Raw genomic sequence first — 72,089 nt, 5'->3', positions numbered from 1 at the left:
TCCCAAGGGGGTCCCCCCTTACACATTGCTATCTCTGCTCTGTGGAAACTCTAGGTAAGGTCTGAAGGAAAGAGTTTGCCTCCCCGAGAGTGTGAAAGAACAGCACTCTGCCATCATGTTTAATCCTAAATTTGGAGGGAAACATCATTGTGTATCTAATACTCCTCTTTTGAGTCTCTTCTTCACATCGATAAAGGTTTTTCTTGATACCTGTACTGCACATCATAGGTATCTTAGAGAGCCTTTCTCCCTCGCCTTCCGCAAGGCTATATCTTTGTCTCAATAGTTCAGTAACCGGGATATCAGTGGGTGAGCGGGCGTGCCCGGTATAGGTTTCCTGCCACTCGGTATGCGATGGGCTCTCTCCACAATAAAGACCGCAGAGAATCCCTCATCGGCCAGAGCCTCCTCAGTAGGTCCTCCACCATCGACTCCATGTTATGCTTGTCTGCTGCTTCGGGTACACCAATTATCTGCAGGTTGTTCCTTCTGAACATGGACTCAATGCCATCTTGCGTATCTGTCAGTTCTTTCACTGTCCTCTTAAGCTCTGTTAGGCCCCTCGCTGCAGAGTTGGCTCCATCCTCAATCGCAGACACTCTGTCCTCAACCTCATCCAGGTGCTCACTATGTCAATCCAGACGGACCTGCATGTGATTCACCTTGCATTTTAGGGTGTCCCTTTTACCGTGCAGGGATTGAATGTTTGTTTGGACTTGACAAAGCATTTGTTTAATGTCACCCAGCACTACCCCGGGTGTGACAGTGTAGCCTGAGAGGTTACCTCCTGGAGTCCTTCCTCCACAGGCGAGGATTTAGCCAAAGATGAGGAATCAAAATGTATTTTTGATTGTTGTTTACCCTTTTTTGGTGCTTTTGACGTGGTGCCCGTTGCAGATCTCAACCTGTTCTGCTTGTTAGGATGTAGCATTGTCCACTCAGTTCCAGGTCTGGTCGTGTACTGGTCCCACTTCTCACCTCAGTCACTGTGCCAAGGACTCAGCACTCCCCAGCATCTCTCTCACCTGCCACAAGATGTACCAATCGGCCAAGCTAATTCCATGACTCCACGTGTACAGATTTCCACAGTTTTCACCAGTCAATAAGAGAGGTTGTGTCTTCCAATGCGCTTCCCCCGTAGTGCATCTGATGGGAGCTGGTCCCCCCTCCAGGTGTTAGTATGAGATTGAGACCGATTACACTTCCGGGGGTTGTTCCCTTCCCCCAGGCGGCACTCCCTTCACCACCTCCACTGCTTGCTCCGGTGGGGTCTCCACCTCCAACCCAGTGCTGCTGTGGAATGCCTCCCCAATGTGCCCCCGACCACAGCACTTAGTTTCAAAGGGGGTGACCTCTCCCCTCAATGTAAGTACCGGGTTGGGGCCCCGCCTGGAATCTGTTGTGTTCCACAGGTGTCACTGCTCTCACCCTGAATGGGGCCTTCCAGTTCTCCGTTCCCGCCTCTCCTATGCACTGTGGGTCAACAGTATACCTTCAGCAGATAGTTCTTATCCGCATTGGAGTGTGCTGGTCAAGGGCAGCCAGGCGCCACAACCTCAGCCCGACCAGCGTCTCGGGCAGCGTTCTCCTTGCCAGCCTCCATCAGAGGGTCCGAGCACAATGCTCACAGCAATCTTCGCTGAGGTGGCGGATGCCGTCCCTCGTTACTTTCCGGCACAGCAGGTTGCTGCAGTTCCCCACCATAGCTATGTTCCGAACAAGCCGCTCCTCCACACGTTTTGCTGGGGAGCCGTGAGCACCCTGACCACCACTGCGCACTCAGCCCGACCCACCAACTCTGCATTTGCTATCCAGCCCTACAGTCCTCTTCAGCGCTCCTCTTTCATGGTCTTTAAATCCGCTTCCTGGGCACCACAGGACTCCAAATTGCTTGAGATCTCACAGCACACGAGTCTCACAGCGAACGTGCAGCAGTGTGAATGAGGCAGGATATTGACCGGATTGATTAGGTCGCTCTGGAGCTCACGGGGCCTGCAGCCATTTTGACTGGGCTCTCTAGCTCCCCCGAAGCAGCAAGACTTGAAAGTGACTTGTGTGTGCAGTGGCAGCCAATGAAATTCAATGACGGCCGGGGTGATGTGGTTGTATCTGCGTAGACCCTTGATGAGGCATGTGGCTGCGTTTAGGACACTTCTCAGTAGTAATTAAGTAATGGACATTACTAGGACGGACAAGGTGGTAACGGGGTCTGTAGTTCAGTTTCTACAATGTTGATATAGACGAGGGCAGAATGGAGAGAGAAAAGTGCACCTTTTAGAAGATCCACCACAGATCCAGGTTGTCCACGTCTCCCAAATCACCCGAAAGGAGGAAACACTACAAAGTACTCACTCAGGAAAGTATATGTCTGAAAAGGAAGTGGCAAACCTGGTGCAGATGTCTGTGGCAGAAGCAATTAAACCTATGCCACGTGGCACAGTGTCTGGGATCAATAAATCTGCCAGTACACTGATCCCATTAACTGCCCCGCAACCATGTCTGAGGCATTGGATGCCATTAATAAAGATGAACCTCAGAATGCAGAAGGCGATATAGTGGTACTGGATGAAGCAAATGAGGCTTCTGGTGCTATTAGCACCATGGTTGGTGCCGGTATCGTAACGAGTCTGACAATGTTCAATGGGGAATTACCACCCCATTCCAAGGTTGGCGGGGTGGTAATTCCCCATTGAACATTGGCCCTTCCTCATTCCCATTTTTGCCCCATAGGGCTCAATGGGACTGGGGAAGGCGCTAAGTACGGTACCGCAAATTGCGGTACCGTACTTAGCACCAAGGTCCCTTTGCGGGTCCCTACTTAAATGGCTGGTCTAGACCAGCCGTTTAGGACGGGTCCCGCAAAGGGACCTCGTAGTAAGGCGCTAATGGGTTAACGGCGCCGTAGCCTTTTACAGCGCCGTTAAACCATTAGCGCCAGGGTCGTAATGAGGCCCATTATATTATACTATATATTAATGTCAGATAAACTGATTGAGAAAGTAAAGGAGTTGAATATACGAGAACAGCACATTTCAGACCATTCGATGGTACTGACTAGATTGACCTTATTTCCAGAGAGGTGAGGATCTTATAGGTGGAGGCTGAAACCGTTTGTGTGGAAAATTAGAGACACCTGTAAGGCATTAACAAATTTCATACCTGACTAGTTTACAGTGAATTATGGAACAGCAGACAGCATGATGGTGTCGGATTCCTTTAAGGCTTCTGTTAGAGGGGAACTGATGAACTGGACTGCCAGAGTGAGGAAAGTAGGAGAGACTAGATTGGAGGAACTTGAAAAAGAGCTAGGGGATCTGCAAAGAGGATATGCGTTGCCCAAAGATGAGAGTGTAAAAGTTAAGATAGTAGGTGCTAAGGACATTTTGAAGAATGAGGTGAATTCGCAAATTGAGAGGGGAATGTATTACGTGAAGCAAAAATATTGTGAAGGAGGGAACCGTGCCGTTAAACTGTTGGCGAATAGGTTGAAGAGCTATTCACAAAGATTGTATATTCATAAAGTTGTTGATGGACTTGGAAATATGGTGGTTAAAAAGGACAAAATAGGTGAATGTTTTCACTCATTCCATGCTAACTAGTACACTGAAGATCTTACTCCATGAGTAAATGAACTGGATAGCTTCATCGAGAAAATTACACTCCCACAATCTCTGAAGCAGTTTAGAAATGTCATGGAAGCACCAATCACTATTTTAGTGGTTATGTCGGTATTTGGGGGACTAAAAAAAGGAAAGGCACCGTGAATGGATGGTTTAACAGTAGAGTTTTATCAAGAGTATGATGAGGTGTTAGCACCGGTATTGTGTAGGTTGTATAATCGTATTCTGAGGGAGGGGAAGTTATGCGCTTCAATGAAGGAGGCAATCATCACAGTAATTCCGAAACCTGGAAGAGATACAACAAAGTGCTTTAACTATCGGCCTATTTCCCTGCTCAACGTGGACATAAAGATTTCTACCAAGATTCTGGGGGTAATTCATAGAATTCAGCGCACAAGTGGCACACGCGGCTGGTGCACAGTGTGCGCATGCGTAAGTGTCCGCCCCAGCCGCGTGCGCCAAAATCAATTTCTGCGCACAGCATATTCATTCATGGATTTCAACATCCACAACCAGCCGTGGCGCAGAGTAGCGCAGCGGCCTGCAGCAGCGCCAGTTACGCCCCCAACCCCTCCCCGTGTGCCATGAACAGTGCACAAATCCCGTACATGGCGCACAGGCCAGTGGACCAGCATACAGCCCCCTAACCACAAAAACATCAGTAAAACTTCCTGCTCACCCCTCCGAATACACGTACCCCGCTGTGTGGGGAAGGTTTTACACGCGATTGGGCCTGTGCGAGCAGGGTACGTGTATTTCGGGGGTGCGGGGAAAGGTTTACACGCGATTGGCCCTGTGTGAGCGGGGTACGTGTATTTCGGGGGTGCAGGGAAAGTTTCACATGCGATTGGGCCTCTGCGAGTGGGGTACGTGAATTTCGGGGGTGCAGGGAAAGTTTCACACGCGATTGGCCCTGTGCGAGCAGGGTAAATGTATTTCAGGGGGTGCGGGGAAAGTTTTACATGTGATTGGCCCTGTGCGAGTTGGGTACATGTATTTCGGGGGTGCAGTGAAAGTTTCACACGCGATTGGCCCTGTGCGAGCAGGGTACATCTATTTCAGGGGGTGCGGGGAAAGTTTTACATGTGATTGGCCCTGTGCAGGTGGGGTACATGTATTTTGGGGATGCGGGGAAAGTTTCACACGTGATTGGCCCTGTGCGAGCACGGTACGTGTATTTCAGGGGTGTGTGGAAAGTTTCACATGCGATTGGCCCTGTGCGAGCGGGGTACGAGTATTTCGTTGGTGCAGGGAATGTTTTACACGTGATTGGCCCTGTGCGAGTGGGGTACATGTATTTCGGGGGTGCGGGCAAAGTTTCCACGCGATTGGCCCTGTGCGAGCGGGGTACGTGTATTTCGGGGGTGCGGGAAAGTTTTACACGCAATTGGCCCTGTGTGAGCGAGGTACGTGTATTTTGGGAGTGCGGGGAAAGCTTTACACACGATTGGGCCTGTGCGAGCAGGGTACGTGTATTTTGGTGGTGCGGGGAAAGTTTTACACGCGATTGGGCCTGTGCGAGCGGGGTACGTATATTTCGGGGGTGTGGGGATGTTTTACACGCGATTGGTCCTGTGTGAGCGAGTACGTGTATTTCGGGGGTGCGGGGAAAGTTTCACACGCGATTGCCCTGTGCGAGCGGGGTACGTGTATTTCGGGGGTACGGGGAAAGTTTTACATGCGATTGGCCCTGTGCGAGCGGGGTACGTTTATTTCGGGGGTGCGGGGAAAGTTTCACACGCACTTGGCCCTGTGCGAGCGGGGTATGTGTATTTCGGAGGTGCGGGGAAAGTTTTACACGCGATTGGGCCTGTGCGAGCAGGGTACATGTATTTCGGGGGTGCGGGGAAAGTTTTACACGCGATTGGGCCTGTGCGAGCGGGGTATGTGTATTTCGGGGTGCAGGGAAAGTTTTACATGCGATTGGGCCTGTGCGAGCAGGGTACGTGTATTTTGGGGGTGCTGCAACGAATTGGCAGTGTGTGTCCTCCCAGGTGTGCCCTCTCACCCCTTCCCAGGGCCTGCAGGCAGACGACAACACAGGGGAACACACTTCACCCCTGGCCATGCCCCACAGGCAGCCCATCCACCCTGGCGATGCTCCCCAGCCAGCCCACATGTCACCACGCACAAGTGAGCATTGACTCACGTCCCCCAACACCCTCACCCCCCCAGCAGTGAGGGGCACCTGCCAGCCGTCCGCCACTCATGTCCCCCAGCACCCCCAACCACCCAGCAGTGTGGGGCCCCTGCCAGCAGGCCCCCACTCATGTCCCCCAGCACCCCCACCCCCCAGCAGTGAGGGGCACCTGCCAGCAGGCCCCCACTCATGTCCCCCAGCACCCCCAACTACCCAGCAGTGAGGGGCACCTGCCAGCAGGCCCCCACTCATGTCCCCCAGCACCCCCATCCCCCCAGCAGTGAGGGGCACCTGCCAGCAGGCCCCCACTCATGTCCCCCAGCACCCCCAGCCCCCCAGCAGTGAGAGGCGCCTGCCAGCAGGCCCCCACTCATGTCCCCCAGCACCCCCACTCCCCCAGCAGTGAGGGGCACCTGCCAGCAGGCCCCCACTCATGTCCCCCCCAACATGACATGAAGATGCACAATCATGGGCCTCATGTCCACCAAAATACCACAGCACGCCACCCCAGTCTTAACACCCAATCCACCCCACACTGACTTGCCCATCTCAAGACAGAAACCAAACGTCAACTATGTACATCTACACATGTCCGTCACACACACACAACGGTTACCATTGATAGTGTAAACCCACATTTTGACATGCATGAACCCAATGAGCAAATCACACTCATGGAAGTAAAATATAAAAATGTATTATGACCAAAATCAATGTAATGAAATGAAAGCATAAAAAAATGTCAAACATGAAATGAAAAGCATGTCCAAAAGAGAAGAAAATGAAAAGTATAACCAATCCAAAGAAATCCAAATGATCAATTGTCCAAACTCTCCGTCCACAAAAGCAAATCCAAAGCAAACGTAAAAAGTAAAATCCATTGCTCCATGGTGAAATCCAAATAAAAAGTCCACATAAATCCAATGTCCAACTATGTACAAGCAATGTTCAAGGGTCCATGAGCCCAACGAAAGAAATGAAACCTACCTAAGAAACTACCTAAGAAAAAACTATATACAAATGTATGGGGCATAGTCCAATCACCTCAAATCAAAGGAAACGAAAATGAAACCTAACACTAAAAACTATTTACAATGGCGGCGGGCTAGTCCGACGGCTCACTTTGCGATGTCCCGGGCCAGGGCATCAACGAACTCCTGCTCAATGTCTTGGAGGCGGTCCTCTTCCATGGCCCCGAGGGTTTGCAGGGACGATGCCATGTTGGACTCCAACTCCCTGCGAATAGCCTCGAAGCACTCGGCCCGCCTCAGTGCCCTCCGCATGGAGTTCTCCACCCTGACCATTGTGAGCCGTGCCTCTTCTGCCCGCCGCCGCTCTGCACCTATGGCCTGGCCCAACCGCTGCCACATGGAAGACACTTCCAATCCTGGGTCCTCCTGCCCTCTGGCCGATGCCTGCCCCTCCGACGTTGATGGCCCCGAGGAATCATCGCTCCCACCTTGTTGTTGCTGCTCCTGTGCCCTGGCTCTTGCTGCCTGGACGTCCTCCTCCGGCTGGGGTGCAGTTGTCATGGTGGCCACCCCTGCTGGACGTCCGACTCCCGACTGTGGCAGGCATGTCTCGTCCACCAGCCTGGCCGCTGGGTCAGAGGCAGCTCCACAGGGTACCCAGGTGACACATGGGTGGGAAGATGGCATGGAGGACGACTGGTGCATAGGGGGTTCAGGTAAGGAGGGGGTCGGAAAAAGGTCCAGCATATTGAGGAATCCAGTCCTGGTGACCCGTCCCAGTAGGTCAACGCGATCAACGAGGCATCCGAGATGACATGCAGTGTCTTCACGAAAACACTGCAGGTCAACTCGCATGCCCCGTTGATGCAACACCATCCCACCCAGGACAGGCTCAACCCAGTCCCAGATAGCCATGTCTGCAGGGAGAGGAAGGCCAGTTGTTGTGAGCTCATCCTCTCCCTGAAAACGGGTCTGGACGTAGGCATCCCTGCTGGTGCAGGATGATGCAGTCACAGGATCGGGGACAGGATTACACACAGGCACCTCTGCGGCGGCCTGTGCTGTCTCCTGCCCCTGCCCCTGCACTGCACCACTAGCACCAGTGGAATCCCCACCTCCAGACACCGTGTGTGTCCCTTCCACGGCCTCCTCCTCCACCAAACCCCCCATTAACCTGGATGACTCCATGCCAACTTCCTCTGTCGGACCCTGTGGGGTCTCAGCTGCCCCTTCTGCTGCCGAGGAGTCCACCTCTGAACTCTGCCTCTTGGACCTACCCTCGGCAGCTGCGGCCTGGGATGCGGCACCAGACTCCTCACTCCCCGACGAGATGGCAACCTGGAAGGGGAGCCGGGCCTTGTGTCTCCGGCTGGTGGTGCAATCCCTGCCACTTTGCTCCACAGCACCCTCTCTGCCCTCTTCATCAGTTGACGCTGCAGACAGGGAGAGATAGAACACAGGCATCAGGGCACTGTACAATGGACTGATACACACCTGACAGTTGTACATGAGTGGCAGTGTCAAACTTCAGACATGGCATCACACTCCCCAACACACATGTCATTTCAACTCACACACATGAGCAATTCAACAGCAATATTGCACCAGGCAGCACCATCCATACACAAACAACAGCACGAGCAGCCAAAGGTGAGCCTGACATCACATGAAACACGGGGAGTGCACAACACATGCACACACGCCACCAGACTTACATGCATGTCTACATCTCCACCAACAGTCGCAGTGATGAGATCGCCATCCATGTCACATCTGGCATTCAGCCTTCTACATGTCAGTGTCACATGCATCCATATTGCATCACAGTTGCAAACTTGTCAAATACACACACATGCACATGTACACAGTGCAGATACATGCAGCAGGAACCTCGATCCGTGTGTGACACCACAACCATGCCAACGTACATACACAGAAATTCAAACATGTGTGCTCCCACACCTGCATTTGGCCAGCATGCTCACCAACACATACACCATCGATGTGTCTCACACATGAGAGGTCTCACATGTGGCAGCCTCATGCCCCTGTACATACACATCCATACATGGCCCTACAAAAACACATGTGCAATCTGCACACTACTGACACACCACAACACGCACAGCGTCCAATCAGTATGCATGTACACTTACCGCTCGACTCCAGACGAGTCTGCCTCTCAAAGACCTGGACATGGAGCGCCGGGCGTATATGTTCCAGGACCCTCATTTGGTGGTCGGACAGGTGGCCCCGGCACCCCTTGGCATCTGCTGCCTTCAAGAGGCGCCGGGCCTTGTCGAGGGTCCTGGACCTAAAGTCCTCCCAGCGCTTCTGGACCTGTTTGATGTCGCGGACTGCCACCCCCTCCTCGTTGATGGCAGTCACGATGTCCATCCAGATCCTCGTCCGTCCTGCTCCACCAGGAAACCAACTTCCCTCGCACTGAAGCTGGTGGCCCTCTGCCTGGGGGTTGCCAGTGGCACCAGATGGTGTTGTGCCCAACATGGCAACCCCAGAGGCAGGTGTGGGTGGGGAACTGGGTCCAGGGGCTGGGCTGTGGAGTGATGGTATCCCAGGCGGGAGTCCTCTGTTCCAGCAGGGGTGGTCACAGCAACTGCACCCCTGGCTGATGTGCAGGCATCAAATAGCAGGGCACATGGGCAGCAGGCAGGCAGGCAGCAGCAGATGGCAGGCGGGAGTGTGCTCGGGGCTCTGGGGGGCAGTAATTCGGCCTTCTGTGCTGGAGCGTGGTCTTCCGTGTGTTGTTGCGTGGCCTGCTTGATACGGAGTGATTTGGCACGTGAAAAAATTGCATGTCAGCGTGAAATCCGAGGAAAGGCCCTTAGCGCGTAAGTGCGTCTGTGACGTTACGCGGGCAGGTGTTCCCTACAACACGGGTGCATAGTGAATCAGCACATGAGGAAACTGCATGTCACCGTGCTATAGGAGGAAAGGGCCTTAGCGTGTAAGCGCGTAAGTGACGTTGCACGTGTGGGCTGGCTTAAAAGGTACGAGTATGACGCTATTTACTTGTACGTGCTTTTCGTGGAGAGCGAGCGGGTGATTCTTGTACTTCTTGTCGGTTCACACGCGATTACTTCACAATGTTTCTAGTTCGTACTCCCTGTTTCCTCAGACTGCGTTCTTTTCTTCTTTTGGCGGGGGTGTTGCCAAGGCGCACACGCGCATATTTTTCACATTCTTTTTCAAGCAGACGGTGAGTCACGCACGTATTTTCCAACTGTGTTTGCCCCTGCAGCCAATGCCCGCACCAAGACCTTTGGTCATTGTGCCTTTACAGGCTTCAAGTACCCAGTCCACCTGCGCTTCTGCCCCTACTGGCCAGAGCGCGTAAGCCACTCAGGACCCGCACCACCTTCGAAGAAGAAGAAGGGTGCTCTTGCACTACAGACTGAGATCCCAGACACGGCTACACACTCTGGCACATCAAGGAATCCTAGCTTCAATGACGCCGAACTTGATGCACTTGTGGCCTATGTGTTTGCAGATAGCCGCGAAATGGTGGTGACTGCAGGCTGTAAGACTACGCCTGCTCAACATAGAGCCCACTGGCAGACCATCGCGGACCACATTAGTGCCCTTGGATTTGTGAGGCGCACAGCTGATGATTGCTACAAGCGGTGGAATGGACCTTAAACGCAGAGCAAAGAACAAGCTGGCTTCCAATCATGCTTCTACTCTGGTGACTGGCGGTGGGTGTCCACCAGAGGACGACCAACTCACTGACCATGAGTCTGTTGTTGGAACCTTCATCACAGAGCAACAGATCCAAGGCGTGGGAGACCTATCAGATTATGAAGCATCATCCGGTGAGTGCCCATGCAAGTGTGTGTAATCCATGTGTATGTTTCTTGGGTGATGTGTAATGATTGAGTGCCAGGTGAGTATGTGTACTCCTGAGCGGTATTGGTCACCCATGTGCTTCCTCCAAACCATTAACCGGCCTTGGATGTGGGTATGACAGTATCCCTTCGGACCACAGTGGCCAATTAGCGCCACATTACTGCAGTTGCCCTTGAACTGTCATCTTGCAACAACATTGTTCTGAAATTTCAGTGTTCATTCAGCCTGATTGTTTCAATCCTCCCATTTTTCCAACACATTTTTCATCCATAAGGCCACATATGTGACATGCTTCTTTCATAGATTACACCCCACATTGTCCCACATTTATAACCTTGTTATGGGAATGATTTGACCATTCAGGCTGATTGAGTAAGGGCCTGCTCACATTAATTTTTGGGGCCTGTTTGAATGTGGAACATGATAGTTGTTTCCTGTCATGTTGAAGTGACCAACCATTGATGTATCCATATGCCTGCCATCACTGTATGTTACGCTCACCTGTTTCCCACAGGGGCGTCGATCGGACCCAGACAGCTGATGTCTCCACCAACGTGATGCGTAGTGAAGAGATGACAGTCTGGACTGGCCCACCTAATCTTCTCTGCTGGACTCGTAGAAGTATTCTCCTGCATTTGGAGAAAGGTATTTAGCCACCCGTGGACTTTAGTGATGGCCCCCCCAACTGTTCTCGTTCTCCCCACTAATCACCTCCGATATCCGCTCTTGGTAACCTCACCTTATGTTTTTAAATGATGAGCTCTCCATCCTGCGTGGCATGCAGGGGTGCGTAGATACCAGTTTCTTCACTGGTTTGAAGGTACTGGAGGAGTTCTGGAGGAATATTGACTCTGTGTCTATAAAGTTCAAAGAGTTCAATATGTCCGATGTTCACTCTTGTTCCATTCCCTCCTTAGGTTGCAGCTGGGTCCAAAAGAATATTGCCTGGAGGCAGCTGATGGCGTTTAGGTAAGAGTCTGTATTACCAAACACTGTCCGGTAAAAGTTGCATGAGTTTAACTTGCTGTTTTCTCTCCCTTTATAGGTGCGGCATAGAAAGATGCGGCGAATTAAAGGATAATACCTCTGGTGGTAAAGCAGGTAAGCCTATGGTGGAAAAGAGATTGTCTTTGTCGGTTTTCTCGGCTCACCTTGTTATTCCTTTTGTTTTCCCCCCAGGTGCTGGGTTTCGACGAAGAAAATGATGGAGGCAGCGCCGAGTTGAAAGATGCGGTGGACTGGTGAGTATAACGCGGCGCTGCTGCTGGCGAAGCGACGCGTGCTGAAATAATGTCCTTTGCAGGCTCGGAGATGTGCTGGGTCCGGAATCAGGTAAGGAATCAAATAATGTCCGTGATCTAACCTCTTCTCCTTTCTTTTCCTTTTGTCTAGGAGCTCCGGATTCGAGGCGGGCGTGGCAGAAGACTGGATGCTGACTTGCAGACACGGTGAGCGTTACTCGGCTGGATGCAGAATAACACGAAGCATGAGCTGCTGTTAGGGCGTGGTTTAAATAGCCTGCAAAGTAGTCCCAGGTAAGAAGTTCCCCAGAACCACAACCGAGTAAAAAATAGTCCCTGTAATAAAATAGTCCCATCCAGGCCTCACGTTGGCTTGGACTCATTTTCAGCATGGTCTGCATAAGGTAAGTAAGGTCTATGAGCCTGGCGCCTATGGCGCCAGGACTGATTTCTATGATGAGCCTGGCGCCTAAGGCGCCAGGACTGAATCCAAACAGCCCCCAGCCGGGGCTGTTGGGGTTTTAATGAGTATCTGGATGCCTGCTCCTGGGGCTGATGGACTTGATCCGGATGCCCGGGGGTAGGCATCATGACAGCACTCCCCACGAAGGCCCCTCCTAAAGTTGTTCTTCCCCTTGGCCCTGGCTTGTCTGGGAAGTCCCGATGGAATTTTTTCACCAATCGAGGAGCATGAACGTGGTCACTAGGTTTTCATGACCTTTCTTCTGTTCCGTAACCCTTCCAGTCGATTAAATAAAAAAGTCTTGATTTAACCATTTTAGAGTCCAGGATGTTTTTTACCTCGAATTCAGGTTCTCCATCTATTAGGATGGGGTCAAGTGGTTTGGTTAATCTTGTCCCGGGTTGAACTGATTTTAGAAGTGAAACATGAAAGACAGGATGAATCCGTATATTAGAGGGTAATTCTAATTTACGGCCACCGGGTTGATAATGGCCTTAATGGTGTAAGGTCCCAAATATCTAGGATTAAAAGTCTGAGTTCCTTTCAGAGGTATATGTCTTGTAGCCAGCCAAACTTGGTCTCCGATTCGATATGGTGGGGTCTCACTTCTATGTTGATCAGCATTTTTCTTGTATTTCTCTTTTGCTTGTTTCAAATGTTTTGTTGCCTCTTTAAAAGCTTGTGTAATAGTAGAATGCAGATGAGTTACTGCCGGCATTTCTAACTGCTGGGGCGAATCGAGTTCTGAGGTTCGAGGATGATGTCCATATATGGTATAAAAGGGGCTTTGTCCGGTTCCTGAATGTACAGAGTTATTGTATGCGTATTCAGAAATCCATAAAATGTTCTTCCAATTACTTCCGGTTTGGTGGAGCATACAACGTAGGTATTGTTCAAGAGTCTGGTTGGTTCTCTCCGTCTGACCATCGGTTTGGGGATGGTGACTGGTTGATAACCTTACGTCGATTTGTGCCAATTGACAACACTTCTGCCAAAATTGTGAAATGAACTGACTACCTCGGTCAGAGATCAATACGGAAGGAAATCCATGTATTCAAACAATATTTTCAAGAAATTCCTTGGCCAAGATTGAAGCAGAAGGTAATCCTTTTAAAGGAATAAAGTGGGCCATCTTGGAAAAAAAGATCCACAATAACTAGAATGGTGTTGAATCCATTACATGGCGTTAGATCTGTAATAAAGTCTAAAGACAAACTGTGCCATGGTGTGGGTGGAATATCTAAAGGTTGTAAAAGACCAGCTGGTTTCTTCTTTTGACTTTTGTTCTGGGCGCAGATGACACAAGAAAGTACAAATGACTTTACATCTTTTCGCCAGGTGGGCCACCAGAATTGTCTTTTAATTTTAGCTTCAGTTTTTGCAATACCTGGGTGCCCTTCCATCAGAGCTTCAAGGTAATTGGAGATGACTTGTTCTTGTAGTTCCTTGTGTGGTAGAAATAGACGCCCTTGATAGTAAGGTAGGTCATTGACAACTGAATAATCTGGGCCCTTTTTAACCCAGTCCTGCAGGGCTGCTGAATCGAAAAGTTGTTGGATCTTTAAATGAATATCTTCTAAGGTCTGTAGAGTAGTTATCCCAAGAATCCTTTTTTAGGAATTATAGGCACCAGTTCCGGGTTCGAATATGGATCTCCCATCCCAATTCGGGAAAAAGTGTCTGCCTTACCGTTCTTACAACCTGGTCGATAAGTGATCACGAAATCGAATTCGGCAAGGAATAAGGCCCATCGAAGTTGACGCGATGATTGGGCCTTGGCTGTTTTTAAATACTGCAAGTTCCTTTGATCGGTGATTACAGTAATTGTATGCCTGGCACGGAGAAGATAATGCCGCCAAGCTTTGAAGGCGGATTTGATGGCTACCAACTCTTTATCGGTAACTGCATAGTTTAATTCGGGGGCCGAGAATTTTCTGGACCAAAATGCTACTGGATGAAGTTGACCGGTTTCCGGATCCTTCTGGGACAGGACAGCCCCCATGGCTAAACTGGATGCATCGGTTTCCACTATGTATGGGAGCTCGGGCGTGGATGCTTTAAGACAGGTGACAACGTGAATTTCAATTTCAGTTCTTGGAAGGCTTTTTCAGCCTCTTCGGTCCACAAGAAGCGTTTGTTTTTTCGCAAAAGTGCTGTGATGGGGTGTACAACATATGAGAAGTCAGGAATAAATCTGCGGTAGGAATTAGCAAATCCAAGCATGCTTTGCACCCCTTTAACTGAACTGGGTGATGGCCACTTGAGAATTGCGTCCACCTTTCGAGAGTCCATTCAGACTCATTTTGGAGTCAGGATAAATCCAAGGAATTCAACTTCTGTAGAATGAAAAACACATTTTTCCAATTTTGCATATAACTTGTGCTGGCGTAGTTTCTCAAGGACTGCACGAACGTGCTTAACATGGTCTGATTCTGAGGAGGAGTATACTAGAATATCGTCTATGTATACGGCAACACAGACGTCAATGAGTTCACGAAGGACATTGTTCATAAAATACTGGAAGGCTCCTGGTGCATTGCACAACCCGAAGGGCATCACCTGATATTCGAATAATCCGTAAATTGGTGCGAAAAGCGGTTTTCCATTTGTTGCCCTTCTTTACACGTACCAGATGAGATGCCCCTCGGAGATCTAATTTAGTGTAGATGCAAGCATCCTTTACTTGGTCTAGTAGTTGGGGATCAGAGGCAATGGATATCGGTTCTTCACCGTGATCTGGTTTAATGCGCGGTAGTCTATGCACGTTCTGAGGTCACCTTCCTTTTTGGGCACGAAGAATAAAGCTGAAGATGCGATGGACGAATGAAGCCATTAGCAAGGTATTGGTCCAAGTATTGTCGTAGGTGACGGTTTTCGGGTTCCGTAAGGGCGTAGATCCTACTGCATGGAGGTTGTGCACCGGGTATGAGGTCGATTTGACAATCGTATGATCTATGAGGTGGTAAGGTGTTTGCCTGTTCTTTTTGGAAAACATCCTGGGATTCTTGATATTCCTGAGGTAACTGCATGACTGGATTAGCGACTGTGGCCAGGCTTTTGTTCAAGGTTTTTTCCGGGTAACAGGTGTGTGCACACGCTGGGAAGGTTACTCTCTTCTCTCGCCAATCAATACAAGGATTATGTGTTTCCAACCAAGGTATCCCCAGTATTATTTGGAACTGCGGGGCTTTGATTAAGTCAAACACAATAGTCTCTCGATGCCCATCTTGACCCAACAGTGTCATCTCTGTGGTGGAATGAGTTACAGGCCCAGAGGCAATTTCAGTTCCATCGACTGTGGTGATAACATCCAAAGTGGTCTTTTTGCAGATAGGTAGATTCATCCTAGAAGCCAATTCGTGGTCCACATAGTTTCCTATATCAATGTATGCCCTAACTGCGTGCATACGTGATGGCTGCCTTGGATCAATAAGGACCATTGGTATGATTAAGTGCAAGGTCTGAGTGTCCTTCTTTAAGCTCGGCAAGCGGACCTCTACGCTTGTCGGGCGTGGTCGTTTCCCGAATCAGGCTCTGTTTGATTTCTATCAGCAACTCCGACTACTTTCTTGGATGGTTTTATAGGGCAATCCCGTAGAAAATGTCCTGAGGCCCCACAGTACAGACACAACTGCATCTGTCGTCTCCTTTCTCTTTCTTTTTGAGTTAAGGGTCCCTTAACCCCCCAGATCTGCATTGGTTCTGATGCATCTGTTCCTTTGGGAGTAACATTGGGTTTAACCAATACCTGATTCTCGAACTTAGCTCGATCAGCTTTTCTATTCTGAAGTCGGTGGCCTAGCTGGACCACTAAGTCTATATATTCTGCGCAATCCTGAGGTGGGTTCACAACTTGGGCCAAAACATCTTTGAGTTCACCCCAAAGTCCACGATGAAATAATGTAATTCGCTTTACCTCTGGCTATCTGGTTTCCACCACCAACCTATTGAAGGTTGCGATATAAGTTAGCAGGTCCTGGTTTCCTTGTCGTAGGGATAGAAGTTCGTTATCCAGGGCCTGTCCCTGTGAATGTCTGGCGAATAGTCTTTCCATGCTCAATTGAAAACCCTGAAAATCCCGAAGAAGAGGGTCATCCTGGTTGACTAATGGAATTGACCAATCCGCTGCGCTGCCACTAAGGTATGACAGTACAAAGGCTACTTTGGCTTGGTCATTTAGAAAAGCTCCTGGTCTGCATAAAAAGTGCAAGCGGCATTGGTTCTTGAACACGGCAAACCTTTTCGGGTCCCCAGCACAGCATTCGTGTGGAGCTAAAGGAATGCTCCCTGGTAGAACCACTTGCACAGGGCTGCTCGATGAAACGGGGTTTGAATTCCCCCCCAAGTCCAGGTAGTGGTGTTTGCCCGGCTTGGTTTTGCAGCAGTTGTCTGGCAAGATCATCAGTGCGCTCCTTTGACACAATCAGTTCTCTCCTGAAGGCATTAGTTTATTGGCGCACGGAGTGCACTTCTGCCCTAAGTTCTCCTAACAATTGGGCTAGTTGGTCGGTTTCTGTAGTCTCCATTACGCCCGGGTGGGGATTTGTAGATAGGCTTCGTGTTCTGTTACGCTCACCTGGCTCCCACAGGGGCATCGGTCGGACCCGGACAGCTGTGGTCTCCACCAACGTGATGCGTAGTGAAGAGATGACAGTCTGGACTGGCCCGCCTAATCTTGTCTGCTGGACTCATAGAAGTATTCTCCTGCAAGTGGAGAAAGGGATTTAGCTACTCGTGGACTTTAGTGATGGCCTGCCAACTGTTCTCGTTCTCCCCACTAATCACCTCCGATATCCCCTCTTGGTAACCTCACCTTATGTTTTTAAATGATGAGCTCTCCATCCTGCATGGCATGCAGGGGCGCGTAGATACCAGTTACTTCACTGGTTTGAAGGTACTGGAGGATTTCCGGAGGAATATTGACTCCAGTGTCTATAAAGTTCAAAGAGTTCAATATGTCCGATGTTCACTCTTGTTCCATTCCCTCGTTAGTTTGCAGCTGGGTCCAAAAGAATATTTCCTGGAGGCAGCTAATGGCGTTCAGGTAAGAGTCTGTATTACCAAACACTGTCCGGTAAAAGTTGCATGAGTTTAACTTGCTGTTTACTCTCCCTTTATAGGTGCGGCATAGAAAGATGCAGCGAATTAAAGGATAATACCTCCAGTGGTAAAGCAGGTAAGCCTATGGTGGCAAAGAGATTCTCTTTGGCGGTTTTATTGGCTCACCTTGTGATTCCTTTTGTTTTCCACCCAGGTGCTGGGTTTCGACGAAGAAAATGATGGAGGCAGCGCCAAGTTGAAAGATGCGGTGGACTGGTGAGTATAACGCGGCGCAGCTGCTGGTGAAGCGACGCGTGCTGAAATGATGTCCTTTCCAGGCTCGGAGATGTGCTGAGTCCGGAATCAGGTAAGGAATCAAATAATGTCCGTGATCTAACCTCTTCTCCTTTCTTTTCCTTTTGTCTAGGAGCTCCGGATTCGAGGCGGGCGTGGCAGAAGACTGGGTGCTGACTTGCAGGCACGGTGAGCGTTACACTGTTGGATGCAGAATAACACGAAGCATGAGCTGCTGTTCGGGCGTGGTTTAAATAGCCTGCAAAGTAGTCCCAGGTAAGAAGTTCCCCAGAACCACACCCGAGTAAAAAATAGTCCCTGTAATAAAATAGTCCCATCCAGGCCTCACGTTGGCTTGGACTCATTTTCAGCATGGTCTGCATATGGTAAGTAAAGTCTATGAGCCTGGCGCCTATGGCGCCAGGACTGATTTCTATGATGAGCCTGGCGCCTAAGGCGCCAGGACTAAATCCAAACAGCCCCCAGCCGGGCTCTTGGGGTTTTAATGAGTATCTGGATGCCTGCTGCCGGGGCTGATGGACTCGATCCGGATGCCCGGGGGTAGGCATCATGACACTGTATAATTGTACACTGGATGTGTTTCAGTGTGGGGCACATGCATATTTTGTCACACTATTTAGCTTTTTTCATCTCATCATGTCCATCTCACATGGATGAGTGACAGTACTCATTCACTGACATATGACTGTACTTGTCAAATGTACCATGGCTATGCTACGTGCCATCTGTGTGCTGGCATGTGTCATGTATGTGTATTGGACATGCCACTCACAGGCTAATCTGTGATGCCAGTGCTATCCAGCATGCAGCACATGTGTTGCTTTTCCATCTTGTTGTCCTCAGTGTCTGCTTTTTGCCTCCCCTTCCAACTCATTGACAGTGCATGCATGCCAGGGTTATAGTCATGTGGGACATGTGTAATTCATGTGCTGGATCTCTGGCTTGTCAGGCCTATGTGTGTGCTATGGTGCTCAGGCCTGTTTCCATTTGTTGTATTTCATGTTTTTGCAGGTGATGACGCACTTGATGCTGTTGAGGTGGAGGAGATGGTGCAGACCCAGGAGGAAACTCAGCCACCACCGGGCACCAGTGGAGGACGTGGTGTGGTGGTGGGTGAAAACCCTATCCTCCTGCAGGCCATACTGTCCATGGGTGTCTCTGGGTGCACCTCCCCAGACCTCTATGATTCAGGTGCTAAATCAGACAGTGGGACTTATGTGCCGTCGCAGGTGAGTGTTTCTGACAGGGATGCTGTTCTGTCCAACCCACCTGCAACTGGGGTAGACCCCTCTATGGGGTTGTCAGTGTTGGTATCTCCGCCTTTGGCGGTTACGGATGCAGGGTCACACTCCACAACATCTGATGCTGTTCCTGGGCCAGCAGATCAGAGGGGGCATGCGGTCCTGCACCCTCAGGCATTGCCAGCACAGCAAGGTGCAGATCGCCTTGCCCCAAACAGGTGTGGTGCCCGCCGACACGGTGGTCGTACGCCACCAGGCAATACTGTATGGGAAAACTCCATGTACAGCATAGCAGCACAACAGGGAGCATCGGTTGAAATGATGGCTCAGGCAATGGAGAGGGTGGCCACTTCCATTCTCCCCCCTGAAAGGCAGATGGAGCAACAACAGCAGGCAACAGACTCTATTTGCCAAACACACAGGGAAGACATGTTGGCGTCCAACAGGGACCGACGGGTGGCACTGGAGACTCTGCGCGAAGCCATATCTGTAGAGTCACAGGGCCACAGGGAAGCCCTGAGGTTAGAACTCTATTTCGTCAGGGAGACTCTGGGTGAACTTGAGGCTTCCCAAAATTTTAGGTCAGAACAGCAGCTGGAGCTGCTCATATGTTTGCTCTCAGCTGAGCTCCAGGCAACTCGTGAGGAGATCCGGGCGTCACGCGAGGCCATGCATGCAGAAATGCAGGCAACCCGTGAGGTGCTGCATGGGGATCTCCGTACTATCATCCTCCAGAACCAGACCTTCCAAACCTGCATGAGAGCGACAGCAGTTCTCCCATGTTAGCGTAGCCGTGCAGGCCATGAGCCCATGGAGGTATTTTTTTTTGTTGCAACATCCACGCAGGTGGGTGTTGGGGTGCACCCTGTCCTCGAACCTCCTGGGTGCCCCCTCCCCCTCCGGTCCACACATGGCCATTTTTGATTTTTGTATTTTTTTTTTGTACAGTGTGTTCTCTTGTGTGGCTCCCGTGAGTATCCACTGTGTATTCCAGCTGGGCACATCCAGGCTTGTTCTGTCTTTGGGTTAGATGCTTGGGTTCCTGACACACACACCCCTCATACTTCCCCTTTCCATGGGCTTGCAAAGGGTGTGACCTAGTGACAGTGACTTACACAGTGACATTGGGCTCCCATGAACTGTGTGGGCAGTCTGTAGTGAAAACTGTGTGGACATCCCTAGTGGGGATTGTTGTTGGATTGAACACTGCATGGTGTATTGATATGTGCTTGTGCATCGATGTCTTACTCCTTATTCACATGTACCTTCTTCATGTCTTCACAAGGGCGTCTCCTTTGCAGATGCAGTTCATGTTGTATGCAGTACACTGACACATTTGCCTGACAGCAACACTCTGCAGTTAGAAGGGGTCGATGTGCTGGTTTATTCAGGTTGTAAGACTTGCACTACTTTGATTTTGTACTGTCATATTTTGCCACTGTTTCATCCTGTGTTGCTGTATTGTGTTGCTGGTAAGTATTTGTTCATGTGTGCTGTTTCTTATTGATTACTGGGAGCATATTGTCTATGGCCTGTTTACATTTGGGACAGTGCACTTTGTGACACTTGTGTCATGTGTTGTGCATTCATTTGGTTGCTTTCACATTGCATGACATGCCATGGTGTGTTGGGTAGCTGAGATGGGGAGGGGTTGGGTGACATGGCACTATTTTCATGTTGTATTTTGCAAGGGGGTAGTCATTCATGCAGCATAAATGTGTGTCTTTTTGTCACACAGCATTGGTTGTCTTTAAGTAGGTAGGGATGCACACAATGTAACACTTCCTGGTGACCAAACTCAGGCTGGTATGGTTGTGACAGTTGACTGTCCATTATGTCATCATCATTGATTGTCAGCTGGTATGTGCCAGGGCTGTGTGCACTCCACAGGGGTGTGATTTTAGGTGAAGTAATTAGCCACCAGCTGGGTACGGGCTGCCTCACCACGTGCCCTTCCCCTCCCATGCGCAGTGGCCGTGCATGTGGTTGGGGGTGTGGGGGCACCACCATGTCCACCGGCAGGCCCCGGCGGGTTGCAACGTTGTGCAGGACACATGCTGCCACTATGATCCTGCACACTACTGGGGGCGCGTATAGCAGCTGCCCACCAGAGCGGTCAAGGGAGCGAAACCGTGACTTGAGCACACCTAAATGTGCGCTTCACTATGCCCCGGGTCGCAATATGGGCTGTGTTGTATCTTACCTCGGGTGGTGTGGTGGGGTTCCGAATTGGCGTCATCATGTGGGTGCTCAAAGGGCAGGGACTGTCCCCTGGGGAGGTGATGATGGGTACCATTAGTGGGGTTGTGACATTACTCAGTATCTGACATGCATGCATGTGCAGAGGCATTTATACTCTCCATGCAGCCATGTATCGCCATGCCGCCCAGCTTCTAGGTCCTGGTTTAGGGGTGACATTCTGAAAATGAAACTGTCATGGGTGAACCCCTGATAGTTGGCATATACTGAGGTGATGATTCCCTTGGCATCACATACTACCTGCACGTTGATGTAATGCTAGTGCTTGTGGTTTCTGTAGATGTGCTCAGTTGCCCAGGGAGGACGTAGAGCCACATGGGTGCAATCAATGGCACCTAGCACTTTGGGGAAGTGTGCCACCCCGTAAAAGTCCTGTACGGCAGCCTGCCTTTCTGCAGGTGTTCTGGGCATGTATATATGCCTGCGGACTGAAGAGTGTGCAGTCATGATGGCCAACACCTGGTGTAGGCAGCGTGACTGCGTGGCCTGTGACACCCCCCCACTATGGCACTTGTCCGCTGAAATGAACCAGTGGCCAAGAAGTGCAGTACATTGAGCACCTTTTCCAAGGGGCTCAGTGCTTGGGAGCACAGGGTGGGTGATGTGAGGTGATCCTCCCACTCACTCACCAGGTCGAGTATTATGTGTGGTGGGAACCTGTACCTCCCATACACCTGTTCATTAGGCATCCCAAAAAGGCTGGTCCTGGGTGTAGAAATTCTGGGCCTGGCTATGCTCCTGCGGTGTCCCACGACCACTGCTGCGAGGAATGGTATATTCATCGTAGCGTCTGAGCTTGTTTGTTGTTTGCGCGCACTTTTATGCTGCGCGGGGCTGCGTACGCCTGCTTCCTGCTGGCGTACATGTTTCCGGATTAGCGCGTCTTTTTTGGCGCATGCATTTCCCCTGGTCTATTCCATGAATACGTGTTGTAAGTGCGCGTGTGGGTGTTCCGCGCATTTACCTCCTGTACTTCTCCCGTAACGCCCACATTTTCACGCGTTGTTCCGCATTCCGCGTGTTCCGCCGCATGTTCCGCCCACTTTTGTTGTGTGAGCCGCGCTATGTGCGCTTTCGCTGTGCCCGTAGCGCATGCCATTTGATGACGTGTGCGCCCGCGTGCGCCACGCACGATTTTAGCGCACATCCCAGGATTTACACACACACAGACTTCCATGAATCGATGTGTGTGGCTTTTGCACGCTTGGGCTGCAATTTTCGCGCTTACGCTGCGATTCGCACGCTTGCGCAGCGATTTTCGGCACACATTAATTCCATGAATCGGCCTGTCTGACTATAAGATTGGAAAAATATATGGGAGGGTTAGTAGAGCGATCTCAGACAGGATTTATGGAACGGCGATATGGATATCACAATATTAGAATGCTATTAGATATAATGAGTTTACCTGATTCGGAGATCAAGGATATTTTGTTGATTTTTTTAGACGCTGAGAAGGTCTTTGATAGGGTCAACTGGAGATTCTTGAACTACACATTGGCAAAATCGGGATTTGGTCCTTTATTCATTAAAGCTATTCAAGCACTACATATGGACATGACAGCTAAGGTGTGGGTTAAAGAGGGGTTTCCAACATCAATATCATTAAATAGGGGCACACGGCAAGGCTTTCCTTTGTCACCCTTGTTGTTTAATTTGGTATTGGAACTGTTGGTAGCATAAATACGACAACATGGGAGTGTTCGAGTCCTAGGTGTGGGGGATGGAGAAGTTAAGGTATTGGCATATAAGGACGATGTGGTGGTTATTTTGAATCATCCTGACGAGGGGGGACATATTTTGAAATGTATTTTTGAAGAGGTAGGAAGATTATTGGGTTACCAGATCAATTGGGAAAAGACTGTAGTATTCCTGGTGAGGAACTCACCGGGACGTAAGCAATTGTTAGGATGGAACTGTAAATGGGAGAATGAGTGCGTTAAGTACTTGGGTATTTACATTGTCCGGGGTGTTAAAAAGATAGTGAATTGTAATATGGATAAGATCATCAAGGTCCTCTAAAGGGATAATGTGAAATGGGGACGTGTTACTTTAACCATTTGGGGTACAATCAATGCAATAAAAATGCTTCTGCTGCCAAAGGTTTTATATATTATTCAATCGTTGCCCCTACACTTTCCAAAGAGAGCTCTTGGACGTATAGATAGACTGTTTCAAGACTTTCTATGGGAATTGGGAAGAGGGCCATAATTCCTCGACACATTATGGTCCGGAGTGTTAAAGATGGAGGTTTTGGGTACCCGATACTACAGAATTATAGTAACAGGTTTTTGCAGCAATTTTCACCATTTGACATTAAATGCCTGTTTTCTTTTGGGAAATTAACTGGGAAGGTGCAGGGTTTTAAAAATGTCTTGGCAACAAAAAATGCATTGACCTCGGTAATAGTGGGAAACGGGCAAGGATTATTCATTTACAAAGAGGCCTCTCTTTGGCACACTCCCGGTCTACAGATTAGTAATAAAGTACTCAATTAGAGGAGTTGGATAAATAGAGGCATTTTGACAATTGGTGATGTCTGGAGTGATGAGGGGGTGATACCCTTTGAGAGTCTAGTGGAAAGATTTAGGTTGGAACACAGAGAGTTAAGAAGATACAGTGAATTGGTTGATTTAATTTCTGTAAGGAGGCAGATGATAGATGCACCACTTTTGCAGAAACCAGATGTTTTTCAGGTACTGACCAGTGGGTCTCAGAAAGTGTCAAATATTTCAAAGGTTATGCAATGTGATGCAAAATGGTTGGATTCATGGGAGAAGTTACGGCTGTCATGGTCGGTAGAATTAGGTAGCGATCTTACACTAGAAGAGTGGGAAATGGTTCTGAAAGTTCCAATAAATGCTAAGGCAGGCTATATTCATCAGAGAATATTGGGTAAGATCTATTGGACCCCTGTGCGTATGTGTGCTTTGGGGATGATCGATAATGACTGGCGCTGGGGTTGTGGGAAGGAGAGGGGTAGTCTATTACATTCGTTGCCGAGTTGTGAAAGGATGCTAAGTTTTTGGAGAGATGTCATTGACAGGATCAACCACATCTGGAACATTACTTATCCATGTAACCCCTTCGCAATCATCCTACAGCTATCAAGAAGTGGTAATAATATTAGTTCAGTAACATCCTGTTGGATTAGCAAAACTTTGTTGGTGGCCACTAAGCATATATTAAAGGTTTGCAAGACAAGTAAGAAACCCACAGTGGAGGAGTGGATTTTAGATGTGCAAGTTTTATCAAGGTATGAGAAGACTATATATATTATAAGGAACACAAGGAAGCATTTTATGATGAACTGTGGGGAAGTTTCACTGAACTTTATGGATGACTAAGGATCGAATTGTGTAGTGGAGTTGTTTTGTTCTCAAAAATAATGAAAGTTTGGGGAGGGTGGGTGGGTGGTGGTGTCTGTTGTTTTTTTGTTTTGTCACGTTCTAATTGTTTGTTGATGTCAGATAAGTGCGCAGATTTATGTTTTGGGGTAGGTCTAGGTCATTTTGTAGATTATAGAGCTACAATTTGCTGTTTACTTTGAATTCTGTTTCAACTATGGTGTTGTATATAGTCCAATGACCTAAGTTGTAAGTATTGGTGTTTTTGTTCATCTCTGTTGAAAATCATAAATAAAGAGTTAAAAAAAAGAAGCAAAGGGACACTGACAAACTGTCCTCCCCCTGGTACCTCTAAAAGTGTACCCACCAGAGGGCTTTGACCATAAATATCTCATCAGGGTGAAGGTGGATGCACAGCTGGGTTGTCTCATTGGCCAGGCCAATTATTCCCTGAAAGCACAGATTCCAGCACATGCTGTCAATTAGAAAAATGAACTGCATTAAAAGGCCTTCATCTTACCATCATCTTCATCATCGGATAAAGCTAATATTTAGCATATGCATCCCAGTCACTGATTGTAGATTCTCAAAATCCCTACGCAGATAAACAGGAGGGTGAAGATATTCTGGATATGATGGAAAACCAAACTCAGTATTTATCAGATATTCACTGTGAGATCTCGAGTGGAGATGCAGCAGGCGGTAGTTCCATCCCAGCACCCAGGAAACAGCTATGGCTGTGAACATGAAAATAAGAGGACTTGCGGAACACATCTCTGACCAAGCTGTCATTTGTGGGACCATTCCTCTTTGGCTCCCAGTTGTACACATTTCTCGAGAAGTCATTTGATGATGGAAGGCATACCATCTTGCGAAGGGAGATTCCAAGGTCAACGGTGGCTAAATGAGTGGTGCGTAGCTGTCCAGTTCCTACCCCTTCCAGCCAGCAATCTTAATTCCGAGTTAGCACATGGTGCTTTTCAGAAACAGACAGATGTCAGCACACCTGAGGGGAAACCAGACCCAGAAACCACCCACATCCTAAGGATTGTCGGTGGAAGGAAGGATCAGCAAATTCAGGTCTAAATGGGAGGAATGTTCAAAATATGTGTTTTTTGGCCATAACTTCCTCGTGCTATTTCATCGAATTCTGTCAGCAGCCACCAGAAAATAGACCCATTATTGCTCACCGTTCAAATCAATCAGTGAAGAGGAATATATTACTGGAAAGAACCCAAGAATTGATTGTAAAGAAGGCTATATCCGTGGTCCCTTGGAAAGAAGAGAACAGGGGTTTCTATAGTTTGTTTCCCGTGAGAAAATCTACAGGAGATTTCACAGAAGTGATATATTTGAGGAGCCTGAACAAATAAGTCTGTTACAGGCCGCTCGAGATGGAGAACCCTCACCACCTAGATGCCCTTATTTTGGATCTGGATAATCTCAATAGACCTGGAAGATGAGTATCTTTAAGAAGCAGCAACCCTTTCTGCATTTCAGGTTGGAGGAGAAGACATGTCAATTCTCCCATTCAGCACCAATGGTGCTTACAAAGACACTAGCAACAGCAATGGGCATCATGCTCAGGGAAGGTACCAGAGTACATGCTTATCAGGGTGACCTACTAACTTAGGCATCATCTCAGCAGGAGTCTGTGGTGCAAACAGAGCAGGAGTGTGACACCCTGCAGAACCATGGTTTTCCAATAAACTTCAGGAACTTTCCCCTCAAGCCAATACGAGGTCTGGTGCTCATAGTCATTCACTTCCTGACAGCAATGAACAGAGCTCACCTCTCTGCCCCCAGGGCAATAATACGGCTAGCTCAGTTAAGGGAGTTATTATCCAGGAATCAATCACTGGCCCGGCTCTGGCTGCATTTCCAGAGAGATATGAAAGCCTCTACCGGCATGATGCCTTGGGTCAAATGGTCACATATGCCCTTCATTGCAGCACATTAGCACCCACTAGTTTCTGGCACTGGGGCGATAGGAGCATCTGATTCCATGGTCAGGGAACCTCACCCACCATCTACAGTGGTGTTTTATTGAATGCAATGTCCTAAGGGTCGTGGAATTGGAGTTGCATCCTTCAATTGCTCTTAGAACCAATGCCAACCTCTTGGGTTAGGGTGAGACCCTGGAAAACAGGATAGCACAGGAAATGAAAGGCCTGGCCACAAACAACTGTCTTCCAAATGGAGAGGACTACAGGCTGTCAAACAAGCCCTGTTGGCATGTGAACATTAGGTCCTGCACAAACGGGTGTTGCTTCGGTCCTGCAACCAGGTAACAAATGCATAACTGAATAAGTAGGGGACCATAAGATCTCATCTTCTCGAGAACATTGCAGCAGAAGTGGGGGAAATGTGCAGAGAAACACCTACAATCCTGCTGGCAGTGGACTTCGTAAGCAAGGACAACATTGTGGCAGGCCACCTAAGTTGCAGGTTTTCATCTTGAGTTGATTACTGCCTCCACCTGCAGGCCCCCATGATGTTTTCACTAAAGTGGAATATTATGTTTATGACTAAAGATACCTCTCTGTTAGCATGGTGCTGTGTCCTCAGACCAGGACCTACTGTTTGGATCCAGGCTGCATTGTGAACACTCTGCCAGGCGGACCATTACATGCCTTTCTGTAGTTTCTCCTTCTAGCCTGGAACCTTCAGAAGATTTAGCAGGGGGGAACTGCAGTCCTCATGTTTGGCCCTTACTGAACATGGATACCATTGTTACGCCTGCTTCAAAATCTGGCATTGCAATCCCCACTTTTGTTCTCTCTGGACACTCCCCCTGATTGTATCTCCAATTCCTCCACTAGACACCCTTAAGAGGCTTGGTTAGCAGAATGGAAATTGAGCAGCAGGGGCTAAGGAACCTGGGTGTCTTCATCCTCAACAGAAGCAGTCCTGATGTCTCGCCAGCCTGCAACTATGGGTTTCCTTTCACACCCTAATGGCTTCATTGAATGCATGGTGCACTGCAAAGACCTACAGATGCCAGCAGGAATTCTGGACATCCTTGATGAAGACTTCAAGTTGTACTAGCACTGGCCATCCTACATTCTCAGTGGGCAGCCATACAAGCATTCCAAGAGACATCAGCATCCATGTTGCTCGTATTACCATATGCCAATAATCCTCTCAAGGCGTTTAAGCTGCAACCCCTCTACATATCCTTCAGTTTCATCGAGGTATTTGCCATAGATGCTTCAACCTTTTCAGAAGGCTTTGTTTTTAGCCGCCAATACATGAGGTGGATTTGAAATCTCTGACCTGAAAGGTGTCATTTCTAATTGCAATTATGCCAGCCAAGCATGTGGGATAGTTGTGAGCTCTTTTCATTTCTAAACCACATCTGAAGTTTTTCTTGGACGTATGGTTCAGAACCTTGTGCCCAAAGAACACTCTGGTGGAGTCCTTTTGTAAAAACGTCATGAAGAAGAACAACACACCAAACACAGTTCAGGGAAGGAATCTTAAAAGAATTACACCTACCATCTTGACACAGTGTACAAACATCATCATGAACACTACAACAAATGATGGCTCCTGTGATAACATTGTGTCCACTTATAATAGTACATTCCTTAAACTATTGGATCAACATGTGTAAAGACTGGAGGGGGGTCTGTACTCCTGCTCTCTATATGGTAGAGGAGAGGCACAGAAGACCCCAGCCAAGATTCTCTATTGTTGGTAGCAATGGACGAGCAATCAAGGCCTAGCTTCTCAGGAGGTGATGCAGGCGGGTTCTTAAGTGCAGTGTAGTCCCCAAAATCCCACAAAGGACTGTCTACACACTGTATTAGTTAAAACACAGTCTTTATATAATTCAGTTCAAGGTTATGTACACAAGCACAATAACTCACTTTGTGCTCAGCAGATCTACAATGGCAAATATATACAGTTCTAAGTGGTACCACAATTATTATCAGATCTCATTAAAGTGCATCAACTGTACTTTGGTCAAATGTCACACAAATCACTTAATAAAGGTAACCAACAACAGACATAGTAGGAAAGCAGTTGGTTAGAACAATTGGCAGAATACTGATCCCGTTACCTATACACAGTTCTGTGTGGAGATCCCCCCCCCCACCTTGGCAACCTGTAAAGTAAAGGTATATCACAAGCCCAGTCCATATATTGTTCTATAAGTCTTATTTCCTTTTATAGTGTTTCTAACACCCTAATGTACCTTGAATAGCAGAGTTCTATGTCGGGTCGTCGACAGATCCTTCTTGATCGGCTCCCTTTAAAGCAGGAGCCTTGGATCATCGAGATCCCACGAAGAACGTGAACTTGGCATCGAGGCGGCAGCATCGGTCCCAGCGGTGCTAGTCGACGACGGAGTGAAGACGTCCTGCAAGGAAGAGGCATGCGGGGCACCTCGATGTCGATTGTTCAGGACTGCAAAGAGTTTGTGAATAACTGTGGCCCAGCAAGGCTGTGTAGTCGTGTGGCTTCTCTGTCTCGGAAAGTCAACTCACCTAAGCAATAAAAACATTTTTTAAAAAGCTTGGTCCGAACATGGGAACATTCTTAAATTGCACTTTTCTCTCCTCTATTAGTTCCCTTGACTCCTGATCCCCCTGTCCTCCCCAGTCTTTCACCCATGATAATATTTCATGATACTCCCCTCACCTATGTTTCCTCTCTCCATTTAATTCTGTACTCCTTCACAATAGCTCAAACCCCTGTATACTTTCAAATACTTTTACCTCATTTGCCTACCCCGGCGCCTTACCTGTGTTCCTTTTCCCTGCTTCCTCCATAAAGTCTTCACCCATTTACTACTTCAAACTAAGAGAGGTTTTTCACTAGTTCGAGGGAAAAACAAAAATGATTTTGTTGTTTTTAGTTTAAATTGCTCACATGCTTTTTACTTAATTTCTGTTACCACCCTATCAGAGATCAGTGTCTCATTTCTATCTTTAAGAATATTATACATGCAGCTGTTCTGACTCGTAGTTAATCGGTAATAGCACTTTTAGATGCGTTAAAGAGCACTAGGATGATGACTGCTCACTATTGCATCCACTGCCCGCCCATTTCCTGAAAGTGGACCTTGTTTCTGTAGTTTTGCCCTACATTTCTTAATCTCCAATTATCTCTACCACCCTCCCTTTTTATGTCCTCGTCTCTGATTCCTTCACTCCCCCACTTCCCTACATTCTCTTTCACGTTTCTGTCATGCTGCTCTTTCTCCACGCTCCTTTCTTTACTGCAATCCCTTCACCCCCTCTTCAGTTACTCCACACATCTCCTGTCATCCTCCTTTGTACTAGCCGGTCTGTCCGATCCCTTGTCTACCTCCCCTTTCTCCTCACCTGTCTCTTCCGAGGTATGTATACAAGGATCAGTCTCTACCTTGCTTGGCTTCTCCTTAGTCCTTGGAACCTTGCTTTTCTGGGTCCTGGTCTTCTTTTCGTGAAGATAAGGTCTGGCCCCTCCGGAGTCCACCTTGACAGAAGGTTGGACCTATCACCGGGGAACCCCAGGGGGCCAGCCTCAGTTCTAGGGAAAAAGCCCGAAGGCAGAAAAAACCCTAGTCCATAGATGGGTTCGGAAGGTAGGACTTAGATGGTGTCAATCGATAAATGGCAACTCCAAGATGTCAGAGTAGATGATGTTGTTGATGAATTGAGAATCCAAAAGACAAGAATATATATTATACGGAGGAATAGGGTAGAGGACCCTGAAAATAGGGTAGGGAAAGGATGGTATAGATAAGAAAAGGGGTGCTGTAGGGAAAGTAATGGAGAAGGACTACTATACCCAACAACAGTGAGAAGGCAATTGAGCTGGCAATAGAACTGCCTAAGTAGTCTAGAGTAGCTCTAACCCCCCACGGCGAAACGGAAACGGAACCAAACGCCAGCAGGTCTTACGCCGTAGGGAGAGAAAAGAAGGTAGAGAAGTAGGCTAACGATACGCTGAGGCTTCTAGCTCAGCGCTTTCGTGAGAGAGGAATAATGAAACAACTGTCCGAAGGGCTGAAGGGACAGCCGATAGTAAGGTAAGTAGGAAGCTCCTGTTCCCGGACGCGGAACACAGTGTGCGAGCACCCTCGCGGCCGGAGAACCAGGTTGAAAAGAAATGTACAAGTTTTAAGCAAGAAAGAAATAAAGAAGCGGAAAGGTACCGCAGCAGATATTACAGCGGAACTCGTGTGCGCAGAGCAGAACTGTAGCGAACACGGAATAGTAGAAATGAATGACAACAAGGAAACAAAGGAAGGAACAAGGGGAAAAGAGAACTATAAGGTAAACACAGGATGGCAATAATCCACAGACGGAGCGTTGAGAGAGAGTGAAACAACAGATACAACGCGCCGAAAAGTGGGCGGAGCCAGATTATATAAGCTCCAGCGTCCTGTCAGGCGCCATGTTAGGTGAGGACTAGACCGGTCATCGTCGGAATCGCCATCGATACCAATGTTTCCAATCTTGGTTCCTGACAGTATACCCCTCTCCTCTCGGTGAACCTCCCGGCTTGCCCGGGTGAAAGCGATGAAATTTTCTCAAGAGCCTAGGAGCATGAATATGGCTTACTGGTTCCCAAGACCTCTCTTCCACTGGATAGCGTTTCCAGTGAACCAGGTATTGGAGTCGACCTAGGTGGTATCTGGAGTCCACTAGGTACGCTACTTCATATTCTTCTGGAATGGAACGTACCTGGGCTCGACTCTTATTGATGGGTCTGAGGAACGGGTCTACCTTGTACTCTTTGAGCAAAGAGACATGAAACACCGGGTGAACCCTTTTGAGATAGTCAGGAAGTTTGAGTCGAAAAGCAACCGGGTTGACCTGTTGGAGAATGGGAAACGGTCCAAGATAACGGGGAGAGAATTTTCCAGCATGAACCCATCGAGGAAGAAAAGTAGTGGATAACCAGACTAGTTGTCCTGGTTTCCATGAAGGGTTGGAAGCTCTGCTCCTATCTGCCCATCTCTTCTGTGATTGTTGACTGAGTTGGTGTGCCTTCTTGGCGAGATCATGAATCTCCTGAAGATCCTGTAAGACGCTCTCCAGAGTTGGAATCTTAGTGGCTAGGGAGCCAAACCCTGGCAGATGTTTGGGATGAAATCCATACGTACACAAAAAAGGGCTCATTTGGATAGTGGTATGCAGGGTATTATTATAGGCGAACTCTGCTTGAGAAAGGAAATGATACCATCTCTCCTGTTGGTTGCTGCAGAAACACCTTAGATACTGTTCCAGGGTTGCATTTAACCTTTCGGTTTGTCCGTTACTCTGGGGGTGGTATCCCGAAGAAAGGGCTCTGTGGATACCCAAGACCTGACAAAGCGAAGCCCAGAATTTGGACGTAAACTGAGGTCCTCGGTCAGATACAATGGTCTGTGGTAAGCCGTGTAGACGGACTATGTCTCTGAGGAAGATAATAGCTGTCTCTGAAGCAGAAGGGATTTGTTTGAAGGCTGAAAAATGGGCCAGTTTGCTAAATGAATCTATTGTGACCATAATCACCGTCATACCCTCAGAAGGGGGGAGATCGACGATGAAATCTGTAGAGATATGTTCCCATGGACGTGATGGTAAGGTATGTTGTTGTAAGAGTCCGAGTGGTTTACCGGTACGAGTTTTGTTAGAGGCACAGATTGAGCATGAGGTAACATACTGATATACATCAGTCTTTAATCCTGGCCACCAAAATCCTCTTTGTAAGAGTTCATAGGTCTTTCTGATGCCTGGGTGACCCGACAAGGGGTTATCATGACACCACGAAAGGACGAGCTTCTGGAGATTCTTGTTGGGAATGAACAGAGCGTGACCATGATAGTACAGTCCGTCCTTGCCTGGGATGACTGTGGCGGGTAGTCTTGCACCGGACTGATAATGAGGTATCAGATCTTGAAAAAATGAGACCGTGGAAGCCAAGACCTTGAGATTAGGGAAAAGGTGATCATGTTCATTGTAGGACCCTGAACTGTCTCCGATACTTCTTGATAAGGCATCTGCCTTCTTGTTTTCTGTGCCCGGGATATAGGTTATTAGGAAATCGAACTGTAGGAAGAAATATGCCCATCGGGCATGTCGGGCATTGGTGCACTCCATTTGTTGTAGAACTCGGAGATTGCGGTGGTCAGTTCTAATCACGAAAGGATGGGCAGCGCCTTGTAATAGATGTCGCCATTCTTGACAGGCTAGCTTGATGGCTAGAAGTTCTCTCTCCAAGACAGAGTAGTTCCGTTCACTACTGGTAAGGGTCTTCGAGAAATATGCCACCGGATGTTCATGGTCATCGGCTGTCTTCTGTAATAAGATGGCACCTACCGCTCCTATCGAGGCATCCGTCTCTAGGATATATGGTATGGTCTGATCAGGCTGTATCAAAATGGGAGCGGAAGAAAAACATTCCTTAAGAGTCTGAATTGCTCTCCTTTGTTCATCTCTCAAGGCAAACTTGACTCCTTTTTTGAGCAGAGATGTGAGAGGAAGCACTAGGTTGGAGAAGGTTGGTATAAATCTTCTATAAAAGTTGGCCAACCCTAGGAAACTTTGTAGTCCCTTGATAGTGCTGGGTTCTCTCCACTCCATGATAGCCTTAACCTTGGCTGGGTCCATCTCTATACCTTCCCCTGACAAAACGAATCCCAGGTAGGATACGGAAGTGGTCTCGAACTTGCATTTTTCCGGTTTCACCAAAAGTTGGTGTTCAAGAAGACGTTGGAGTACCCTTCTCACCTGTGACCTGTGTTCGTTTAGTGATCGAGAGAACACTAGGATATCGTCCAGATACACCACCACCGAGACAAACAACATATCTGCAAACACCTTATCCATATACCTCTGAAAGACAGCGGGGGCGTTGACCAGGCCGAATGGCATCACCCGGTATTCGAATAATCCGAAAGGAGTGCGAAACGCGGTCTTCCACTCGTCGCCTTTTCTTATTCTTAGGAGATGGTAGGCGCCTCGTAGATCCAGTTTGGTAAAATATACAGCTCCTTGCACCGCCTCCAAGATGTCTCGGATTAATGGCATAGGATATCGGTCTCTGATTGTCACCTTGTTGAGCCCTCTATAGTCAATACATGGACGTAGTTCGGAACTGTCTTTCTTTGGTATAAAGAATAAGGAGGCTCCACAGGCAGATTTCGACTCTTGAATAAGCCCATTTTGGAGATTAGAGTCCAAATATTCTCGTAGGACCTTCCTTTCTGGGAGTGACAGAGGGTACATTCGCCCGAAAGGAATCACGGCATCCGGTACTAGATGTATGCCGCAATCTTCTGGTCTGTGAGGGGGAAGATCACGAGGTTGGATGTCTATGAATACCTCAGAGAATTCGTGGTATTGAGGCGGAACTGAGGCTATGATGGTGGAGCTTGGGGTAGGAAGTGGTTCTGCTTCAGGATGGGTGGAGGAATCCATGTAACCCATACAAGTTGACTTACAAAAGAGTGAGTTGAAGCTCACTCTATTAGCCTTCCAGTCAATGTGGGGATTGTGTTTCCTTAGCCATGGAATACCGATGACCAGAGGGAAATGGGCAGCTCTGATCTGATCAAAGATCAGGTATTCCGAGTGATGACTCATCTCCATTCTTAGTGGTATTGTTTCTGTGGTAATGGGACCGGATGATAGTGGTCGACCGTCTACACCCTCTACCGGAATGGGAGTTATCTTAGGTTTGGTAGCTATGTGATGTTCTATAGCCCAGTTAGCATCCATGAAGTTACCTGCAGCTCCACAGTCCAACATAGCAAGTACTTCAATGGAACTCGAAGGAGACAACCATAACTTAACTTGGAACACCATCAGGTTATTTTCCTCAGAATTGTTCATGGCTCCTGAGTGGTTGCAAGGGTACTTGGCACTTCCCCCGAGACTTCCCTTGCTGTAGATCGGGGGTTGAAGTTTTCCTTCTTTCGGGGTGGCACTTCTGGACAATTTCTCAATAAGTGTTTGGCGGAACCACAATACATACACAATCCGGTGTCTCTTCTTCGTTTACGCTCTCCCGGTGTAAGAGGTCCCCGTGTAGTTCCAACTTGCATGGGTTCTTCCGAAGGGGCGTTGGTCCGGGTTGCTGGAGAAGGGTTCGGTAGACTGGGAGAATGAGGATTGTTCCTGTATCGTCTTCTTTCTTGCCTTCTTTCCGTTAATCGGAATTCAATCTGTAATGCTAGGGTCATCAATTCTTGACAAGATACTGGCCGGGCTACGCGAGCTAACTCATCCTTGAGCTCGTCGTGGAGCCCTCTCCGAAATATAGTTTGTTGGGCTGAATCTGGCCAGTCAGCCTTCGCTGCTAGTCTCTGAAAGCGGGCGATATACGTCTGGACATCTGTGTTCCCTTGTTCAACATCTAGAATAGCTTCTAGGGAGGAATATAGTACCTCTGGTCTGTCAAAACGTTCCTTGAATCCTTCTATAAAACGATCATAATCAATCAAAGAGGGATCGTTTCTGGCAACAAGAGGGGTGGCCCAAGCCAGGGCATTTCCTGTGAGATTGGCGATGATGAAACCAACCCTAGATCTTGCCGATTCATAGGCATGGGTACGGAAGGCAAAATACACACCACAGGCATCAAGGAATTCTTTCATTCCTCCCGGGTAACCATTGTACTTGCCAAAGGAAAGGGGCATCGCAGGTAGATCTCCACGGTCATCTCTATGCAGGACTACCTGCTGTCGGAGTAATATGTTCTCTGTCCTCAAGGCTTGGACTTCAACCGTGAGATTTTGCATTGCGGCTACCAGTTCTTGGTATTGTTCCAAGGAAGCCATGTTAGGATTTAGGCGTTGTATTCTGTCCGATCCCTTGTCTACCTCCCCTTTCTCCTCACCTGTCTCTTCCGAGGTATGTATACAAGGATCAGTCTCTACCTTGCTTGGCTTCTCCTTAGTCCTTGGAACCTTGCTTTTCTGGGTCCTGGTCTTCTTTTCGTGAAGATAAGGTCTGGCCCCTCCGGAGTCCACCTTGACAGAAGGTTGGACCTATCACCGGGGAACCCCAGGGGGCCAGCCTCAGTTCTAGGGAAAAAGCCCGAAGGCGGAAAAAACCCTAGTCCATAGATGGGTTCGGAAGGTAGGACTTAGATGGTGTCAATCGATAAATGGCAACTCCAAGATGTCAGAGTAGATGATGTTGTTGATGAATTGAGAATCCAAAAGACAAGAATATATATTATACGGAGGAATAGGGTAGAGGACCCTGAAAATAGGGTAGGGAAAGGATGGTATAGATAAGAAAAGGGGTGCTGTAGGGAAAGTAATGGAGAAGGACTACTATACCCAACAACAGTGAGAAGGCAATTGAGCTGGCAATAGAACTGCCTAAGTAGTCTAGAGTAGCTCTAACCCCCCACGGCGAAACGGAAACGGAACCAAACGCCAGCAGGTCTTACGCCGTAGGGAGAGAAAAGAAGGTAGAGAAGTAGGCTAACGATACGCTGAGGCTTCTAGCTCAGCGCTTTCGTGAGAGAGGAATAATGAAACAACAGTCCGAAGGGCTGAAGGGACAGCCGATAGTAAGGTAAGTAGGAAGCTCCTGTTCCCGGACGCGGAACACAGTGTGCGAGCACCCTCGCGGCCGGAGAACCAGGTTGAAAAGAAATGTACAAGTTTTAAGCAAGAAAGAAATAAAGAAGCGGAAAGGTACCGCAGCAGATATTACAGCGGAACTCGTGTGCGCAGAGCAGAACTGTAGCGAACACGGAATAGTAGAAATGAATGACAACAAGGAAACAAAGGCAGGAACAAGGGGAAAAGAGAACTATAAGGTAAACACAGGATGGCAATAATCCACAGACGGAGCGTTGAGAGAGAGTGAAACAACAGATACAACGCGCCGAAAAGTGGGCGGAGCCAGATTATATAAGCTCCAGCGTCCTGTCAGGCGCCATGTTAGGTGAGGACTAGACCGGTCATCGTCGGAATCGCCATCGATACCAATGTTTCCAATCTTGGTTCCTGACACGGTCCCCTTTTCTTAAACATTCTTTGCCTTTTGTTCCCTTTTGCACCTGTGACTCTTCCACATATTGTACAAGTTTTATCTCTACATTAGTTTCACATCCTCCCCCTGGTAGTCTGTTACTCTATTTTCAATCAAATAAAACTTGTTTTCCTCTTCTTTCACAATCGGTTTCCGCCCAAGTGTGTCTGATAATTCATGTATTCCCTCTCCTTATGTCCTCGATTTTTTATGTTTCCAATTTTATTCATTCTGCATAATGCCCAGATCCTTGTTCCCAGGATCAGCATAACTAATGTGACCATCCCTCCTTCTCTTATGGCCTCTTGTCCAGTCCTGGCTCACTTAATGCTCCACCTCTGGACAAGCCCAAAACAGCTTTTCTGTGTAGTCCCACAGACCCTAGGATAGTACATCCTTTTCGGCCTTCCTTGTCACAGTCTTTAATTATGTTAGGTGGTGCTTTCCTTGGAACAGGCTTCTGCTACTTCCCTTTCCATAGAGTAACATGCTGAATCCTAAGGGAGACAAACTACTAGTCTCTTTTCTATTTTCATGTCTGTTACCTAGCTCGACCTCTCAAGGAGGGCTGTAACACAGCCCCATAAACCTCTACCAATACCTGTTTTGTGTCTTTTGCTGCTGGCAGGTTTCTCCCACCATATCCAGATTTGCAGCTTAATAAATGTCTATTTCTCCTATTTTGCATCTTGTATGTGATTGTAATTCAGTAACATCTGCTATGAGGTAGTGGATAATGCAAATATCCTTACCTAATATATGTATTTCAGTTGTTAGAAATACATATATTCGGTAAGGATATTTGCATTATCAGTTTTGAGTTCCTCCCAATTATCAAGCACTACTTGACAGGCTCGTGTTGTTACTCTACACCCGTTTCATGTGTGGAAGCAATGCTATGCAAACTCGTATCTCCCTGGGTTTAGGCACTGCAACACACGCATATCTGCCTCACCTTTCTTGAGAGCCCTGATAGACTTGTTTGCCACCTTCCCTGTTACGGTTGCAAGGTTTAAGCAGTTGCTACACCTTGGTGCTTCATGCCTTTCCTAGAGGCCTGTTTCTAAAATGTCACAGAGGGAACGACTGCAGTTATGTATAAAGGTTTGCCTGATTTTGAAATGGCGCATTCCTCAGAGACTTCAGATTTTTTGGCAAGCTCCTTTATTGCTGTCAGTATGGCACACTTTGAATTTCTGGTGGTGACAGCATGGGGAGAGCATTCAACTATAGGTCAGAAAAATTCAACACTTGGAGGATTTTGAGTCTAAGGTGGCTGTTCCTAATCAGTCGGATATATTCTTTTAATATGGTGAATTAGTTGATTCCTTGTTTATAGTCCTAGGAAGTTGTCAAGGGGTTAACCCCTCTCCTGGGAGCTGGTGGCCTATCTTCTAGGAGCACAAATATTTCTTTTAGAAATGCTTAGATTTAAGAACTAGTCCCTTCCATTCATTAGACAACACCAAAGCATATCTGTCATCACGCTCTCACCTTTATGCACAAATAAAAAAAGAACATTTAAAACAGCCGGTTTTTAGTGTATTACAGTGTAGAACTAAATCATGCAGTGTTTCTACCGAATCAGTCCTATACAGTCTGCATGTACACTCTGGGGTGTTTAATCTTTGTCTTGGTCCCAAGATCTCCAAAATATGTAGAGTGGTAAGCCTAAATCTTAGGAAACAAGACCTTGCAGTAAAGGATGCACATTTTAAGATGTACGCAATATGTGAACTTAGCATTGGTAAGCAATTAACATATTCCTTGTATAGGTTTAATTTATGAATATGTTCCCTGTTATGTATAATATCTAGGGACTTTAGTTTCTTTTTAATGGCTCTCGTACCTCACAAAGGATCCAGGTTCAGGGAAATATCTATTTCCTCCTGGATTTCCTCACAGCTTTCTACGTATTGCAGCCTTGATCTCTAGATGAGATCACCTCGTTCCAGGCCGCAAATATGTTTTCTCCATCAGTCTGGGTTAACTTTAAGTAAAGATATATGTTATTCCATCAAATGGACATTTTAGAGAAAGCAGCTCCAGCTCTAACCTCCAAGTATTTCCAATCCGTACATTATGCTTTGGATGACTTTAGTCTTGCAGAATACTATTAGAGTAGGAGCAAATGTGACCATGATAAGTTTCATCTGCGCCAAAAAGACATCCGTTTTGGATTAAATTCTCTCTTTTACGAGGGCTAACATTATTATTGATCTTTATCAATCCGAGATAGGGGATAGAGTCCACTCTCTATAACCTACTACCGTTCAAGGCCCACTTAACTTCTTATTGTAAAATTAACGATTTTTGTTTTCTCCAAATTAATTTCAAGGTTATTGATCTTTGTATACTCTCCAAAATAGTTACGGCTACACTGAAGTTCTATAGGAGTTGCGTCTAATAGGACTATTCCATCTGCATAGGCTAGCCAGCCCACTCTTAATTGGCCAATTTTAAGAAGAAAGAGGTTGGGCTTTTTTAGTACTTCTTGGATGTCAGAAATATGTAGGTTAAAAAGACAGGGCTCAAGAAGCATCCCTGTCTTAGGCCAGTGTTTACCGGTACCCTTTTGGAGAGAGACCCTTCTGAATTGAGCCGTAATGGTAGACTGTTTTGTGATTGGAATATCAGTAACATATTCAATAAGGCTGGAGGAATCTTCCAGAATTCCAGCTTCACCCACAGTCTTTGCCAGTCGACCCTGTGTAATGATGTCGACCCTGTGTAATGATGCTGACATGTGGAGGCTAGCAGTGAATACACATGTTCCTTTTGGCTTGATCACTCTTTGTTGGCATAAAGCATATATCAAACAATTTATTACTGTCCGTGTTTTTCCTGAAACCAGTCTGGAAAATACTAAGCCTTCTGATCTGTTCTGCCCATTGGCTAAATCCTTATGGACAAAAGGTGCCAGAACGTTACTTGATGTGTCTATGAGGGAAATGAATCTATCATTCAGTGATAAGTCCCTACATCCCTTCTTATATATTGAGACAATGATCTCATTTCGTCATGATAATTTATAGGAACTTGGAGTTTCACCGTAAATTACCCTGGGCAATTCAGATGTGGGCCCCTTGCTGACTGTGCTTAGAGAGGCATAGATTCACCTCACTGATGAGGCCGACTAGGCCAAAACACGTGTCTGGGGTTGCTGTTGGCACTCTTGTTCAGAGGAGAACTGCCTAGCATTTGTGGGATGTTTTTACCCATGCATCCAAGCCCTACCATAAAACTGTGCATTACTGGCATTGAAAACATTATGATGGCCAGAACTCCCCAGAGAGTGCACAGGGAAAACAGGAAGAATAGGCTGCCACCCATTTTTGCCTATGTTGTGAGCACAGGAGGGCACTGCCTAAAACCACCATTGGGCTACACACACAGTAGCCTGAAACCATTTGGAATGGCAATGCTGATTGCCAAAAGCAACCCAGAACTGTGGGGAATTCATTTTCTTAATGTCAAAAATGTATGCAATACTGGTGCCCACCACTATCAGAAAGCCGGCGTTTTAAAACCACCAGACTTTTGTGTAAAACTGAACAAATGAACCCAAACCAGGCCAAGGAAAGACTTGCTAAGAGGTGGATACAATGTAAAACTATATTCTGAAATGACTTGAAGGAAGTAATTATTTAATGTATATATATAAAATAGCTGGGGATGTCAGCAGCTTAAGTGAATTTGGGTTTAAAGCCACTAAAATAGAAATGTTTAGAATAAATGAGTGACCTACTTGTGAGTGTCACATAGGTTGCAACTGTTAAATGTCATAGTTTTGAACTTAGAATCAGTGTTCTAGCTGCATGTGTAAAAGTGCGTCAGTGTGATTTGAATGTAGAAAACTGGGAACTAAAGTGACATTTAGCTGAATTCTGCCTGACAACTACCCCCGACAGGAGAAACCTGCTCAGCCACTCTTCCCAGGCCTAGCTGCATCCTGCTGCCCCTGCCAAAAGAAGATGACACCTTTCTGATTGGATTAGGGGAGGAGCACCTGGGGACTGCAGGAAGTTGAACAAAGCCCGGTCCTGGACTCAGGCAAATGTTATATTGGGGGGGTCGTAAAATGGCTTCCTCTTGGGAGAAACTGGGAGGGGCAGTGCCTGTGAGAGCCAGCTGAGCTTGGGGTAAGTGGATAAACCAGAAATTCCACCATGTGCTTTGGAAAACCACACCCCTTTGGGTCCAGAGCATGATTTTAAAAAGATGGATAATTCACAGTGCGGACTTGTCAAAATTATATAAATAACATTATCATTTTTGTGATTTTTCTGTGCACATTTTAAGAGGTGTTAGGACCCTGTGGGATGTTCTTGGGGATAGTAGCGGAAAAAAGGTTGTTACTCCAAATGTATGCATGTTAAAAATCTGACACTTTATCATCTGAAACCCATATCCCTGGTGCACATTTGTGTAAAATCTGGAAAGGTTTAGAGGTCGTTATCTGGATGAAAAGGGGAGAATTCTGTCATAAGTGGACACAACATCGTACAAAGACAGGGATCGGATGGTTTGGTGCTACAGAAAATATGTTAACTGGACCTATAATATTAGAAAAATGGTACATAGATAAATATGTATTTAGGTCAGAAATAGATTTGTGTGCAATTTGACAAGGGGAGGTTCCTCTGCCCATACAACCTACAGCATCACTCTGACGCTCCATTTCTTTCCCCCAATCAAGGGAGAGAGGAAAGCTTGGCCAATGATAAGTGAGAGGGGCAGGCTTAGCTAGGCCCAGGCACACACCCATTTTCAAAACACATAAAAGGAATATTGAAACCCAGTTAGAGACATTCACTTTCCACTTTCTTGCGGGACGCTTTGCCAGGAGACTTCAGACTTCACATCCAGAGATCCAGACTTCAAATCCATCAATCTCCAGAGACCAGAAATTAACTCCAGAATTTGTAGCAGAGAGGCCTGAATCCACAAGCTGAATCCTCTTCAGCAGGCCTCAAAACCAACCAAACTATTCAACAGCCGGGCGAGCTGTTTGAATTCTTTGCCAAGAACTTTTGCAAGAACCTGTAGCAGTATCCAGAAAGCAGTGCTGTATCCGGAACCAGAGAGAACCAGAGACCAGATAGCTGTGAAGAACGGCTAGCAGAAGTCCAGCCAATCCTGACCCGATCGGTGACGAAGTCGCATTCCTGTCCAAAATCTAGTGTGAGTACCCAGCTAGCATTGTGCCAAAACCAACCTCTTAGTTTAAAATAATCTAATCCAAACTATTTTAGCCTATTAGAACTGCCTCCTAGAATCATGTCATTCTGTCATCTTTAAAACTGAAAACTGTCATCTGTCATTCTGAGCTTTAAAATTTCAAATTCGAAAAACTACCTTTACTAAATCGGCCGTATCTCCGGAACCATTTGTGCTAGGAGCGAGCTTTAACTGTTATCTTAAAGCTAAGATTCTAAGCTTTCCGACTACTCCTTATAATGCCTCCGTAATTACGCTCGACACACGGGACTAAATTTGCCGCAATTTGACATTTTGCTGAATTTCAGCCATGTGTAAAAACATTTGTCCTTGCTTTCCTTGCTGAAATTCGTGTGCAACCTGACAATCATTCATAGAGCATTGCTAAAGTGATCCTGAACTAACACCAAGTAGCTGTCACTCACTCACCCTGAACCTCTAGAGGGAATTAAAATCATTTTAGGATATTTTTCACTTAATTGCAACCACTTCAAAGTATCTTGCCTGTGTTTAAAACTCCTACCTGTTTTCCTCTAAGCTTGCTAGGGGGGAATTGAATTATATTTTATTGCATTCCTGAGAACTGTGTGCTTTCCTCCCATCTCTTTACCTTGCATAGGGGGGGGGGTGAATTGTCAAAGAAAAGTGATTACATTGTCTTTTGTTGAAGTCATATCAAGTTTATTTTCTGTACTGCAATTTCATTCATCATTGCATTGTCCTTGAAGCCATAAAAGCATTCTCAGCTACTTTATCCTCTCTATATCACTTCTAAGCCATCAAAAAGAGTGTACCACACTAACATTATCCATTGTTGATCACTATCATCTTCACATGTGTGCTATCAAACATTAATTTATTATAAAAGTGTGATATATATATATATATATATATATATATATATTGTTTAATTTTCAAATAAACCTTTTAATTTGCAAAACAAACCTACTTCTTGGGTCAGGGGGATTCTAAGAGAGGGGTGTTATATAAGGGTTGTCATCCAGAGTAAACGAACTGGACATAAAAATATATCAATAAGGGTTTCCCTCAGCATCCCAGACTAGGCATTGACTTAGCTGTAGTGTTGAATTGAATCCGCTTACAAAGTCCAGTGCTGGACTGCCTAAGTGGGTGAGACAGGGCTAATATGCAAATGGGTATTTCTCCTCTGTGAAAAGTACAGTGAGCTAAAACGTGGTTGTAGAGTGTCCCGAATGGGTACCGTCCCATCGAACAGGTTATTAGGCCATGTTCGTTCTCGGTAGAGGGACTCCCAGACCCTTTTTTTAATCTATTAAGGAACTTTTTGACATGGACAGGGGATATCTGTCCTCCCCCAGTGTAGCTAATTGGTGGAAATTTCATTGGACCATCCATGACCTTCTCTGAATTAGTCTGGTCTCCATCCACTAGTTTGTTGTGTAACAGTTGTTTCTTTGGTGCAAAGAAGTTCGTCATTTTCCCCTGAGGATCTTCAAGGTTTTTTTGTGAGTCTCGCTCATTTGCTGGGGGAGACTCAATGTTCTGTGGTGCTCCTTCTTTCCAACGTAAGTTGTATTGTTTCTTTGCTCCTTTCATTTTGCCAATGAGTGGTATGATACTGCCCCAAGTTAGTAAAGGGTATGTGAACGGTCTTCAGCTTATGAGTGGGGTTTTCCCAAGAAGATTGTTTAGGTGTGAATCATGTAGGAATTATGAACCACAACCAGCCAGATGACCGAAAGCAAGCCTTATAACAAGCGGTAACAAAATAGCCCTTATCCAGAGCCAGCTGCAGTCCAAGTCCTCATCCACCAGCCGAACTGTACTGTCCAGTACTCCATTGACACTCCAGAGCTTTTAACACAGTAGTACTCTTAAGATTTATTTCCAATTTGCCTTTGGAGTCACTTTGGCAGCAGTCCACTCAACAACACACACAAGCACCAGACAGAAGCTTGGCTAGTTCCACTGCCAGGCTGTACTCTTCCCCACTTTTAATACTTCAATATTTTGATGTACACCACTACACCAGATTGTGTATCAAAAAAAGAAGAAGAAAAATGGAAGCGCTGTGGTATCAGGTATAGTGCAAGGCACTCATGTACCAGGGTATTAAATTGTTATGACACAGAATGAGCGAGTTTGCAAGTAAGAAAAAGATATCCAACACCAAGAAGAAAAAGACGAAGGGCTAAGTAGAGGCTAAGTCATGTGACACAGGGGGACAGCTGCAAAAACGTTCCACCCATCTGTGGCCAACGCTTCATGTCACACACCAAGTACCACCATCTACCACCACCTTAATTCGCCTCGCCAACTGCACTGGCTCACTATGCCTGTGGATGTCGAGCGGGTGGTGTTGGTGGATGTGGCGTCTCAAGGACCATAGTGCCAACAGAGTCCTGGAGGAAACCAGAGCTCACCAAGGCCTGGGCCAAAGGCCAAAGGTCAAGACCATCTTTTATGCAGCCTGCTGGTCGTCCTCAGGCGTTCCTCAAGGAGACTCCTCTTTTGCTTCTTCGCTCTGTTCTGCCACTGTTCTGCCCCCCTCCCGTTCTCTAATAACTGCGGGACTAGAGGAAAGGACCTGACCTGTGCGTGTCCTCTCGTTCACTGTTGAACGTCAAGCCGCACTGCTTTGCCTTGTACCAGCTGCTTCCGACCACTTGAATCAATGCATAACAATTCAAGTGTAAATGGTACAGTGCCCTCTAAAGTCAAGTCAAGGAGAGAGAATTACTCACTTTTCCGTAACAGGCTATGTAAAAACCACAAACATACCAAAATGTGCCCCTGTAAACTGAGAAAGCTCTTGCGGCAGTCATCTATCTCCACACCCACACAGAGCTAGAGAGCTTGCACATTTTTTTTTATTGCTGACCAACTCAGAAGTCGCTCGGGAGAAGTGATTTGCTGCAAAGAGCCTATCAAGCAGAGCAAAGGATTGTGGTTGAACACCAATAAAGGACAGTCCTGGAACTGTAAACATGGTTGCACAATTACAAAGAAGTACAAAAATGTGTAATGGAACTCAGTTCCCATTGGTTTACACTCAGACATCTGCTGCTGGCGGATCAATATAACCTTTCACTGCTCAGAGGACAATAAAACAACACGCATGCTGGGTAATGCAAATTACTTTCCAATGTTAGTACAGTATGTAGATAATACGTGGAATAAGAAAGGCCGCGGGGTTGTGTGCTACGTCATTACATACTGCGGTGCATAGTAAACGTCTATTTTCATTTCTCTCTTTGGCTTGCCTGTAAACCCCTTCCCCCAAACACCCGACGTCTGGGGCTACACAATACAGCCTTTCACAAGGGAGCCGCACACACCCCTGCATGCATGACAATGCCTCCTGGTTTCCAATCTCCTGACACTCGCGCAGAGCATAATATCAGACTTCCTCACGCTTAACTGCAGCAAAAGGAGGCAATTTGTTAGAATATCAAAGCCCCCCGAGCCAGCAACACAAGCCTCCTTCAACTGAGTGTTCGGCACGAGCAGGCCCTTGCGCGCACAATGCAGCCACTCTCCTGCTTGCGGCAGCGGGCTGCGGACTAGGGTTGGCGCAGCTGTTTCCCGCCCAACCCAAAAATCGGCTTTCTTTCCCCAGAGAGCGGCTGCGGCGTCGCAGCAGCTTCCATTTGATAGAGTTTCAATGCTTTCGCTTTATGCCACAGGGCTCTCTGAACAGAAATCTGGAATGACTGAGTATGTCTTTTGATTTGTTTCTGTAGCAGGAGAAACCCTAAAAAAAAGGCCATCCTTCTGCTACAACCGTGTCTGTTCGCGCGCTCTGCTATTCCTTCGGTTACACGTCATTTGCACCCAACTAATGTAGTTTCTTCCAACTAAAATTGAAGTAAAATTGAAATATTCGGATGTATACCGCAGGGTAACGTTTTCACTGCGATATGCGTATCTTTTAAAATATTGCGTACTCCTTAAATACAATGGTCATGAAAATAATTCCGATATTATCTTGCAAGGTTTTATAAGTTTCATGAATCTACCATTTTATAAACATGGAGGCATTCAGTTTAGCTTGCTTCTTCACTCCTCATTAAAATACTACCTCGAATTGAACTAGCCAGCATGAGAAGCCCGGTCCACGGGCTCCGCACCTCTGAGAACAGTAAAAATAATGTCTGCTAGTCATATTCTGGATCCATTTTTCCTGAAACCATATATTTCCACCTGTTATCGTCTTGAGTACCTTGATAAAGTACAGAAAGCCTTGATAAAGTACCGAAGGCTCAAAACACTTGTCGGCTGAATTACTTTCCAAATACACCTTGCATTTGGTGAAGCAATCTCTCATTAATGCGTACTTAACAGTCGGTCTGTTTACGAGTGAGACTCTCCTCATGTGGTTTTAATAATCTTTTGCTAATGTCAAGTTATTAGCCTTAGTGTGTATTTTGGAGGGACTGGGTGTATTTTGGGTGCTTCAGAGAGTGCAGGCCGATGCGTTTACTTTCCATCTCCACCCCTACTCACCTCTGGTCAGTGGTCGAAGTGTACGAAAAGAAGTAGTGGAACCATGTTCTGTGCTGGTCTGCCCCAGCTCTCTACAAACCCCATCGCTGCACCCTCCCTCACATTCAATACAAACCCCCCAAAACACACCCGCTATTTAAGGGAATGTTCTGCGCAGTGCACTGAAGTGCAAGCTTCAACTTCTTACTACACTTTTATTTTAAAACAAAACCATTCTTGACGGTTTCTTTTTAAAATAAAAATATAGGAACAGTGAAAATTAAAAATAAAAAGTATTGGAGCACCGCTCCCGACCGCTTCGGCCCACTTCGACCTCTGCCTGTGGTATGTTATTTTGTTGGGAATTATGCCACTATGCCGTGGTCCACTGCCATGGTCTCCAGACGCTGTGACAGATCTGAAAAGTGTGTTGGGGGGTGAAGGGGTGACAGCTCGTACAAAGGGGGAAATTCGAGATAGCATTGCTGTTATGTTAACGAGTGCAGACCAGAACTATCCTGAGGTCTGTTCTGTGTCACATCGAGAGAGTTAAGAGGCATTTGTGTCTGAACTGGAGCACTGTGTGTGTGCCCGTGGTGCGAGGATGCCTTGGCCTGAGGTTTGGTATGTACGTTGGTTGTTGGTTGATGTGTAGTGATGTTTGTTTTCTGTTGGGAGGGGTCTTCAAACAGGGTCAGACTGGGCCATACAATTGTCTCGGGCACTAATGAAAAAGTGACCCACAGGTGCAAATGGCAATTCATTCCTTTTGCAACAGACTATTTGAATAGAACCCAAGGGGGAGTTTTTTGATAAAATGTGATGCAAATTGTGCCTTTTGAAGAATATTTATTCAGCAACACTGGTCAAAACGACTAGCCGCATAGTAAAGTGACTCGTCAAACTGGCCCATATTGGCCAAAAAAGTGGCCCACTTTGACCCAAAAAACTGCCCCACACCAGCATTTTGCGTTTTGGTTTGGCCATGAACCTATTGCCCTATAGGCCAGTCCGAGACTGTCTTCAATTGCCACATGTGAATGGCTTATCTGGAATGCCTATTGTGTGTCGGAATGTAGATTTGGAGCGTGTTAGCGCAGGGCTTAGTCAAGAACCTTGATGAGTGGGGAAACCTAAAACTACATATAGCAGATCATAAAATGGCATAGAAAGACATGCAATAAGTCATGAAAGTCATCACAAAGAATTACAAGTCATAGAAACACACAGAATAGTCCTTACAATCTAGTGTCTATCCCATGCTCCTACCATTAGCCTCTTGCAGACAGGTCCTGTTTCATTTTGTCTCATTGATTGCCACTGTCAGATTGATTATATCTCGCTTTCTCCTTTCCCCCTCTCTCTCTCTCCTTTCCCCCTCTCTCTCTCTCTTTCACTCTTTTGCTCAGGTTCAAATCGATACATGTTACCTTATGTTCCACAGTGTCAGGCAATTGGCAGATGTGGAGGGGACAGTCTGGAGACTCCACCCATTGCCATGAACTGGGTGTTAAGAACCTTTGGTGTATAGGAAAAGCTGCTTGAGATATGAAGACACCAGGCACCGCTTTCATATTCGTTAGATGTAGGTTGGCAGGCTGTGCACTGTCTCACACTTTCTCTAACCTTCCCAGGTGCTGCGCTCAGTGGCTGGCTGAAGCCCTTGCTTATCATGACAAAGCCTGTTGGAGCATTGGATAATGTTGGTCAGGCATTCGTCAGGCAATTGGGGCAGAGGCCAGAATCCATGGTTGCTTCTCCCAGAATTCTACCCTAGTTCTCCCACAAGCGCCATAATAATAATCTCATACAAAACAAATAGCCATGTGCTTCTTGCCACTACCTGCACCCCTTACCTGGATTTGCTGCCGCTCCATAAGTTCCATTTCAGAATGCTTCTGAAAGTTTGCCGGTGGTTCTACATGGTGAAATGAGGTACACAATCGATAAAAGGAAGAGTCTGGATTCCTCAAAGTGCCCCATGAAGTTAAATGTGACGCCTACAACGATTTTCTCTACAAAAGGGGGATTAGAGGGGAGGGACCTGACTTTTTTGGAGCAAGATGGGTTGTACTGATTTGCATTGTAATATTTACACTTCTGAAGAAGTTGGTATGATTTCTGGTATGAGTGTCAAATTATGAGCTGAATACGTTTGAATCTAGTTCAAAAAGCTACGCAAGGGCCTATGTTTTATCCATGATACCTTTTGGTTTCCTGGTCAATTTCTGTCCCCCATCGGTTCCACCTTGCACTTAACTATTGCTGGCCCATCTCGTCTACACATTTCATGGCTTATCTTGACAGACTGGCTCGACGTGTCCTCCAGATTTACCCTCGGGGCTTCAATACCTTTGTGAGTAGATGCTTTGCTTTCTAGTGACACATATGACATCTCGTCTCCATCTTTGCCCAGGTCACTTGAGTACCATTTCTCCCCTTTGTCTATGTATGTTCTTCCTTCTTGTGACCTGCGGGCCCTTCAAGCTCTACCACCGTTTCTTTATTGTTAACAATATCTACTGATGTGTATCTAACTGCTTAAGTGCACTTAACTGCTCAATTGATCACATTTTTCTTTTTTCTAAGCTTTCAATTCCTTGCTGGATCAATTGTAAATGCAGTCAATATATGAATTCCTACTATTAATGAATGGCCTTGTACTGAAATTCAATGGCCTGTAGAATAACATCAGACCTCTCAACCATTTCAGTCACCAGAGTAGGTAAAATACGATGTTTTTCTGGGTTTGAGAGAGACCATTGAAGTCCAAGGAACATGGCCTGTAGCTCAGTGGACTAATGCATCCCCTACAGGGATCTTTGTTTGGCTTCATGGTCACTGGTTCCAATCCAGCGAGGTCCACTCAGACCTTCATACTTCTAAGGTCTATGGTTGATACAATGAGTACCACTAAATTGGGTAACAACAACTGTTATCTGTCTATAGTGTTAAGGTACCCCTGTGAGCATGGCTGTGTGCTCTACATATACACCTGTTATGCTATTTTTATTACTATCATTATAGACATGATAAAAACAAATACATTCATTTGAAACATTCCAAGTTAAAGATTGCTATTATCATATATCCTTGTGAGCGGAGGATAGCACAGGGGCCACATACTGGTCTTGGAAGAAATACCACACAGAGCAGCAGTTTTTTTAATCCCAGGTCTGTGCGTAGAAACCTAACTCAGGTATTGCATTGTAGTGTATTGTTTATTTATATAACGCCTATACACAGGCAAGTGTTTCAAAGCACTCAAGGAGGGTGGGAACACAGAAAAAAACAACAGTCGCCCAGAGCCCTTGAAACTCTGAGATGATAATAGTCTGTCTGCACAGGCAGAGGAAGTGCATAAAATACATTTAACAGCGTGGGATATAGCAAATAGGCCTGACGGCGATTCTACAATTTTTGACAGTACAATTGGGGTGAAGACAGGGCAGAAACGAACAAGATGATCTTCAGGCGTGGTGCATACGGATCGAGAAGTGCACAGAGGGTCACAAGGAGGGGAGGGTCAGGTGCACATGGTCGGTTGAGACTGGGCAAGTGCAGTGCATATTAAGCACGTTATTATAAAAATGATTAAATAAATAAAACAAGGATAATATTTGACACTAAAATCACAAGGATCAATGAAACCTGCTTCTCATACATGCTTCCTTACCAGTGGTTTTCTGTTTTTAGGAAGCTAGATTGATTCACAAATTTGCTCAAACAGTGCTAATGGAAATGATCAATTTCATTAAATAACTAATCAAATCTTTCAGGGGTTTGATATGCAAAGGCTACAGGTTCTCAATGCACGTGGAATTCTTTCCCTACCATCTCCGACATCATTAGTCACCATTCAATTAAAATGGAATTTGATTGAAATGAAACAACATTAATTCTAATTTCTAATCAGAAAAAGGATAATATCGTTTTGGGAGTCATAAATAAGGGAAAGACTTTTCAATATTCAAAAGAAAGTAATTTTGAGGTGAAGTATTTGATCCCACAATTTTCTTGTCTTTTATATTCATTCATTTTGAGGGAGTAACTGAACTAGAAAGAAGTAATCTCCCCTCAAAGATAAGTATAAGGTGAACACTGAACATCAGGTCGAGAGAAAAAGGCTATCCAAGATTAACAAAGGTCAGTATAATACCGTGCATCGCCTATGAATCATAACAACATCAATAGGGAAATGCATGTATACTTACAGAATCTTCTTTATTATGACAATAGGAGCGTGTGTCAAGGAAAACTAAGACAAATATATATGAGAATAGCATTGGAATGTGAATAGGTATGACATTTTCATACTCTATTAGGGATGATTTGCGATTGTATACTATATCACAGTAGGAATGGACAAGACTAGATAGATCATAGAAAGATTTATTTTCCAAATTAATATTTTTAAGGAAAAACTACACTTTGGGGCACAGCACACATTATTGACAGTTGGTGACAATAAAAAAGTGTGTTTAGAATGAAATAGACAGTTTAGTAATGAAACAACATAGCATTTAGCATTTAGTAATGCGAGACAGTGCGACCAAGAAAACAGGTTGCTAGAAACACCATCATGTTTTTAATGTAACTATTGATATGTTTTTCTTTTTTCTATTTTTCGTTTATTTATCCTGTTCTTTCATATTCCTTTTAGAAGTTACTTTGTTTCCCTGTACCACACCCCCATTCTTTTAACAGTCCTCTCAGCCACTCAAAATAAAATTGGCTATCTGGTTGACTCACCAGACGCTGAAAGATTATCAATGCCCATGTTATTCATGAATGTTGTTGAACTTTCCAAGTAAATAATAAAATGTTTCTAGTGGTTGAATGTTACACAGGTGGTATGAATAAAGATAGGATATATTCTGTATACAGATGCAACTGTAATTGTTCACTTTACCTTCACACTCTATTTTATTCAAAACGGTTGCTAGGTTTCATTGGTTAACTATAAACCTCTCTATATATTTCACATATGAAAAACACAGCTTCCAAATATATGTACCCAAGAGTAGTCATGCTCTTATTCACCTGCAGCATAACTTCATTGTTTCCCCAACCCACCCCCTGGCCAACCTCCCTAGATCTCCCACCCATAGCATCGAGCTCAGTAAAGAACCTGGGATGCACCTTGAATTCGGATCTAACACACTCTCACCACATCAATGCCATATCCAGATCATGCAGTGTGTATCCCTGCATCCTCAGGCAAATCCTCCCTTATCTCTCCTACCCCCACAGAGTTTCAGCAATCCTGGCTATCATTCTCTTCTGCTTCGACTTTGCCAATTCCCATGCATCTGCCTATCAGCTCTGAAAACTCCAACCAATCCAAAATTCTGCACCTTGGTTCCTGATTTCTCTTTCACCCAGAGAACACATCACTGGGGCCCTCAGGGTGCTCCACTAGCTTCCTGTCAGCAGACAGGAGACTTTCATGGCCATGTGCATTCCACACCATGCCCTTCACAAGACAGGCCCTGAATTCCTGCAACACAAACTTACACACTACCAACCGATCAGAAACCTTAGATCTGGCTCTGTGTTCCTCCTTCTGATCCCTCCTTTCAATTCGAACAGAGTTGGAGGATCCTTGTTCTCTGTCCAAGCTCCCACCCTCTGGAACTCCCTTCCACTCAGCCGAGAAGAGGATCACTTCTCCTTCAGTAATGCCCTCAAAACCCAGATCTTCCCTCCAGCAACCTGACAAATCTTCCCGACATGATGCTTACTTTCAAGAGACCAAGATCATTAATCTACTTTCGCCTGCCCAGGATATCTTCAAATGTAAGTATAATATTGGAGCAGACCAGACAAACCGATTCCACGTGCACCTCTAAGCAAAATGCCAATTGATGTCTAATGTACAAGATACGTAGTCATGCACCACTTTGGTGGAAACTAGCCGCAGGCACGGTCGCCCACCTGCACACATTCACATCCATACACCAGACTAAAATACTATGCACAACCTCTCTGCCATCAGATTACAGCTAAGTCCTTCGGTCTAGCTGGACACATAACGAGTCTCTTGCACTCGCACACTGTACTGACCAACTCTCAGCACCCATCCACATGCCTGAGCATCAGGGGTAGCTTACTGGTGCTCCACCATCCCACACATTTCTCTTTTCGGCCAAATGCACACACACATTATAACTCTTCTGACAATTTTCCCATACCTTGGATTTCAGTCCTCTGAGGGCATTCGCCCCACAAGCGCATTGAGGTCACATACTAATGGGATAAAGGTGCTTTATAAATGACAAAAACTACTACTACTATTACAACTTGAATATTGATGCTTAGCATCTGGGGCCACTGCATTAACTTCAATTATATACACAGTTTTTCAGAGACATTATTCAAACAGTATTTAAAGGGGGAATACTGTCCGGATCAAGGGTTAAGGTACTCAGAACAAGTTCAGTTAGAGGTTAACTTTGGATCTGTAGGGTAGGTAGGAACAGACATCTATCGCTGGTCCTTCCCGCAGAGTGGGAAAGAAAGCTACTGGGCCCTCAGCAATTCAGAGGCCCTTTCTTTCGCCACTGGCCTTTACACCATGTAGTTGGCAAGGTGCAGTGAAGCGCAGCAGTGGCGTCTTTCTTTTTCCCAACTGTTGGAGGGCTCTGGTTCACAGATCATGCAGCAGTAGCAGTAGTGTTGCTGTTCTTCTCCCTCACTCCTTTTTCGGTTTTAGGCTTTGGTGCTGGAGCAGCTCCATCAGCGTGCTGTGAAGTTTTTGCTGAGAAAATATTGCGGCACGCCAATGCAGAATGCAGCAATTGCAAGAAGGGAACTAAAATATGGATCTAGACTATAAATCATTACGCATATAAGTGAAAATTGTCTTTGACTTTTGAACGCTTTAGTACATTTCAATGGAGGATGGATACCTCTATTCTACAAGATGAGGTTATTTTGGAGAAAATTAGAATGGAAGCTGAATACTTTGTGCGAGAGAATTGTTCTGATGAACTTAGTAAGAGTGTCACTTGGGAGGCATTCAAATACAGGATGAGGGGTATTACCTTGGGCTTATCTTGTGATAGGAGGAAGAAATTGGCGAAAGTGCGGCTGGAGACTGAAACCCGTATTGCTGAGATGATGAATGGTTTGGTACGTGATCTAGATGATGCTGATAAGAGAAGGGAATTGAAGAAACTGAAACAAGACTTGAATGACATTTTGGGTGCCATAGCTGAAAAGGATTTATATAGGATAAAATGTGCCTATTTTGAGAAAGGGGAGAAGTGTGACAGATGGCTCGCCTACAGACTACGGCAACAGGCTTCGGAGGGGGCCATTGCTTCTATTAAGAGTGTGGATGGGGTGGTCACTTTTGATCCGCGTGAAATTAATGATATTTTCAAGGATTTTTACACAAACTTATATGTGAATGAGGCTGGTATTACTGGTCATGATGACTGCTTCTTTGATAATTTGAATGTTCCAAAAATTTCTGATGAGGAGATGGCTGGTCTGAGCCGGCCAGTGACTATGGATGAGATTAAGGCTGCTATTTCATGTCTGAATTCTGGGAAAACGCTGGGACCTGATGGCTTACCGGCTGAGTTTTATAAGATTCTTCCGGAAGCAGCGCTGGGGCTTTTGAGGGATATGTATATCGAGTCAAAGGAGGTGGGATTGCTTCCAGAATCAACCAATCATGCTACCATCTCTGTATTTCTGAAAAAAGGGAAAGATAGTCTCTTAACTTCCAGTTATCGGCCGATAGGTTTAATAAATACAGATAACAAGATCCTGGCTAAAATACTTGCTTTGCGCATTGAGGTTGGGATTCAAGGACTTATTTACGTGGATCAGTCTGGTTTTGTCAAACATCGTAGAATTTCTGACAATATTCGGAATCTTTTGCTGACCATCGCACAGGCCCAGAATTTGGATGAGGATGTGGCTGTGCTTTCTCTCGACGCTGAAAAGGCGTTTGATCATATTAATTGGCAATATATGTTTACAGTGCTGAGGGCAATGAATTTGGGTAATGAATACATTTCTTGGTTTTCCCTTTTGTATGCGTGTCCCACGGCTAATGTTAAAACGTATGGCTTGTTGTCTGGAACTTTCAGTCTTTGGAGGGGCACCAGACAAGGATGTCCGCGTTCACCTTTACTATTTGTGCTGGCCATTGAACCATTCGCTATTGCTTTACGGGGTGATTTATACTTGAAATGTGTGTCCTTCCATGGGGTTGAGCAGAAAGTATGGTTTTATGCAGATGACCTTTTATTAGTTTTATGGGATCTGGAGGTTTCTTTGCCTTCTTTGATGAATGTTCTGGATCGTTTCCATGTAGTGGCTGGTTACAAAATAAATTGGTTAAAGTCTGAGGTTTTACCAATCATGGGAAATTGTACTAAATCCTTGGTGACTGGTCATGGATTTCAATGGTGTTCACGCAAAATGAAATACTTGGGGATTTGGTTGACTCCAGTTGTGAGTGATATGGTGGAGGTGAACTTGGAGAGGCCTGCGGGGAGCTGAAATCAGCTACGCAGAGATGGTTGGTCTTGCGTTTATCATTGTGGAGCAAGGTGAATGCCTTGAAGATGGTTGCAGCCCCGAAAATCAACTATATCTTGAGTATGCTCCCTTTGATGATTGTTGCATATTACTGGAAATTAATTGATGCGACCCTACAATCCTTCCTTTGGGACGGGAAACCTCCTGTACTAAAATTGTGGAAAATGCAGTTACCTGTTCAGATATGGGGGCTTGGGATCCCCAATTTTAAGGCGTATCATCTAGCCTTCTCTTGCCAGTTTTTGCTTCCTTTTCTGGATGATTCTCCGAGTGCTTGGACAGAAGGGGAGGCGGGCTCATTGGGCCCACTTGCCCCGCGAGCTGTGCTTTTGACAGTCAGCAAGCGTGGTAGGAGATTTCCTTGGATGGAATTTCTCAGGGAGGTGTGGAAAGGCTTTCATGACATATGTTGCTCAATTGCTTTGAAATTGCCTTCGGCCTCGATTTGGCTTAATAAAGCAATCACAGAAGGTGGCAACCTTTGTTTTGGCCGGATTGGTTTGTTGGTGGAGTACCTTGGATTAGTGATGTCTACAGGGATGGGGAGTGGGTTGATTTTGAAGTGCTATGTGCGAATTTCACTATTGAAAATCTTTCAGTTGCAGATTACAGGAGATTAAAGAGGTGAATTGGCGAAGTTTTGGGAACGAGTCTGTGAACTTGGATTTCTTCCCGGTGGCCTGTCAGTCAATTGCGAGCAAAGCGTATCGCTGTATTGTTGCTAGGTACAAATGTAATGTTGGTCTTTTGGATGAATGGAGTAGAAGGCTGGGTTGTGAGATTACTGCGGATTTGTGGCTTGAGATGTGTGCCAATGTGAGACTTTGCTCGATTAGTTTGGGTGAACCCTCTAGGCAAATTAAGATTCTCAACCGGGTTTATTGGTGTCCAGAGAGACTCAAGAGCAGAGGCATGACAGATTCTGATGTGTGTTGGTGTTGTGATGTGGAGGTTGGCACTCTTGAACATTTACTTTGGGATTGTGCCCGGGTCAGAGGTTTTTGGCAGGATGTTTGTACTATGTGTCTACGGGTCCTGAATTGCAATATTGACTTGGATTTTAGGACAATGGTTTTGGTCTTACTTAAGGATCTATCCATGTCTGAGAAGAAGTTTTTGTTTAGGGATGCGTCAATTGCCAAGAAAATTATCTTGCGTGGATGGAAATCCCGGACCCGTCAATCTCAGATGATTGGGTTGATGAGATGGTTTCTTTGGCGGCTGTTGAAAAACTGATTTACAGGCGACAGGGGAAGTTGCGCTTACATGCTAAGGTCTGGGAGGTTTTTTTGAGTTTATACTAGGGGTTTTCTTTTTTTTTCTTTTTTTTTTTAGTTTACGTCACCTTTAAATGCAATGTTGGTTGCTTGTTCTATGTAAACTAACTTCTGTGTTTTTGTATAGTAAAATGTAAATAAAGAATAACAAAAAAAATATAAGTGAAAATTCATCAACCATGGAGTACGTATTTTTATAATAGCCAGAACCACGATAAAACAAGCATTTAAACAATAACCAGACATTTTTGGACCCTGTAACAGATGAGACTTATGAATGCTTGGAAAGTCTTTCTACTCGGTATCTATGAGCACCGAGATCAAATGGGTCTTTAACAAAATTAGTACTTGAACCTTGGAAAAGACTGAACAGGTTGAAACATGTGTTGGCCAAGTTCTAGCAGTTTGGTAAAGAAATACATTCTCTAGACTGATACATTTGTGCAGTAACGGTTTCATTGACATGGAACAGAACAATTATGCTATGAGGAACTTGCGCATGCAATCAGAAGCATTTATCAAGAAAATTGCTAAGTCTAATTGTGACATTGGGCATGGTCATATTGCTTGTGATAATGCATCAGTTCCTTAAGCAATATTACCCGAGCGGGGAGCGGGCATTACGGGCTAGGTAATGCCCTGGGCCAGTTAGAACCTGGCCCTAGTGATGTCCTCCCTGCAAGGGTAACATTGCCATTAGTAACAAGGTATCTGATACAAAGAATGTAATGTAATGTACCACTTATCAATGATCAATTTTGTGTAACCTCTGTACTACTATGTAAGTTAAGCTCCTAGATGCCTATGGATTAGGTGTGTGTCATGACTCGCCGACCGTGGAAACTATGGGGAAGGTGAAAATGGAGAAAGGACTAATTCTCCGTTTGTAACGCTTTGCGCGTTCTAGTCTTCAAAACGTTCCAGTCTTCCAGACTTAAAACTCCAGAAGTAGCTAACTTGCATGCGTTGCAACTTCCAGTGATTCGGGAAGTGTTTTCTCCAATGCTCCGGTTCGTTCCTCTCCTTTCTGCTCTCAGGTGGACATTCCCTCTTTGCTCCTCTCCGCTTTTGCCACTCCCCGCCTCCTGTTTTTCCTTGTCCACTTACCTTTATCCCTCGCTAGCGCGGCTTCTACTGCTTGCGCTCCCCTTCTGCCTCGCTCCTCCACTGCTCCGTCCTCAGAGTTCCTCTGTCTTTGGCTGCTACTCCGTACGGATCTGGTGATCCAGCTTTGGATCCATTTCTTTGGATACTCCTGATTTCCTCGCTGCTGGTGATCCAGTTCTTGATATTCCTGCATCTCCATCACACCGCAGTGCATGCTGGTCATCGTAGTCCACACTCGGATCATTACTTCAAACAACCTGCCAGGGTTTTTCGGCAAGGCTTTTCCCTTGTTTGGGGTGGGCTCCCTGGGGTCCCCACTGCCAGGCAAATAGCCTTACTGGCAAAGTGGCCTCCGGTGGAGCTCACCCTCAGCTCACCAAACAAAAAGGAAAGAAACACAAGAAGAAACCCAGTGACTCCTGGAGACACAGAAGAAAGGATTTTTTTACAGACGATTCTTCGGACTTCCTTACAGATTCAGGTGAGGAGGGGGTTGGTGGACTAGAACCTATTGTACAAGCAAAATCTGAGAGATTGCAACGCCAAAAGGAAATGGCCACCTTGGAACAATACCAAGAAATGGTAAACACCATCCAGGCTTTAACAGCTGAGGTTCAGTCACTAAGAGCAGACAATACTGCATTGAGACAACAGGTTCAACAAGTTGGACAACAGGCTCCGCAACGGGATGATAACAGAGGTGAACTGCCACCCATCTCACTGTCATGTGGAAAATATGATGGCAATCCAAGAAAATGAAAGAATTCCTTGATGCCTGTACAGTCCATTTCACCTTTCACCCTAAGACTTATGAATTGGACTGAACTAAAGTGGGATTCCTGGTCTCCAATTTAATAGGAAATGCACTTGCATGGGCCACCCCTCTGGTGACGGCTTCTGATCCAGTCCTTATCAATTATGTTACTTTTGTTCAGAGATTTCGGGAAAGATTCGAAAGACCTGAAGTTTTGTATTCCACCTATGAAAATCTATTAGACATCAAACAAGGTTCTTCAGATATCCAGACCTACGTCACCGGATTCCAAAGAATAGCCGCAGAAGCAGGATGGCCAGAGTCAGCACAGCAAGCAATCTTCCGAAGAGGGCTCCATGAAGATTTCAAGGATGAGCTAGCGAGAGTATCCAGGCCTACTTCCTTCCAAGAGTTTGTATCCTTGGTTCTACAAATAGAGTTCCGCATGGCTGAACCGAAGGCAGAAAAGAAGAGGCCACGCACGTTTGTTCCGATACCCAACCCCTCCTCAGTACCTGAAAGGGAACAGGTGCAAGAACCAATGCAAATTGGATCAGCAAGAGGTCCCTTCTCAATCAGCGAATGCAAGAGAAGAAAGGGTCTTGGCTTTGTATGTATTGTGGTTTGAACGTCCATCTACTACGTGACTGTCCTGAAGTCCCTCGCAGAACACAGGGAAACGGAAGACCCCAACCTTAAACAGGGTAAGGGAAGGGATGAACATTGTGAAACCCTGTCGCCTAGCACAGCCTTCGGTCATAGACCACTGTAGTTTGATGGTGATCAAGATCCGGATAGAATGGAACCACTGAGACTCTGTTGAGTGCCTTGCCATGCTGGATTGTGGAGCAGCTGGCAACTTTGTGGACGACAAGTGGGCCAGTGAACAACATATACCCACGTGTCCCAAGATACGATCTATACCAGTGGAAGGGGTAGACGGAACCCCGCTAACCTCAGGTCCCATTAGCCATGAAACACAGGATGTAAGGATCAGGATTGCCAACCATCAGGAATATCTTACCTTTGATCTCATCAGGGCGGCACATTTTCCTGTAATACTAGGAATACCCTGGTTGAGAAAACACAATCCCAGCATTGATTGGAGCCAGAATACCGTAGAATTCAGATCTCAGTTTTGTAACCAACATTGCTTGGGCCCAGCGACTTCATCAGTGGTGCAGGCAACACTGCACCCTTCACCTAGTATCAACATGGTGCCTGTTCACTATCAGGAGTTCATGGATGTATTCACAGACACTCAACCTCGCAACCTGCCATCCCATCACAAAGAAGACTGTAGGATAGAACTGATTCCTGGTGCAGTTATCCCATTTGGAAGAATGTTTCCGCTGTCCCTACCAGAAAAAGAGGCATTAAGAGAATATCTCGCCATCAATCTGGAAAACGGTCTCATTAGAGAATCCTCTTCGTCAGCAGGGGCTCCCCTCTTTTTCATCTCTAAAAAAGGAACCACTGAATTACGGCCCTGTACAGATTACAGGGGTCTAAAGAGTCAAACAGTAAGGGACATATATCCAATGCCTTTGATAAAGGACATCACTGAAGCAGTCCAGTGGGCCTGTGTTTTCACTAAACTAGATCTGAGAGGGGCCTATCATCTCCTCAGAATCCGCGCAAAGGAGATGAGTGTAAAATGGCGTTTCGCAACCCCCTGGGACATTATGAATACAGGGTGATGCCCTTTGGATTAGTTAATGCACCTGCACAGTTTCAACGCTTTATGGACAAGGTATTTGCGGATATGCTCTTTTCCTCAATAGTTGTTTATCTGGACGACATGCTCGTATATTCAAACACTCTAGCCGAACACTGCACCGCATTCAGGTCACAGAAGTTTTACATCGACTGAGAAGAAATAGTTTGCTAGCCAAACCTGAAAAATGCATCTTTGAAGCATCTTCGGTACCATACCTAGGGTTTATACTATCTGCCGATAAGATACAGATGGATCCAACCAAGACGGATGAGATCACCAAATGGCCTGTTCCTTCCACCATCAAGGATATACATAGGTTTTTAGGACTTTCGAATTTCTATAGGAAATTCATCCCAAACTTCTCCAATATGGTCCTACCCATCACCAACCTACTGAGAAAAGGAGTACAGTTTATTTGGGATTCCAGCACTGACCAAGCCTTCCAACAATTGAAGAGGTCTTTTTTGACAGCACCGGTTCTTAGACAACCAGACCAATCACAGCCGTTCATAGTGGAAACTGATGCCTCCTATGGAGCCATTGGGGCGGCACTATTACAGAAAAAGGAAGACGTCTTGGAACATCCGATAGTCTACTACTCTTGAACATTGAGTCCGAGCGAGTGGAATTATGCTGTATTAGAAAAGGAACTTTTGGCAATCCGACAAGCCTGTGAGGAATGGAGGCATCTTCTCCAAGGATCTGTCGTTTCTTTCCTAGTCCGCACAGATCATCAAAATCTTAAGGTGTTACAGGAGATGGAATGTCACAACTCAAGACATGCCCGGTGGGCTTATTTCTTCTCAAAATATGACTTTATGATCACATACTTGCCTGGTAAGGACAACACTTTGGCCGGTGCCCTTTCCCGAAGCTCGGCTGAAGAGCCAGGAGGATACCAAGGACACAAACTCTTGTTGGCAGGGAAAAGATTCATCAACACTATCAATACATTTCTCCAACAGGTAAAGACCGTACAGCAAAGAAACAAAGATCCAAGAACCGACTTGAACAAGAAGGGGGGGTCTTCTCTTCAAAAATGACACATTGTTCATACCTACTCAACCTTTACAAATACAGGTTATGTCCTGGTGCCACGATATCCCTTCAGCCGGACACAAGGGCCAGAGAGCCACGGTTGACTTGACATCTCGTCGATTCTGGCGGCCTTCTTTAGTCAAGGATGTGAAGGAATATGTGGCTACTTGCCCTGTGTGTGCTCAGAATAAATACTCCTACCACAAACCTTTAGGTCTTTTACAACAGGAGACCCTTCCGGATGGTCCGTGGCAACACATATCCACTGATTTTATCGTGGACTTGCCGGCTTCTTGTGAACATACCGCTATAATGGTCACAGTTGACTCTTTCAGCAAAAGGGCTCATTTTTCTCCCCCAAAAGGACTCCCAACGGCCAGTGCTACAGCAGAAGTCTTCCTGAGAGACGTGGTTAGGCTTCATGAACTCCCAAACAACATAGTCTCAGACAGAGGCACACAATTTACATCCACGTTCTGGACTGCTCTGTGTAAGACGCTAGGAATCAGGAGATCCCTCTCGTCTGGGTTCCACCCGGAAAGCAATGGACAGACAGAACGCTTAAACGCCACGCTAGAGCAGTATATTCAGTGTTTTTGCAACCAAGCACAGGACGACTGGTTCCATCTTCTGCCCATGGCCGAATTCTCATATAACAACAAAAGACATTCTTCCATTTGTATGAGTCTGTTCAAATGCACATATGGTTATTACCCAAAGCACATCCCACTCTCAGGTTTATCTTCTACTAACACGCCTTAAGTAGATCATCTACTAGGCGTTCTACAAAGAATACATCGAGAATCATATTCCAATCTCGAGCGGGCTCGACAAGACAGCAAAAGATGGGCAGATCGGAAACAAGGCCCTAACCCTCAATGGGAGGTAGGAACAAGAGTTTGGTTGTCTACGAGATTCCTACCAAGACGGGTTCATCCAGGGAAGTTTGCACCCCGGTTTCTAGGACCCTTTCGTATCACAGCCAAGATCAATCCGGTGGCCTATAAATTGGAACTTCCATCAAGCCTCAAAAGGATACATCCAGTCTTTCATACTTCACTCTTAAAACCTTATGTAAAGGACCCTCATTCCCGAAAAACAAGAAAGCCACCAATAAAGGTGATAGAAGTACCAGAGGAATATGAAGTATCTAACATTCTCGATTCCCGCTACAGGAAAAGGGGTATTACAGTACTTGATCTTTTGGAAAGGGTATCCAAGGACAGAATGCACATGGGAACCTCTGAAGAACATCAGGGCACCTCGGTTGCTGCAGAAGTTTCACCGCCTTCATCCGGGAAAGCCGGGAGGTAGGCTCCCGAGAAGGGGTCTTACTGTAATGACTCGCCGACCATGGAAACTATGGGGAAGGTGGAAATGGAGAAAGGACTAATTCTCCCTTTGTAACGCTATGCGCTTTCTAGTCTTCCAAACGTTCCAGTCTTCCAGACTTAAAACCCCGGAAGTAGCTAACGCGTATGCATTGCAACTTCCAGTGATTCGGGAAGTGTTTTCTCCAACGCTCCGGTTCGTTCCTCTCCTTTCCGCTCTCATGGGGACATTCCCTCTTTGCTCCTCTCCGCTTTTGCCGCTCCCCTCCTCCTGTTTTTCCTTGTCCGCTTACCTTTATCCCTTGCTAGCGCGGCTTCTACTGCTTGCGCTCCCCTTCTGCCTCACTCCTCCACTGCTCCGTCCTCGGAGTCCCTCTGTCTTTCGCTGCTACTCTGTACAGATCTAGTGATCCGGCTTTGGATCCATTTCTTTGGATACTCTTTACTTCCTCGCTGCTGGTGATCCAGTTCTTGATATTCCCGCATCTCCATCACACCGCAGTGCATGCTGGTCATCGTAGTCCACACTCGGATCATTACTTCAAACAACCTGCCAGGGTTTTTCGGCAAGGCTTTTCCCTGGTTTGGGGTGGGCTCCCTCGGGTCCCCGCTGCCAGGCAAATAGCCTTACTGGCGAAGTGGCCTCCGGTGGAGCTCACCCTCAGCTCACCAAACAAAAAGGAAAGAAACACAAGAAGAAACCCAGTGGCTCCTGGAGACACAGAAGAAAGGATTTTTCTACAGATGATTCTTCGGTCCTCCTTACAGATTCAGGTAAGGAGGGCGTTGGTGGACTAGAACCTATTGTACAAGCAGCAAAATCTGAGAGTGTGCTTTATAAATGCATAAATAAATAAATAAATATAAGTACCCTGGTACATTGTAACAGGGTACTTATAGTGTTTTTTTATAAAGTTGAGCAACTATGTGTTTGCCGTTTCTCGACTTAAATAATTACCTACAAAACGGGATGGGCGCCATGGCTTGGGGTGAAGGGAACTACACATAGTCCTTTCTCTCATTCCATGACATCTAGTCACACTCAGGGATGTGCTGGGAACACTACTGTTCCATGAGCAGATGAGGGAGAAGGCAGGTGAGGGAGAAGACAGGGGAGGGAGAAGGCAGAAGCAGAAGTGTGGTGGGGGTTGTGGGAGCTAAACATGTGGAAAAGAGGGCTGGCGTAGGGGATGGGGACGCAGGGGAAATATAAAACATTTCTAACCACAGGTTTGTAGTGGGGCAATTGTTGGCTAGAGAGCAGGTGCTCCACCTGCCTTCACCAGAAAACATGGAATTACAAAATCAGAAAGAACACATTTTAAACTGCACTTTAAAATCTCCTGGAAATGCAGTTGGTACAAAGAATAGTTTCGTACATAAGTAGGGACAGAGGAGGCATTAGCTTGCACAATTAGTGTGTCTTTTTAAAAAGAATAAACTAGGTGGCAGGTAAACGTGTACCAAGGATGAGGGACTCACAACACTAGTAGGGCAGCATTTCTATAGTTAGAAATGAGGTTGCAGCGTACCCATATGTAGCAATGTCATGTGTCATCCAATGCACCAGGACTCGGTAGACAGCAAATAAATGCAGAGCAAATGTGTCCTGCAGGGGAACAGAAAATGTGACAAGCAGTTGCCATTTTTGCATCAGCAGAGAATTCAGCTTTGCAACTTTAAGAAAAACTCAGTTGAGCATGCTTCAACAAATCAGGGAAAATGCTGCAGCCGGTTAGATGGTGGCTACCCAAAGGAATGTCAAGGCCAAGCCTTTGCAGGGAGTGTGCATGGCAGAATAAGATATTATTGTGAACGGTCAGCTGTCAGATAAATCAAGTTGCAAAGAAACGGCAAACCATTTCAAGTTCGTGGGACGAACTGGGCATCCCAGGAAATCAGAAGGAATTGGCAGATTAATTTATTCTGTAGTCTGCTAGGCGTGACGGAAAGAGGCAAGAAGCAGCTAAAGAAAAAAACAACTAAATGCTGCAATTAAATCTTAGCAGGGTAAGAGCAGGATGACTCAGAAAATAATTATTCATAAATCTGTCAAGAGCAGGATGGCGATCACGGATTGCAAACAAGGCCTTGAGCATCGGCGACTCATGGCAAGGGAGGTAACATGGGCTATTTAATTAAATTAAAGTCAGGCAATATGCTTGTCTCGCTCTCTCTTACCTAGATAAACATGTCATCATGCAGCCAGTTCACGGATAGTGTGACTGCATTGTCCCCCATGAGCACATGTATTTTTTCACTGTAGAAGTAATTTAGGGCCTACCAATTAATTGCCAGAGATGATTATAATTATAATAATAATAATTCACATTTATATAGCAATACGAACCCTCAGGTATCTGAGCGCTGCTTATTACTATCCACAGTGTGTGGTGCTCATTTATCGACCTCGGAAGGATGAAAGGCTGAGTTTGGCCTTGCCAGGATTCGAACCTGCTCTGCACAGATGTCAAAGCGAGCGCTCTACTAGCTGTGCTATCTGAACGGCTTATTAGATAATGTACTCATTATGTTGATGATGAGTAATACACTGTTTAAGGGGAAGGTTCATGGATTGTCCAGTCCGTAGTTGTACACATATAGGATTCCATATGTTGCTTAGTAGTGGGAGCCAGAGATTAGGAGCAATATTTTTTCATAACAATGACATCACAATGACTCATTTGTACTATATAAACTCCTGTTTGCTGTTCAAACGTTGGAGAATATTGGAGTGAGAGCTTGGCTTTTATCTAGCTTTTTCCCCAGTCTATTGCAATAAACTAGTTACGTTGCAATTTGCATACCACAATCACTCTGTGTTATCTCTTTTTTGGCAAATAACAGTTAGAGGGCTATTTGGCTTTTGACCTCTGGTTTCAGGTTTTATTTGCCCAGCACAGGAGCTGGAGTTTCCATATGCCCTAACTCACATACTGCCCTAACCTGTTGGGAGCAATGTTAAGCACAGTGTTTTCTTTTAATCACATCATGTCGAAACATGAGAAAAAAACTCACCAACTCTCTGGCATGGAGCAGAAATCTTACGAGCAAGTCCAAAGCCTGGGATCATCCGGGAATCCATAAAGTCAGGTAGATCTGCAGATGCGTCTGGGTTCATTTTCCCTTTCATGATATAAAAGCTTACAGCAGCCCCAAACCATTTCAGCACCAATTGAAGTCCCTTGGTCACTGAATAAAACAAGGGGCATTGTTGTTATTTTATTTTTTTTATTTCGTATAATTCCGCCAAAATGAATTGGCTTTTGTATACAATAAGTATACCAATGCCATATACAGTACAATGATAGAGCAATAAGATATATACAAAAGTTAATTAATTTAAAAAGCGGTAAATTCATACCATACTCTAACGTTAAAATATTCAATTTGGACTTAGAGTATTAACTTTCAACCTTCTGATGTAAGTAAGGCCAAATTTGTTTTAGGAATTCCCTAAACTTCAATTAATTAGCTTCTTCTATTGTTAACAATCAATTCCTAGTGCGTAACAATGGTAAAACAATAAAACATCAAATACAAAAATACTCAATTTAAACTTTAGTAAGTTCAGACCAAGCTGAAGCGTCAAACTTATTCAATTAGATTTGAAGAAGATATAGATTTCGAGCCTATTATTGTGTCAAGAGGCCCACATTTTTTGTATATATTCCAGGAATTTCATCATATGATAAATGATCGCTTGATCATACCCCTCAAACTATCTGTCCCAAAGTCAGCCTTAGCCATTATCCACAAGCACATCTCTACTACGAGCAATTTTCATCTTCTGCGGTGACATTAAGCTAATGCATTCCTCCATAAGGTGTTTCGGACTTTCAGTCATGTAGCTTCCAAACAATTTGCAGTCGCTATTCTCTTTAGCCAGACCCGTTCTCCGGCAATGCATCTCAAGCTTGGTCACCAAATTAAATTTAAGGGGAAGATATTTGTGGAGCAATCAGTTAAAGCGATAATCCAATAAACACAAGGGTCTATTTATCAGTTTTTAATATTGTAAAAAATATTATCCACTATGAACTTTACAAGCGAACTCCATTAGAGATTGCTCCTGATCCAATTTGGTAAGTGTTCTTTTAAAAATGGTTGTATATTGTGGCAAGGAAACAACAATTGTATCAAGACCCACTTTACAGCACCATGTTTTGGCTTTATTTACCAACTTCAATAAGGAGGAATTTCTAAAACCATTTATTGAAATAAGCGTGGTGTCCCAAATGATATGTAAAAGTGTGTTTTCTACACTATTAGCTAACTTCCAGAATGTATTCATTATTGATTTTTGGAGCCGAAAATGTATGCTGTTGAGTCCCAGCTCAACATAGAGATATTCAATTGGCAAGCTCTTAGGGCATTTGGTGAGGGACTTGAGACATCGCCCATCCAGTATCCCAAGATCACTATTGCATTTAGCTCCCCAAATTTCTACTCTATGCAAAATGAGTGGAGGAATCTTTCCCTCATACACCTTTAAGATGGTGTCCAACAAGTAACCGCTGTGAAGGAGTTAAAATCTTTTAATGATCCTCATTTGTTGATTCACTTTTAGCTCAATCTTGTCCACTTGAGGTCGCCAGGGCAACTTATCATCTATAGTGACCCCCAGGTACTCATAATATGAGACTATGGGCCTCATTACACGGATGGCGGTAAGGATTTACCGGTACCGGTAAAATACCGGTACCGGTAAATCCTTACCGCCTTACTACGAGGTCCCTTTGGGGGTTGGGGGATTTAACGTCTGCTTTTTGCAGGCGTTAAAAACCAACCCGCAAAGGGACCCAGGGAGCTAATTACGGTACCGCAATTTGCGGTACCGTAATTAGCGCCTTCCCCATTCCCACTGAGCCCTATGGGGCAAAAATGGGAATGGGGAAGGGCAATGGTGGAAGGGGGAATTACCGCCCGCCAACCTTGGGATGGGGCGGTATTTCCCCTTTCCGCCAAGGCGGTGCCGGTATTTTACCGGCATGAACCATGGCGCTAATAGTGCCATGGTTCTCCGCCATCCGTGTAATGAGGCCCTATATCAAAGTCTTGGGTACAAATACATCAAGAGTAATTACTACCTGCCCTGCGTGCACTATTCTTAAATATCATGATTTTGTATTTAAGGGAATTTATAATTAACCCATTTTTCTTGGCATACACATTCAAATTGTGCAATTGCTGCTGGAGTACTTTTGCAGTATAGTCCATTAGCAACAAATCATCAGCATAACCAAGCCACTGAATGCGCCTGGAATCCAAACATGGGGGGATAGATATTATCAGATAGCAGCTCTTTTGAAAAGTCTGCAAGGCACAAGCGAGAAAGAGTGGGAGACAATATACACCCTTTTTAAAGTCCACATAAGTAGGCAGCTCATTTGTGATATCTCCCAAGGTAGTCAATCTGACCTCGATACCTGCGTTCGTGCATAGCAACATAATCATCTTGAGTAATCCTAATGGACATGCCCACTGTATAGGTGCATTATAAATACCCAATAAATAAAAAATAAATAAATAAAACTTCAGCTATAGATCTTCTCTCCGTACAGTATGAAAGGCTGCACTGAAGTCAATGTAGGCTACATATACATTTTGTTTCAAAACACTCCAAGCTAATTCTACAATGGAAGTCAAGGCCAACAAGTTAACAATAGTACCCATACCCTTGTGAAATCCCGTTTGATTGAAAGGGATAATGTAGTTGCAGGAAATCCAAGCATTAGGTTAAGCTATGAGGATACATGCAAACATGTTGGATGGAATGTCTAACATGGCCAAAATATAGTCATTTCTTTGATTACCTCTAGAACTTTTTTGTGTACAGGGACAATAATGCTTTTGCTCCAAGTACTCGGTAGAGTGCCACGCCTACCTATCGCCAAAAACAGAACATGCAACACCTGGGCCCACCATAGCGGGTTCCCCTCTAGCAGATCATTACAAACACCATCTGGTTCCAGTACATGTGAATTTCTCTTGGGTGTTTTGGTTTCATCAGGTGACGTACTTTCCCCACCAATGGTCATTCTTATCAATAAGAAGAACCTCCCTATGCGAGGCAACTCCCATGACAGAATAAGTTTGGATTGGTTTAACCAACTTCCAAACGTCCTCAGAATCATGACTATGAATGGTTCCAATCAAGGCATGACACTTGACTAATGTATTTCTTTTACAATGGCTCCTCAGTCATTTATAAAAAATAGATTTCCTAGCTTTGCCTGCCACACACAATTCTAAGCTGCAAGGGAAAGGCGTACTAAGTATGTGCAAGTCAAGTCAAAGCAAACGCTTGCCATCTCTTATCACTTGTCAAACCCATATTTATGGTATCTTCTGGTATAGTGTGCTTAAATGAAAGAGATCTATTACTTTCAAAGGTGTACTTAAGTGGCAAGGACATCATATTTTCATAGCACTCAAGATTAATGATTGAAATTGCAGTCAATGCTCTCGATCTCTTCACAATACCTATATCCTATTCACCATAACGGGAGCTGAGGGTGGAGCGCCGACATTGGTCACTCAGACAATGGAACACTTGACAGCTCGGACGATGCTGGAGACAACAAGCAACGTGTTGTAAGTAGGCATTTGCCTTACTCTAATTTGGAGGATTCCAACTTAGTCTATTGAAGCCAGTGTTAACAGTCACTTAACCCTGGCTATCATTTGAGAGCTTAGTAGTGCAATCAGCCATTGAACGTATCAGAGGGTAATGGCCACTCTACTCTCTCTAGGAAAATAACTGGTAGACGCACTCTTAAATGAGACCCTAGTTCAATTTCTGCAGCCTATCACTTTGGCAGTGACCATTTAGCATAATGTATCCATAAGTGCTTAATAATTTAGCCCTGTCCATCCCATGTGACTAATATGAGATTTGCTTCAAGACAGAAATAGGGATTTCATGATACAAAGGGGGTCAACAGGGAACTTAGAATTAGAAATGCCCATAATTAATACTTGGTGGCTTAGATGGTAACACTAGTAATGATTTAACCACAGAAATAAGTGACACATTAAACTTGCGACTCAGGGATCACACAGATTAACAATAAACTCAAATCTTGATTCCAACTCTCCCTCTGTTCTTATCCTTCTCAACCTTTCCTATTCCTTTGACATGCTCAATCATGCCATCTTCATAAATCGTCTCTGTGACACCCTAGGCATCATAGACCGGGCACTGGCCTGGCTGACCTTCTTCCTTTCTAACCGACCCTCCCAAGGGAAACTGGGCCCTTTCCTCTCCCCAAACTCACACTTAACCTGCTGCATCCCCAAGGGCTCTTTCCTTTCGCATGACTTTTCAATATCTACTGAGACTGTCTGACGGCTATTTAGTCATGGTCTTCTGCTAACTATCTCTGTCTTAATGCCAGTAAGACCAAGATCCTTCTCAATCATGTCTCATTGGGACACCTGCTCCCTGCTTCCCTCCCTCTCTCTGGTCGCCCTCCATGGGCTCCCTCCCCTCACCCTCTGGTGAGGCAAAACATCTTGGGGTCATTTTTGACTACGCTCTCTCCTTCTCCCCTCACATCACAGACCTTGCCAAGAAGTCCAACTTTCCGCTCCACCTCCTGAGAGGCATTCTCCCTTTCCTCACCTTTCCCCAGAAGCTCAATGTCTCCAGAGCCCTGGTTCTCTCTAGGCTGGACTACTGCAACAGCCTCTTCCTCAATTTGCCTCTTTCCTCCCTATTCCCTTGTCAACTAATCCAGAGTAGGGCTGCAAGACTTATCCTTGGCCTCAAGCCCAAGGACCTCATTTCTCCAGCTGTAAAATCTCTCCACTGGCTCCTAGTGGCTGCAAGCATCAAATCCAAAACCCTCTGCATCACCCACAAGGCTTTCTGGGGCCTGGGACCCTGCTACATCCAACTTTCTCTCCCTAAATACCTCTCTACTAGTGTCCTTTGGTCCTCTAGCTCCAACTCTTTGCAGATCAGACGTTTCTCCAAGCAAAGAGTTAGGAGGGGTGGGGAGTGGTAGATCCCTTTCTTCGTCAGCAGCCTCCCTCTGGAATAGTCTTCCTGCCCCTCTCAGACTTGAGCTGGATCTCCTTAAGTTCTGGAAACTTCTCAAGACTTTCCTTTTCTCTTCCTCCTTCTCTCTCCTCCTCCCCAGCTAATGTCACCCTGCTGCTCTGACTGGTGCCTGGTCCCTTATATGCCTTACAGGGGCCAGGCCCTCCTCGTCCCGTCTACCGCACCACCCCTTTACCAGCACTTGCCCTCTGGCACCCTTCTCTGACTAGCCTGAATCTGGTCCACCCTGTCCTCACCCTAGCTGACCCTTGCCCCTGGTTCCCCTGGCACTTGTCTTGCTGGGCTCCCCTCAGCACACGTCCTTTGCTTATCCCAGCCCTTGCACCCTGACCTCCCCTTCCCCCTTGTACGTATTGTCCAATGCACTTGCATGGTCCGCATGTCACAAGGCCTAGTAGGACCACCTATTGTTGTTTCTCCTCTGCCGCCCCCCCCTTTTTTTGTCTTGTGGCTCCTGGAAACACTTGTGTATAGGTGCCTTACAAATGTCCAATAAATAAATAAATACATGTCGAATTAAGTCATTGGTTTCCCACACTGATGTACCGGCCAAAAGCAGGTAAGACGTAATCTCATTTTCTGTTAAATTAAAAGCAGGTTTCATGCTAATTAATAAACCCACTTCAGGATGGCCCTTTGCTCCCTTTGTAGCCACATTTTGTATAGTACATTTAGATTTCAACTCAATTTCCTCAGCTAGCCAAATTTCTTGTAAGCAATCACACTATAGTTATCTGCAGTAGAAAGGAGACCACCCTGTCGAAACAAATGACAATGGCCTCTAGTGTTCCAAGAAACTGCAGTAAACTGTTCGGCTGGGAACATGACTGTTGGTTTACTGGGAGAACAGAAGATAACCAGCGCCAACTATTAATGTTGTTGTCCCAAGTTGTCTGATTTTCTTCTTCGACATGGACATGTCTAATTGCGTTGTTACTAGTGATAATCTTAACATTATTGGTGCAATTCAACAGCCTCCAAAGTTGGAAGATGATTATGGATAGGGACACCACAACCATTCGAGGGATATTCAATGTTACAACCTTGGTTGGCAGCCCAGTTAGCATATGGGCTCACCACATATGGTAAATAACAGTCATAGCCAGGTTGCACAAAGTCAGCCTCAAAAGTATAGCTGAAGTCCCAAATGTCCTCAGAGAAGAAAACAAATACGAGAAGATGCATATTCTATTCCTTTAATTCTACAAGCTCTATTTCTGTGGAAGTTAAGGAGTGTAAGGGAAGTATTTTATCAAATAGAAACAGTATAGCAGAACAGTTTAATACACACTCATTCTTATGACAAAACAAGCTCTGGATTTTTAGTACCTTCCTAGTGGCCCTCATATTCGACAACCAGGAGCCTGACCTTGAAAGAGCAGAATGCTTATCATTGGTCAATTTCGCTGAATTATCAGCCCTAGTACTGTCCATATTTGGAAAATGGGACAGTAAAACTGTTTCTATGGGATAGCTGATGTCCGACCGTAAACCTTTAGATGATGAAGTGACACCTTCTTCTGGTTGGAAGAGCCTTTCTAACCCTTCCAAACCCAGCAAGGTATTTCTTGGAACATCAGGGATATGTTCCACGAGATACGGGGTGCTGTTAATAGTATCTCTGGATGCAGGGGTGGCTCGTCTATTATGGACGAGGAGGCGTTGACCCACCAGATCTTGGCTCCTTTTCGCCCATTATGGAGGAGCCAGCCCAGTAAAATACAAGCACTCTCTTATCTGTCTTTTTCAGCTATGCGAGTGCTCTTAACTGTGAAAGGGAAATTTGGTTTTCCGTTTACATTTAAATTTTCCCAGCCGCACAAGCTCAATGAGCCATGCAAGGCTTGTGGCGCTTGCTTCCCCAGACTCGCATGGCCCATTTGAAATGCTGGCTGGGGAACTGCACGTCTGTATGTGCAAGGCAGCAATCCTATGCCTCCTCGCCGATACAGACAGAGTAGGCTTGAGTGTGGTGTCTACAGACCCATGCTCAGGCCCCTTGCACGCATGTGCAGGGACTAGGAAGCTTCCTGATTCCTGTTCATGCCTGCAGGAGGCTGGAGCACTGGAAC

Source organism: Ambystoma mexicanum, chromosome 6p (genome assembly GCF_040938575.1).
Source record: "Ambystoma mexicanum isolate Mex_15411 chromosome 6p, UKY_AmexF1_1, whole genome shotgun sequence".
Classification (NCBI taxonomy): domain Eukaryota; kingdom Metazoa; phylum Chordata; class Amphibia; order Caudata; family Ambystomatidae; genus Ambystoma; species Ambystoma mexicanum.
This window is presented reverse-complemented; position numbering follows the sequence as displayed.